This window comes from Phocoena sinus, chromosome 7 (assembly GCF_008692025.1).
Source record: "Phocoena sinus isolate mPhoSin1 chromosome 7, mPhoSin1.pri, whole genome shotgun sequence".
Lineage (NCBI taxonomy): Eukaryota > Metazoa > Chordata > Mammalia > Artiodactyla > Phocoenidae > Phocoena > Phocoena sinus.
This window is the reverse complement of record NC_045769.1, coordinates 32,163,559-32,235,647: the sequence shown is the minus strand read 5'-3', so window position 1 is coordinate 32,235,647 and position 72,089 is coordinate 32,163,559. Positions and strand designations below refer to the sequence as shown.

The following is a 72,089-nucleotide window of genomic DNA, read 5'->3' as shown; positions in this document are numbered from 1 at the left end:
TAGTAGGTGATAGGTAGTAAAGGAGTTAAAATGGCACCAATGTTAATTTTTGCCAGTTGAAAAGTGGTATCTAGGATTGGTCCTATGTTGTGTAAAGACATTGTTGTGTTGATGTATTTTTTTTTCTTTTATAACAGAATCATTTGCACATGCAATTTTGTGTCTTCCTTTCTAATGCTTTCACCTTCTTAATTCCTTTTCTTGTCTTATTGCATGAACTAGAACTTGTAGAACAATGTTGAATAATAGAGAATAATAGTTGGATTCCTAGTCTTGTTCCTGACTTTAACTTGAATACACCCAGAATTTTAAACTGAAATATAATGCTTTTGATTTCTGTTAATATCCCAGAATTAGAAAGACACATCCATAACAATAAGGTGTTCTAAGAGCTTTAACTAAAAATGACTATTGACTTTTATTAAATACCTATTCATGTATTTAAATTATTTTATTTTAACTTTTGTATAAATTGCATAACTATATGTACATATCCTCACACACATGCATAATTTTCACATATGGGAAAAATGTGTGATGTATGTACTTTTTACATCCTGACCACATATTCTCTCTCTCTTTTCTTTTTTTTTTTACATACAGTATGATCTATTATATATACAATTTGAACAAAGGAAAAGGGAAGTCATTTATTGTTTGGGGTTACATATATAGGTGATAAAATTAAAAGGAGAAAATACGAATGATTTAAAAGATAATTATTACCTTGAGGAAGTTTACGTGCATAGATTTGATTGGGGAGAGTCGTACAAGGAGGTTTCAAGGTATGTATTGGTAATATTCTATTTTGTGACCTATGTGGTTGGTACATGGGTGTTCAACTTAGTATGATTGTTTATCTTTATACTCTCTTGTATATATATATATAACCTACTTCACAACGTTAATTTTAATTAAACATTTACAATTCTGTAAAGTGAACATTTGGACATTTTCTTTCATTATTTACAAACATGTGTCTCAAAGCCTTTTAATAAATTAGAAATCACATTCATAAGTAAAAATAACATTAACACTACACATATTCTCTTATAACCTAGATTAACAACCTCAGATGTTTCCTCCTATGTTTTTTCCATGTTAATGTAATTCTTTACATATGTATATTTTAGGTAATTTTTGGCTTTGGCTTTTTTTTTATTCAATAATACTTCATGGAAATCCCTCCAAGTTAAACAAATGTTACATTTTTAGTCTTGCCTCTGCTAGTTATTAATTGCATGCCCTTGGGTAGGTTAAGTAACTTTTCTGGCACAAGTATTCCCATCTAAACATGAGGAAAATTATTCCTTCCTCCCAGGACTACTGTGAGAACCAAATGATATCATAAATATAAAGCACTAAACATGGACCTGGCAAATAATAAACTCTAAACAAGTGTTACTTAATTTCATGCCCGGTACAGGGAGAGAACGCCCTTTCTTTCCCTTTTGGCACTCATGGCCTTTAGCCAGAGGATTTGTAACTCAGCCAGTGCCTGAGCATTTGCTGAGGGGCCCTGGGTAGTTGTTTGTTCCACAACAACTATTCTGCAGCCCCATGGCCTGGCTTTGAGAGTAAAATAGGGAAAGGTATGGTTGGTGGTGTATACAGTAAGTGCTCAGTGCAGGCTGCTTCCCTCTGCTCCTGATACAGTCTAGCCTATGGATTGCATGTGCTTTGATTAGCAGCCTAAGGACTCTAACTGTCCTTCATACTTTTCTCAACTCTAAACGTGGGCCTGCCAGTGAACTTCCAGAGTGTATGTTCTCAGTGAGTTGGGGCATGCCTGAGTCCTGACTGTCCCTTCACTGGTTCATGGCATATCCCAGCGGGCGCTGGGGTCATGCTCTGTTCTCAGCCTTTGCCCTTCCTTTTGTTTTCTCCCTGCATGTGGGAATACGAATTTTGTTTCAAGTTACTCATCTTGTTTTGTGGGGTGCAGATCTACCGCTGGTCAGGCAAGCACTATGAAGTGCGTTTACAGTTAGAGGAGGTAGTAACAGACCAAGATGAGCCTGACGGGATGCATAGCAATTTCAGTTGGTTTTCTTGCCTTCACTGGGATATCGCAATCCTCCGAGGACGTCTCAGTTTCCTTCTCAAATCTCTGTGTGTGGAAGCGTTCCCATTACCCTGCCACACCCCCTCATGCCCCAAAGCAAAGCACGACAAAACATGCACAGGTTTTCAGGCAGTCATCTCCTTCAATGCAAATACAAAATTCTTTTAAGAGAACAATTCAAGCGCAGGTATCACCACATCAATCTGGCCATCTGGCTGAGACTTACTTGCATCTGTTGGCAATACAGGAATTCATTGCAGTTGCTCTATAGGCCTGTACTGCAAACTGTTAAAACAACAAAACAAAAGCAAACAAACAAACAAAATCTTACACTGAATTGCACGCAAACCTGTGGAAATTGTTCCTGATTTTTTTTTTTTTGGTTGCAGCAAAGGAACAAAAGCATTTATACAGCTGTGGGTTTTGCTAGTTAAGTATGATTCAGCAGCACCCCCTAGCGGCTATATTTGGGAATTGTAGAAGTCTCTGAGACTTCTTGCGATGTCAAAGTAGGACACCCTTGGAAATATTTTCTTTTTAATACCTAATAATATCAGCCACCCACAAATGATCCAAATTGAACAAATAGAAACAACTACATTTCTCTGCTTTGGTCTCGGGAGTCCTTGGAATATTCCATTTGGACCACACTCTGCCTGTCTCCACTTAAGGAGCACAGCCCCAGGAAGTGGTGCCAAGTTCTGCTCCTTTATTAAGGAAGAGTCTGTCATTCAGCCACAGGAGTGGGTATTGATGAACACAATGGATTCTGTATTCAACCACAGGGAGCTAGCTCCATTTTGAACATCAGGGTCATTACCAGTCATCATAAAACCTGATGATGGATAGAATCCCTACAGTAGAGAACCAATTTTTCAAAATTATTAAAACATTAAAAAGTTGATAAAATAAAACACTTAGGCAGTTGAGCTAACTGGAGCATATGTGAATATAATGGGAAGATAGGCAAATATGTGACTCCCAGCCTCTGCCAGTTGTTATTTTCTCGAGCCTCAATTTTCTTATCTGTATAATAGAACTTCTGTGAGCATTTAATGAGATAATGTGTGTTAAAATCTTAGCACAGTGTATGGAAGCTTAAATAAAGGTCAATTCTCCCACTCTATGTCATGTGGAAAAAAAGTTAAAACAGAGTTTACAGTTGGTAAATCTTGAGCTGTGGAATTTGAATGAACTGACGTCAGAGACTAAGGGAACTAAACCTGATGTTGTATCTTGGATTGGATCCAGGCACAACAACAAACGAGGATATCAGTGGAAAAAAGTGAAAATTGAGTACAGCTCGCAGTTTAGTTCATGGTACTGAATCAATACTAATTTATTGCTTTTGATAATTGTACTGTGGTTATAGAAGACACTGACTTGAGAGGAAGGTAGGTGAAGAATATACGGGAACTCCGTACAGCCGTGCAACTTTTCTGTAAGTCTAAAACTGCTTCAAAATAAAATAATTTAAAAGTTAAAAGGAAACAAGTGAATTTAGTATTAGCAACATTTTGATTTAACCCAATATATCCAAAGTGTTATCATTTCAACATGTATTCATTGTAGAATTATTTTAATGAGATTTTACCTCTTTTTGGTTACTGTCCTAAAAAATTTGGTGTGTATTTTACACTGAGGTACATCTCCAAGTTGGACTAGCAATTTTCAAGTACTCAGTAGCCAAGTGTGTCTGGAGGCTGCCATATTGGACAGTGCAGGGGTGGGTGCAGTGATGGGATGTCATCCAGTGTCCCAGTGACTACTTGGCAGTGGTTCTCTGGGGTGGTGCTTCTCCCAGCTCCGATCCTGGACTTCCTCTTATAAACTTTTAGAACTCCCAGAGGTGATTAACTCCTAGAAGGGGGCTCAGGTTAACTAAAGTCTGGTGACACTGATGACTATTCTAAGGAGAAAATGTATTAATTTATAAAAAGCAAGGTCCCTTCTAGAAAATAAAATGCTCACAGTCACAGTGCTTTTCAAAGCTAGTGGATACCACTAACTTTAGGGGGTATAAGAAAAAAAAATGAGTTCAGATAGAACTTGGACATGACAAAAAATCACATTGACATACAAAGTGAGAATATTTTTTCTCATTTCAGTTCTCTTTCATTCTTTTTTTTTTTTTGCGTTACGTGGGCCTCTCACTGTTGTGGTCTCTCCCGTTGCGGAGCACAGGCTCCGGACGCGCAGGCTCAGCGGCCATGGCTCACGGGCTCAGCTGCTCCGCGGCATGTGGGATCTTCGCGGACCGGGGCACGAACCCGTGACCCCTGCATTGGCAGGCGGACTCTCAACCACTGCGCCACCAGGGAAGCCCTCTTTCATTCTTTTCGATTACATTTAAGAACAAGTCTCATGCAGTCCTCTTATATCTTTACCACTTCCCTAACATTTGCTAATCTCAAACACACTCTCACTCTCTGGCTAGAATTTACTGCATTGTTTCTATTTTATTTATTTTTGTCATCATCTTTTATTTATGGCAAATAATACTGGCTTTCCATTTAATTACTGATATGAAATTCCTTTAATTTTAAAATAAAGATATAAATAAAAGGACAAATTTAGTAAAAATACAAATATTAAGGTAATCATAGCCCAAGTGGCACTGGGAAATAATGAAAACAGAAATAAAACCCCAAAGCAAAAACGAAACCAAAAACCATCTGGTGACTACAAGAAGGTTTAAAATTTGGGGAGCTTGTAGCTCAATGCTTAGTTTCAGAGGTGCCCTCTTACAGAAGCCTTTAAGAAACCAATTAAGCCTGCCGAGGTGGAGTGGGATGTTCTCAATAAATCAGTTCCCTTGTTAAATCTTTCCCTAGAAAGACTGCTTTCCTTCTCACAGTCCTCTCTTCCTCTAGCTGTTGTCTCTCCCTTCCCTTTCACTTTACTTCTCAACCCTCGAGTCCTTTTGCCACTCCCTCTCACGTTTTCCTCTCATCTCCCACCAAAGTTTCGGCTGTCCTCACCCACCAATCACTGCCCACCTCTGATGGGGCATGTACTGCCTTCTGACCAATCAGGGTGCTGCTTTTGGCTTCCTCTGATATCTTCAAAAGAAGACCAACGTACACACAGAAATTTCCCTGGATATTTTGAATCCCTTTAAGGTTACTTTAACAATTTCTGGGTTCCAATTCTGGACACCTGGAGGGTACTATGCCCCAATGACAGCATTGCCCATCATGCAGTCACCCTAGACTTCCTTGGGCCAGACAGGTGGGTTTTCGAGGTTATGGAGCACACTGTTTTATCTCTTTTAGGCACAGTTTGGACATCAAAATGGATCTGGCTTGGATAATTGATGTCCTTAAAGAACTGGTATTATTGCATTAAATTCTGGGGGTATTTAGGGAAAACACTGCCAAAGTGAAACTAGATATATCCAACAAGGCAGTCAACTTGGAAATTATTTTGGGGAAAGTAATTACTATTTCCTTCTCTTCCATCATTGTTATGGATGCAGTCTGATGGGAAGGAAGGCTTCAAGGGACTTTTTCCCACTATGAGATAATATAAGAAAACTTTCCACCTCAGACCTGAAAATAAATTCAAATTCAAATTCTGCATTTAGCTTTCTTCACACCTCTCTTCCTTTCTCACATTTCACATTTCACGTTAGTTGTCTTCTTTCTATATTCAGCTTGGAGCGCACATAATAAGGAATAGCTTTAAATTTTGGCTAAATCTTATAGGTCAAGCAAGAAAAAGTTTGAAGTGGTTCTTTTTAGTGGTAATTAAACAACCTCTGCATCTTCAGAACAAAACCCACCAAGAAAGCTTGAGCCACGAAACCTCACCACCATCACCACAGGCCTGGTTCAGGAGCCCTAAAAGACAGCTTGAGGCATGTACCAGCTAACCACGGGGTCACTGTGTAATTCACACAGGCACCCTTTGGTCCTTCCATTGGCTGTTTGACTGAAACAGGAGGCCGACCTGAGCAGTGTGGAAAAGAGGCGAGAGTCACAAGCTGTTTCTCTGTGCTTAACACCAGCTGCAGCTAATCTTTATTGAGCAAACAAAACATATTAGATGGAAATACGTTTATTGTGTTAATTTAATTACCACATCAAACTAAGGAGGCAGGTATTGTCATTAATATTTTCATTTTACAGATGAGAAAACTGAACTCAGAAGTTCAGGCACTTGCCCAGTGAGCCTGCAGCTACTAAGGTGGGGAGCTTGGGTTCAAACCCAGAAGGCCTGGCTCCAGAAGCCCAGCTCTTAATCCCTGCATCAAGCCCTGGGCCTTCTGGGTGAAGCTGTGTTGCTCCCACAGAGTTTGGAGCCAACGACAGTCTGTGAAGGAAATCCAGTTTTCCTGTTCTGAAATCAAGTTGTATTCCACTGGAAAAATTCCTGGGCACTGGCGTGTAATAAACATCACGTTTGAGAATGCAGCAGAACTTCTAATTTTATATATTTGGATGAAAAAACTCACTCGTATAAACTATTGTGAAGAACAGTGAGCCTCACTAAATTAAATAAAAATGAACAGCTCTGAAACTCGAAACTAAGATGAGACGTTATAGAACAAATGACTCCATTACTGGGGTTTCTGTCACATATGACATTCAATTTTTGAGGCTGAGATCTCTAAAACTTTAACAATTTGGTTTTGATTTTCTTTGAGTTTGTTTTTTAATCAGTTCCAAACCTACCTGATGCTTTTACATTCATTTCTAAGGCGATGGGTTACCAAGCACAAATTTCAAAAGAGAATTTTATTACTTCTTAATAATTGCAATAGAAGTAGGGGGCATCCTGGAAGCATTTAGTCCTATAGAGAGAAAAAATAAATGGGATTGCCTGGGGCTCTCTCTTTGCTTTGCTCTCCATTGCTGTTTAGACTTTTCCTTGTTCATATATAGTAGTGGCCAGCAACAAACTAAATAGACTACTAATCCTTAGCAAGCAAATCCTGCCAAGTAATGGAGTTGGGTTCGGTGAGGGTATGGCCTCAAGGAGACCCAGCAGTCTCAGAAAAGGCTTTATAAATACCCTTTGTTGGAGTAGCAACACCTAGGGATTGGGTAGGATTATTTCTTACTCTTCATATCATTTGAATTTCGACACCTCTTTATCCAGTATATTTTTGCCTAATATCATTGTGTGAGAAGAGATAACACATTAAGTACTAAAATGCCAAGTCCTCACTTAGAAATGGAGATTTATCCCAATATTTGATAGGTTGGGCAGTAGTGCAGCCGTAGGCTAATTCCCCAAAATGTCTGGCAAATAAATGTACCGACAATTCTGTTGCCCCAAATGACGGCTCTGGTAGCATATATCTATGGACAGATAGGTAACACAATGGCTAAGTCACCTTAGGGTCTATATATGTAAGTTGCAGTTTCATGATACTAAAACAATGGTTTGATCTGGTTTTCTTGGTGTAGTGGAGGAGATGTTTTTTTCCCCTGCACGTCTTTACTTTAGGAGCCTTGGGGGTGCGTGTATTAGTTTGCTAGGGCTGCCTTAACAAAGGGCCATAGATTGGATGGCTTAAACAACAGAAATTTCTCATAATTTTGGAGGTTAGAAATCCAAGATCAAGGTATTGGGAGGGTTGGTTCCATCTGAGGGCCATGAGGTAAGGATCTATTCCAGGTTTCTCTCCTTGGCTGATAGATGGCTGTTTTTTTCCCTATGTCTTCACAGCCTATCTCCTTTGTGCCTGTCACTGTCCTAATCTCCTCTCCTTATAAGAACACTGGTCATACTGGATTAAGACCCACCCATCTGACCTCTGTTTACCTTAATTACCTCTCTAAAGGTCCTATCTCCAAATACAGTCATGTTCAGGGGTGTTGGGGGTAGTAATTCAACACATGATTTATAAGGGAGACACAATCCAACCCCTAACTCTGGATAACCTCATTTATTCCAGGCTGTTAGAGGTCTTTTGCTTTAGAGCTAGCCTTCAAAATTACAAGTTGAAAAAGTCTATCTTTGGTATACACAGTCTTTTTTTTTTTTTTTCCTGGATCCTTTCTCCACTGTGTTGTCAGCATCTTCGTTATCCTAATCAGATTCTCTGCCTCACCCTTCTGTCTCCCTCCACCGTCAATGCTATGCTATCTCTCCAGAAAGAATCTGATATAGCGAAGCAATTTTAACTCAGGGCAATTTGCACATTATGTCCTCTCCAGAATAATGTAGTGAGAGGCTTTGTGTCCACTTAAAGGAAATTCACCTATCAATGAGTACATCAATAGGTGGTATGGGGGGGAGGTGAGATTTTCCTTGTCTCACCCCTGAAATAACAATAGGTAGCTAGACACCTACTAAATTCACCTATTTATAAAATTGTTTCTCAGATCAGTGGGGGCATCAACCCCCCCCCCCCCGCCGCCCCAACTCCCCCAGCATATACACAAAGGAAATAAGCAATAAACTCAAGCAAGAGTAACTGAGGAAAGTTTAATAAAGAGACTATTTGCAAAGGTGTAAGCAGGGTTAAAGAGAACCTTAAGAGATGGAGAAACATCCCAGGGCAAGCAACAGCAGGAAGCCGTTACCACCTCTAGATCTGAAGGTCAAGGGGGAAGAGTGCTTACCAGAACCCAGCAGAGCCAGGGATAACGGTAGCTGTGAGAGGGCTCCCAGATAGAAGCTATGGTTTTGAAGGGAAGCAGTCTAGGGAATAAGTACTCAGCTTCACTTTCCTCCCTACAATCTCCCCCAGCTGGAAGCACATGGAAGGCAGAGGTTGAGGAAGTTGATGTGGTCTGCAGGGTCAGTCTCCCAAAGTACAGAGCAGGGTGGAAAAGGTCCTTCTCACGCCAGGTGTTTCATTTCTTGTTGCACATGAGGTAGCTATTCAAGGCCTTGGAACAGTCAAACAATGAGTGCTAATTCCAGGCCCCCATTTTTCTCCTTCTCTATTTTGAATGTTGAAATGACTAAGAAAAAGCTTCTCTTAATCACTGTCAACTATTTAGTCTAAACGTTTTTTTTTAAAATAAATTTATTTATTTTTGGCTGCGTTGGGTCTTCGTTGCTGCACGTGGGCTTTCTCTAGTTGCGGCGAGCAGGGGCTACTCTTTGTTGCGGTGCGCGGGCTTCTCATTGCGGTGGCTTCTCTTGTTGCAGAGCACAGGCTCTAGGCACGCGGGCTTCAGTAGTTGTGGCTCACGGGCTTAGTTGCTCCGCGGCACATGGGATCTTCCAGGACCAGGGCTACGAACCCGTGTCCCCTTCATTGGCAGGCAGATTCTTAACCACTGCACCACCAGGGAAGTTCCTAAAAGTTTTATTATTCATCCTACCACAGTGAGTTTTCACACTGTGCCTTGGACATTTATTTTACCCCCAGCATCAAGATGAAGGAAGCATTTTCCCGTTTGTGCCTGTGCAGACTTTCAGCTGTTTTTGTCTGACCAACATTCCTTTTCCTCTTTTCTAGTAACAGTACCTTGATTTGCCTTTAGGGGCCACTTTCCTCCAACTTTCAGTTCAGGTCATTGAGGTGGGACTGACCTTGCCCCTGGGCTCCAGGGAAAGGCACATGACCAAGCCAATCAGAGCTCTGCATCTCCTTTGCCAAAGGGACTATTTCAAAAACATGCACGTGCCCCGTATCAGCCTAGTGCATCAGACGTAGGGCTTCTGCTAATGCTGCAAACCCTTTATAAGCTGTCACATTTGTAAGGCTGGGAGAATGTAACACCAATGTTCCTTAGAATAACCTGCTTCAGAATGAAGCCAACACAGAAAACAGCAGGAAGGGGAAACAAATAAAGATAGATTCTTGGATCTAGCTGTACCTAAAGTTCTGTTGGACTTACTTTAGTTTCATTATGGCTTATAATTCTTATATAAGCCACAATTCTTTTTCTTTTCTTAAGACAATTTGGGTTTCTGTCATTTATAATGGAAATTCCTGGCTAATATATTGCTTTATGTTGGGTTCTACACATCTTGTTTATCATCAAATGGCATGGGTTCACTTCTGTTCTCCAGTGTTGCACGGGAGGGACAGGTAGGTTAGCATTGTTAAAAATACATTTGTCAGCAGAAAAATAAAATACTTTACAGGCTGTCAGCTGACACTTTTTTTCTTGAGAATAGAAGCCACCTAACAATGATAAAGAATATCTCTTGTTTGATGAAATAATGCAAAATTCAGACATGAGCCATCCAGAGGAATACAGAACAATAATTTTTAGTTTTCGTTTATAGCGACAAGGCTATTAGAGCAATGAAAGATACAACACACTTAGAAACTATTCTGGTTTCTTATAAATTTTTAAGCTACATTAACTGTATTCCAAGGCCTCTTTCCCTCGGTCTGGGAAGGATATGCAGAATCGTTCTTATTACATTTTCTGTGTGTTTTACTATTATTCTCTTTCAGGCCATAAATATGTTTCCAAGGCTATTGCCAGAGAAGTTTTTCAAAGCTGGAATAGGTATGTATTCTGCCACATTTCTGTTCAGGCTTTTTCCATCTAACACTAAATAATTGAAAGAATAAAATTCATTCAATCATTTGGATGATTTTAAACGGCTATGAAGACCTAATTTAATTTATAATGTGGATGCATATCTGTATATGGATTTGGGGTTCATTGGAGCTTCACTAAGGGCCGTGACCTGTTGCAAAATGTCTGATAAAATGGAAGGAGAGGCCTCCTGAGAAGGTGCAGGTTGATCCTGGGACTGTGTAACGCACTTTAAGACCTCTGATACTATTATCAAATGGCCCTTCAGAAGGTTGTATCAATGTTCACTCCCACCGGTTGTGAAAAAACTGCCCATTTTCTTACCAAAACTGAACATTAGATTTTACTTAATATCTTTAAGATATCATTTAATATCTTTTAAATACTATTTTTAAATATCTTGGCAAACTTGGTAGGACAAAAAAGTATGTCATGGTTTCATGTATCTCATTTCTCTTTGCTTACTAGTGAGCATGAACTTGTTTTTCTTAATGTGGATTTGGGGCTTTTGCCTTTCTTCTTCTGCGAATTGCCCACTTAGGCCTCTTATCTGCCTTTTAAAGTTAGAGTGTTCATCTAATTAGGGATGACTTGTAAGAAGTTTTATATATTGATCACACTGGCCTTTTTGCTGTCATTTAAATTGCAAATAGTTTTCCTGCCTTCACTGTTTGACTTTTAGATTTATGATGCATGAAAATTTGTGAGTTCTTATGAATTAAATTTATTAAGATTTTTTTCCTTTATGTTTTATTTTTCCTTTGTTTTTAGGTTTAATATTGATTTTTAAAAACTTTATTTAATTTATTTTATTTTTGGCCATGTTGGGTCTTCATTGCTGTGTGCGGGCTTTCTCTAGTTGCGGCGAGCAGAGGCTACTCTTTGTTGCGGTGCATGTGCTTCTCGTTGCGGTGGCTTCTCTTGTTGCGGAGCACGGGCTCTAGGTGCGCAGGCTTCAGTAGTTGCGGCACGTGGGCTCGGTAGTTGCAGCTCATGGGCTCTAGAGTGCAGGCTCAGTAGTTGTGGCTCATGGGCTTAGTTGCTCCGCAGCATGTGGGATCTTCCAGGACCAGGACACGAAGCCGTGTCCCCTATATTGGCAGGCGGATTCTTAACCACTGCACCACCAGGGAAACCCTGTTTTTAGGTTCAAAATACTTTCTTCACCCTGAGATCAGGCAAATAGTCATCTATATATTTTTTCAAAAATGTCATTATTTTTTCTAACACCTGATTATCGATTTCAAAGAATAACAATACAGATGAGGAGAATACCGGAGAAAAACCTGTGCAGGAGTTTATCTTTCCAAGCAGATAGGGTATACTTTTCTAATCTAAATTTTCTTCAAATTCTTTTATGATTTCGTTTTTTTACATTTAATTTTGAATCAGGAATTTTATTTGCCTTATTCTATGACTTAGGGTTCTTAACTGAATTTTTGGCTAATTATTCCTACCTCTTTACTGAAAAATACATATTTCACTCACTGACTTGAAATTCTATGTATTTACCATTTTACTAAATTCCTAAGTTATGTGGATTTGCTTTTGGATTTTGTATTGAGTTTGGCTAATTCTTACACCCATTCTTAGGGCTCAACCCCCTTGTCACCCCACATTCCAGTCAATTGTGAATTAATTTTGTTTTTCTCAACTAAATTATTCCCCCCAAATGCTGGGATGCTTTTGTAAAGTGTTCCACTTGGAAAATCCACTTGACGTTTTGGTTGGAAAAACATTACATTTATAAATTAATTTGAGAGAATTCATATTTTTATTACATTGAGTCTTCCCATTCAGAAGGATTATGTGCCTTTCCATTAATTTGGATCTTTTGTTATGTCCTTTAGTAAGTTTCATAGCTTTCTGGATATAGACTGTGTGTACTTATTTTTATTTTTTCCTTAAAGTTTTCTAACCATTCATTTTTTTCCCCTGACTTACAGAAAGCTATGTTTTCTTATGTTTATTTTGTTCTTGGCTGCCTTACTAAACTTTCTTATTAATCATAATACCTTTTCAGTTTATTCTCCTGGATTTTCTTGGTAATCAATTACATCAGAACAAATATCTGGTGATTGTTTCTCCTCTTTTTAAAAATGTGTAGCGGGCTTCCCTGGTGGCGCAGTGGTTGAGAGTCCGCCTGCCGATGCAGGGGACGCGGGTTCGTGCCCCGGTCCGGGAGGATCCCACATGCCGCGGAGCGGCTGGGCCCGTGACCCATGGCCGCTGGGCCTGCGCGTCCGGAGCCTGTGCTCCGCAACGGGAGAGGCCGCAACAGTGAGAGGCCCGCGTACCACAAAAAAAAAAAAAAAAAAAAAATGTGTAGCACTTATTTCCTTTAAATGTCTTTCTAAATATTGAAAAACAGCAGGCATAATGTCTTCCTCCAAACTTTAGGGGATTCCTTCAGCTTTTTGTAATTAAGATGATAATGTCTAGTAACATGGGGTAGAAACTTTTCATTAGGTTAAGAAGTATCCTTCTAGTTTTAATATATTTACAGATTTTTCTTTTTAAAAATCATGAATTCATTGAAGTTCTGTTCAGCGTCTATTGGGATGATTGTATATTTTTCCCCTTTAAGTTATTGAGATTTAGATTTCTTAATATTAAGGAATTCTTGCATTTAGGGAGTAAATCCCATTTGGTGGGTTATTCCCTTAATAAACCACTGCGTTAGATATTTTAGTATTTAGCTTAGAATATTTGTATCTATATTCATAAGTGAGATTGGTCTGTGGACCTTTTTTGAGTCAACTTTGTTAGATTTTGTTACTAGCACTATCTCAGCTTTACAGAATAAACTGAAACGCTGTCAGTCTTTACCTCTAGAGGTCCAGAGCATGAGTGTTATTTACTTTTTGAAAGTCACTGAAGAACTCGCTTGTAGAATAGTCTGGGTTCAGCCCTTTTGTACGGGCTAGTCTCTTGTTCCATTTTCATTTCCTTCCAAGGTTATAAGCATGTTCAATTTTCTATTTGTTTCAATTTTCTGTATCCCAGAAAACTGGCCATTTCAACCATGTTTTTAAAAGGTACCCATATTGGATGTTGTATTTTCTTCAAAATTAAAATCTCATCAGTATCTGTATTTTCTTCTAACATTTTCTCATGCTAAGGTAGTCTTGCTCAAGATAATGTTTTTTTAAAAAAACAAAAACAGAGGGGCTTCCCTGGTGGCGCAGTGGTTAAGAATCCTCCTGCCAATGCAGGGGACACGGGTTCGAGCCCTGGTCCGGGAAGATCCCACATGCCGTGGAGCAACTAAGCCCGTGTGCCACAACTACTGAGCCCACGTGCCTCAACTACTGGAGGCTGCGTGCCTAGAGCCTGTGCTCCACAACAAGAGAAGCCACTGCAACGAGAATCCCATGCACTGCAACGAAGAGTAGCTCCCTGCCCGCCGTGTGCAGCAATGAAGACCCAACACAGCCAAAAATAAATAAATGAATAAATAAATTTATTTAAAAAAAACAAAAACAGAACTTTTATTAATTATTTATAATTTGTTTTTGTCTATTCAGTATGTTTTCTGTTTTTAAATATATATTAAATTTTTATATACACAGGTGCCTAGTTCTGGATATATACTCCTTTCCATTGAATTGTCCACCTTTGTGCCAGTATAAAAGGATCTAATTATTATAACTTTACCATATGTTTTAATATATGGCAGGTCTAGTATAAAATATTTATTCTTTTGGATGAACTTTAGTATCACTCTGACCACTTCCTCATGGTCCTCACCCCTGTTCCCTGGGGATGGTTATTCAATATGCCATTTGAGGAAACTGCTCATCCTCTGAGCTGGGGGTTCCGCTGGGCCCACAGTGTCTTGATAATAAACCTAGTATAACTTTCATGATGCAATTCTAAGAATTTAAGTTGGGAGTTTTGATAATAAAATGCAAAATTAATTTTCATGGCTTTACAACCGTACCAGAGAAAACTTTGCTTATATTTTTATGTCAAATGACTTATGAAGAGCTAACATCAAATAGGTCTGGACACTTCAGCGACTCTATAATCTAGAGAATAATCAATGGTTTTTTGTGAGGGGAGGCTGGGTCCAAGATTATTTACAACTGCATTCTTTTTTTTTTTTTTTTTTTTTTTGTGGTACGTGGGCCTCTCACTGCTGTGGCCTCTCTCGCTGCGGAGCACAGGCTCTGGACGCGCAGGCATAGCGGCCATGGCCCACGGGCCCAGCTGTTCGGCAGCATGTGGGATCTTCCCAGACCGGGGCATGAACCCGTGTCCCCTGCAACTGCAGGCGGACTCTCAACCACTGCGCCACCAGGGAAGCCCCTACAACTGCATTCTTTATGCATAGGAAAACTTAAACTCTGAAAGACTGAAATACAACCAAGACTCCAGTATAACCTTCTATAGGCCCAGTACTTTTGTTTCTCTCGTTCTTTCTAGACACTTATAAGAGCACTAATCTAGAAGTGAGCATATATGAGTCGGGTTTTGACTCTGGCTTAGCAAATTTGGGCAAAACATTTAACTTCTGAGACTCAGGTCTCCATTCCTACAACATGGGAATGATAGTAACTGTTCTGGGCAAGTCATCGGTTTTTAACATAAAATGTATGTGTAGGTATCATGTAAACTGTCCCATGCCATACAAATGTGAATTAATATATTTTCTGTCTCTTTTACCTTCTTTAATCATCAAGGCATTCTGCCCTATCTTCTCCGTTAAACTTTTCAGCCAACTCTGATTTTTCTTGACCTATCATGGGTCCCAAACAGCTACTCATTTGCCTATATTAGTTATCGTTCCTCATTTACTTTTTGGTGACTCCACTAGCCTTTTGGCAAGATCCTTGCCCCTCTTCTCAAGTAGTTCAGCTCTTAAGAATGGGAAAAACTCACCGCATATTAATTTCTTATAGCCACTGAGGTCTACTCAAGACATGAAATAGTGATTAAGAAATAAAGATGAACATTGATAAAGATATGAGATTAGTTTTATATCTGTTAAACTTTCATTTGACTTTTAAAATAAAATGGTTTACGAAAGCTTTGAATTACTAGGCTGTAGGATGCTCCCGAGATCAGAAGTAGTAACATAGAAGTCTGGGCACCAGATACTGTATTAAATCAAAATCCCAATGGAATTTGAGGGTTGGGGAGGTTAGACAGGGAGAACTTATAAAAATTAGACAGTGACTATAAGGTTCATTTGGAAAAACAATTAGATGACAATGAATATTTTTTAAAAAGAAAAACAAATCAGAGGCCTTGCCTGGCCAAAATCTAAAGCTCATTATTAAGATTTGTAATCACTTTCGTCCTTTGTGCCTTAGGTATTCGGGTTCCTCATGCATAAGGTAATTTCATAAAAGTTTTAGGAAAGAAGAAAACAATTGTGCACACACACACACAGACTGTGCTTGTTTATTACTGTTATGAGAATGATACATGGCCATAGGAGAAATTTGCAAAAGTGCAGAAAAACACTAAGGAAAACTAATCGTTTGTAATGCAAGCAAATTAATATTTTGCTGCCTATCCTTTCAACTTTTAATGTATAGTTTCTCTCTCTATATATATTTTAATAAATTTGTTTATGTATTTATTTATTTTTGGCTGCACTGGGTCTTCGTTGCTGTGCACGGGATTTTTCTAGTTGCGGCGAGTTGGGGTTACTCTTCTCTGCGGTGCACAGGCTTCTCATTGCAGTGGCTTCTCTTGTCGCTGAGCACCGGCTCTAGGCACGCGGGCTTCAGTAGTTGTCGTGCCCGGGCTCAGTAGTTATGGCTGGTGGGCTCTAGAGCACAGGCTCAGTAGTTGTGGCGCACGGGTTTAGTTGCTCTGCGGCATGTGGGATCTTCCCCGACCAGGGCACGAACCCGTGTCCCCGGCACTGGCAGGCAGATTCTTAACCACTGCGCCACCAGGCAAGCCCCTATATATTTTTTCTTTATAAATTTTTATATAAAAATTTAAACATTAACCATATACCTATGTAATACATGTGACTTGCTTTTTTCACTTACTCTATCATGAACATTTTCTCATGATTCCATGGACTCTACTGGATGTCGGGTTTGTTTTTTCTTTTCTTTATTTTGGCTTAAAAGATGAACATTTACTTTTGTTCTTAAAAAAAAAAAGCAAATTTTCAGTTTATGCCAGTAGGTGTCATCCATTCACACAAAGCACAACGCAGGAAACCTAATGTAATTTGACTTAACCTCTGTAATTTCTATCAAGTTTCAGTGTTGTGTTCTAGCTTACCTGAGTCCCTTGGGTGAAGAGCATTTAGGTTCTTAATAGAAATTGGAGAAGATGTTACCTTTGCCCTTAAGGTGCTTGCAAAGAAAGAAAGAAGAAGAAAAAAAAAAGAACAGTTTTGAAATAAAATGAATTTCATAAGCTTATACTTATCATTTTATATCCTAAAAATACATCAATTACTTGGAAGAGGTTGTTAAAATCTTACTCTGAGTTAGCCATCCAGATAAGGTCAATTATGCTATTGTCTTTTTTTTTCTGAAAGAGGGTCACCAATCCAGATTTTGTGTATAAAAATTCAAGATGAGTCAAAATATAATGATATATTTTAAAAATATCAAAAAACTGTGAAAAAGTTATGAAATTTAAAAATTATAATGACTATACTTTTCGGTATCATGTAACAGTTCTTAAGAAATTTTATACCCATTACCTTTTGGTCCTCGCAAGAATCCTCCAAGGTTCTAAATGAGTAAACTTTTGTTCAGAGAGGTTAGGCATCTTGCTCAGGGCCACATGGCTGGTAAATGATGAATCCAGGTCTTGAACAAGGATCTTCTGACTTTGTATGCATAGGTATATAGTGCCAAATGAGCGTTATCCTTTAAAGCAGAGGTTAGGCCAAACTGGATCTTCAGATATGTTCTATTTGCCTCCCAGAGTACTCGCTCAGACTGTATTTCAAATTTTTTGAATAAGTTGTAAAATTTAAAAATTGGGACCTTTCCCACAAAGACTAGACTTTCATATATACTTGGAAAAAAGCAGAAGATATGGCTACATTGGAGTTGTATTCCCTTGTAGCAATGTACAGCTGGATCTGAATGGCTGCTTCTCCTGTGTGCTCTCCAACTTGCCCCACTTTCCACCACTCCCTATTGCCTTATACCAGGTCCACTTCATTCGTTTCTTTCATCTGCCTGGCCCCCTGTTTGCATATGAGTTTGCAAGTCTTTTGTGTTTCAGTCTTCCGGGAAAGGTTATGTACTCCTTTCAACATTGTATTATAGTTCAAAATCTTTTTTGAAAGCTTTCAGAATCAGGTTAAGGGTCACCCACGAACACACTGTAAGAACACACTGTGAGAATGCCATGTGAGGACAGGGGTAGAGACGGGAGTGATGCAGCTGCTAGCCAAGAAACACCAAGGATTGCAGGCAACCACCAGAAGCTAGGAAGAGGCAAAGAAGTGTTCTATTCAGAGTCTCAGAGGGAACGTGGCCTTGTTGACACCGTGATTTTGGACTTCTAGCCTCTTGAACGGTGAGCCAATAAATTTCTATTCTGTCAAGACACTCAAAAAAAAAGAAAAGAGTCACACAAGAAAATGGTGCTTATATGTTAGCCCATTTAATTTCTTAATTAACAGCGGCATTATCTGCTTGATGACTTAGGAGGAGTATATAGAATGAAGAAAGCAGAGGATGAAGCTCAAATTCTGGGGAATGTCAACATCAACATTTAGGAGGAGAGAGGAATTAGAAGAACTGGTTAAGAAGAAAAGGGGTCTGAGAGATGGAGGTTAAAAAGGAGAGAGCAATGATCTGACCAATCACTCTGATGCAGACCACAGAGGGGCTTTGATGAAATGTTTGAAATTAGGAGGATAAAGGTTCCCTTCTGAGAGTTAGACCTTATTCAACACAGAATAGATCACAGTAGAGGCAGCAAAATAACCTAAAGGAGCAGAATGGCTCTTAGTTCTGATAATTCCATCAGGACTGGGTGGTACTGTTTTCAAGATAGAGTAAGTGTAACATCAACACCAAGTAAGCATAGCATCAAACGATTCAGAGAAATCAAGGAAGGGAAGAATGGAGAGTGTTGGTTGGAGTTGGCAATGTGGAGGTCATGGTGGGCTTAGGGAAGGCAGTTCCAATGAAATGATAGAAACAGAAACCAACATACAGTGGGTTGAGGAACATCTAGGAAGCAGTGAAGGGTAGAGACTGAGGGTGGTCTTCTTTTTAATAAGAAAGGAGAGGGAAGTTGATGGCAGGGTTGCAGGGTCTGAAGAAATGTGTTTGTATGTGTTAATGATCGAAGAGCTTCTAGCATGTTTATAAATGGAAGGGAAAGAGATATTGAAAGGCAGGAGTAAAAGGTGGGACTGAGGGAACCAGAACCCTGGAGATTCTGGAGGGAATGGGATCCAGAGAGGTGCTTTGTGATGTTTGGAGCAATGGCACCGTCATTAGAATGGAGGCCTTGTTGCCAAAGTGACCAAGTTGAGGTATTTTTGTTAAAAATATCAGTTATATCACTTTATAGTCACATCTTACACTATGATTTTTTTCACCATTAATGGAAACGTGCAATTAGTTTTCTGGGCTTTAAGGATGGATTAATAACTTTTAAATGAGAAAATATTATTTGGCTGTTAAAATGGAATGTTCTTTTGTTTGATGATTAGGGATGGACAAATGATCAGATAAGAGATAAATCGTTATCATTAGTGATTATATTATTGAATTAATTTCAATGTGAAATACAAACGAATTTGACTATTTTATGCCCTCAGATTAACCATTCAAAGAGCAAAGTGTTAATTGGTGATGGTTCCTGAGGTAACATGGTTCCTTCAAAAGTCAAGGATTCTTCCAACACTCACTCATTCAACCAATATTTATGGAGCATCTACTCTGCTCCAGGCACTGTGTGGGCGGTGAAGACATGGCTACAGACAGGCATCTTCAGTCTTTTTCCTAATGCTACTCACAGCCCAGTAAGGAAGCAAACAGGCCATTGCAGTAGCATGATGAGCTTTAGGATGGGGGATACAGAGGGACTTTATGGGGTTGAGGAAAAGGCACCCAATGGACGCTAGCTATGGAGTAAATGGATCAGGAAAGGCCTCTTCGATGAATTGGTGGGCATGTAAGCAAAGACCTGAAGACTGGTAAGATTTCTGCAGAAGAAGGGCAGCTTGGGTGGTGAGGAGGGGAAGTGAGGACAAGAGGAGGGCTCCTGGTGGTTGCAGGAGAAGGAACACATGAGGCAGGAGACGGGGCTCATGGGAACCCTCTTGTAAAGGGTCTTGTAAAGAGTCTGGGTGCCTTATCTATCTGGCAGGAGGCCGGGGGAGGGTGCGAAGCAGGGAGGCAGATGTATTAGATCTACATTTTACAAAGATGACTTACTCTGGTTATAGTGTGGAGACAGATTGAAACTGGGCAAGAGTGGGACAGAAAGAGCAGGGGCAAGATGCTGGAGACAAGAGGGGAAGAAAAACGACCTGGCAGAGAGTGAGGAAGTAGAATTATAGGGCTCCTTGGTGAACTAGTGGAGCCAGGAGGGCTGACACACAGGTTCCTGGCTGACTGGATGATGGTGTCACCCAACAACTGGGGACATAGGAGGAGAAATAATTTTGATTAGGAAGAACCCTTCTCTTCCAATGCCTTTCTATTTCAGATGGGCAAGCCAAGTTCAGTTGAAGCAGAGATACTTTGGGGGTCCTTTTAGCCCTGTTGTTTGGACTCAGTGGCCTTGGTGTGTGGGCTCTCCTACACCTGTGATTATTGGTCTCAACAAGTTTCAAGCGAAGCAGAAGAAAGATATTCACCTGTGGAACTTCAAACAAGCAAGCACTTAGCCTCCCCAACTCCGGTGCCCACAAAGCAAGTAATAATAAACACAGCATCTTTAATGTAGCAGACTTTCCATTCCCACCCTCACCCTAGGCATCTGCACACACAAATCAAAACCCTCTTAAGTCACGGAATGGAGAAGTGAAAAAAATAAAAGCAAACAAAAAGGGCTTCCTGTGGGGTGAATGGAAATTTCTGCCCAGTTTGTTTTCCAGGCACATGAAGAGTAGTTCTGAATAATCAAAACCACAAGTAATTGTATTCTGAACCGAGATTTTTGAGACAAGGAGGAAAGAGAAGGATCCCTTAGAGGGGTCTTTGACATAAGGCTCCGTCTACAAGGCTCCATCTACATAGACACAGGGCCTGCTCTACTTCAACATCAGTTTCAAACAGATCCCTATCAAACAAAAACACGCGTATCCAATTGAACTAAAGCGAACTCAACCATAATTTGTGTAACTTTTCTCCCCCAAGATAGAATCATTGCACCTAAATTTTATTAGGAAATCTCTTTTGCATTCAGATATTTGGGAACTTCATCTAGGACCTAAGTGCCCTTCTTCCACCAAAATCTGAGGCCAAAAAATCATGTCACCAGTAATTTCTGGCCAGATAAATGAAGGCTCGCCTGTGAGTATAAGAGCATGGAATTCACTGAGTTCTATTGTCTGTGTTTGACCTGGCTCCATCACTTAGCAGCTGTGTGATCCTGAGCTACTATTTAATCTCTCTAAATCTCAGTTTCCTCATCTGGGAAATGGGAATAATGATGAGATTTACTTCAGAGAGTAGCTGTGAGAACTGAATGAGACAATTCATGTGAAGCGCGGTACCTGGCACACAGTACATACTCAATAAATGTTCATTATTAGATTCCCTCCCGCATTTTCCTCTGCATAACTGCAGCCAAGCTCTAGAATTTGTAGCAACTTTTATCAAATGAAGTAAAATCTCTTTATTCTCAGGTCCAGAGCTAGGCCACAACTAGGTTAGAAAAAGTCAGTTATTCTCTACTGCCTGTCTTTGCTGGGAAAGGACTCCAGTATAATGTCAGTGGGACTCTTGATGCTGTCAGGGCAGAGTAGAAGGGAAAGGAAGGAAATACGGGTAGCAGGTTCCCAGGGGACCTCGTGACCCAGTCTGTACTGCTCAGGTTCTACACTTCAAATGGTTTCTTTCACATCCACTATGGAGGCCCAGGAGCCCTAAAAAAGTTACCTGGGAAGCCTCAGAAGCTTGGAAATCACTGCAGGATCAGTCTCCTACCTTACCTTTGGAAGCCCTTGACTCTCCAGTATCTTTAATTGCCTTTTTATGGACCATCCTGGATTCTGCTTCAGAGCCTGGACATTTTGGACTGACATCTTGGTTGCCCTGCCCAGCTGATTCCAGCTTCTCACCTAGATGTCAGCTCTGCAGGCTGAGAATCTATCCTGCCCTGTTACTCCCCAGAAACCCAACCTGGATCCAGCATTCTGGAAGCCAGTTCAGACCTCTGAGTGGTAGGCTCAGCAGGCCTTGGCATGACTGGTTTCACCTGCTTGGTTAAGAGTGAGGATTCTGGAGCCACACACTCCAAATCCAAGCACTGCCACTTACTAACTAAGTGACTCGGGCCAGGTAATTTACCACTCTGTGCCTCAGTTTTCCTCATCTGTACAATGGGGAGACTAGCAGTCCCCATCTCATAGGATGGTTAAGAGGATTAAATGAATTAATACATGTATAAGACATCATATAAACATATACAAATAATCCACCTACATAAATGTGAAACAATATAAATATAATATTAGCTATATTCACATATTTTATACATATTATTTTACATTTAACTTTATGTATGCTTTACATTAACATGTATTATTTCATGTAAAACATTTATATACATATAAACATAATTATTTATATTATTATTACTGTTGTTTTTGTCTACTCTATCTCCCTGCATGGATAGAGAGACCATGGGTAGGCTCTTCAGCTTTCTTGCTTTCATCTGAGGCTATAGGTGTAGAATCCCTGATTTCTACAGACTCTGCTGTACTATGTAAGGCAAGGTTTAAGTCAGATTAAAACCAACTCTAACACTTGGAAAATTACCATCTACAATGAATGCCATGTAAATATTCTTTCCTAGATTCCTATGTTGCTCTTCTTTCAGTATCATCGTTTTAAGTTCTGTTGCAATTGCTTTTATTTCTTGTCTTATTTCAAAGGCTTTCTCTCTCTGGAGCACATAGCATAAGATAGAAATGTGTCAAAATACATGCTATTTATCATGTGGTTAATTTTAGATCATGTTATGCCCAAAACTATAGATTCAGAGGAATAGGGTGATTCTGAAAAGAATAGGCGTTGTCTCTTTCACTTCTTTTCATGGAACTGAAATGAGGGTAAAGTTTTCCTCTGTCTTCAAAATCATTAATAATCCATGGATTAAGCTTAACCTCCATGAGCAATAATGCCATATAGCCACTGACATCAATTAAGAAACACCACCCTGCCTTGATGGTAAGTGTGACACTACATTAACCCCAAAAAAACCCACTTCCTTTCCAGCAAACAGAAAACAGCAGAGGACATGAATTCACTGGCAGCTTTAAGCACTGAAGGAGAAAATTGTGTTTGTTTCTGGCAAACATGAAGTCAGATCTCTGGTATTTCTTTCTCTTCTGCTTCCAAGTTGAAGTTCTAACAGGTAAGTGACCTACTGAATATTTATTATTAAGTTATAATTCAAGTGAACATTAAGAAAAACCAATTGGAAAAGTTAGGCACCAAATAGAAAGGTTTTTTTTGTTTGTTTGTTTTCAGAGAAGAGCCCAAGTCCATGGCCAAGGACGTTTATGTCACTGTTTTAAGATGAAGAAAAAAGTCTCGTTGGATCATTAAAACTTTAAATTACCTGCTTGAAGTTACTTTTTAGTGGATAAAGTAGAAGAGTGACTTACTGTTCTCAGAGACAGATGAAAGGCAAAATGACTTGTGTCAACAGAATGAAAATTAAGTAGTCCTGGCATTTGGACTGGGGATTCTTTCTGAAGGAGAAAATAAGATGGAAGGGCTTTGAAAAGAAGGATTTTGATTTTAATCTTATCTGGGTGGTCTTTTGTCAGAAACGCCCTGGCTGCCACAGAGTTTTTTCGACACTAATGTCAAGGTCCTTCTAAAAGGCTACGGAGTAGTGGATGATGTAAAAACACTCTCTAGCCTCTGTAGACATTAAAAAAATCATTCTGAAGTCCTCAATTCTTTCTCTTACATGGTATATATCACACTCTACTTGAATACTTTAAATAATGTTACCTACAATGAAATTAATATGTATTTCTGCTGCTTCTTACTTGGTACATTTTCTATTATTTTTGTTTCATCTTTAAGTCTGAGCCTCATGTTCTTGAGGCTGAGAAAAAGCAAAGTGAAATTATATTACCTTGGGAAGTTCTACTCACACTAAAAGTGCAGACAGAAGTTTTAGTATGTGTAACTTTATTTAGAAATAAGTTTTGCAGTGGTACCAAAAATAGACTTTATTTTTCTCTCCAAAGAATTAAAAAACAAAAATGTGTTGGTCAAAGATTTGATCTTGTGGTGGCTCAAGGTGGCTCCAATGCTCTTAAATAAAGAGGAAAGAGGAATGAGGAATTAGAATCTACTTAAGGTCCCAAGGGCAGTTTGGGGCCATTTGCTTGTGAAACTATGGCTTTTATACAACCCAATGGAATCCTTTAGCTGCATGAGCAACAAAGGAATAGCTTTGGAATTGATAACCATTCATTCATTCACTCATCCATTCTTTCAGCGCCAAGCACTTGCCATGCAGGAGGTACTGTGCCAGCTGCTGTGTGTACAATGATAAGCAAAACCAGGTCAGCCCCTGCTCTCATGAAGCTAATTGAATGGCTGGGAGAGAGACATTAATCAAATAATCCCATGAATGAATGACAATTACAGGCAGAACTCAGTTCTGTCAGAGGATGTAACAAAGAAACCTGCATAGACTGGTGGGTGTGGAGGGGTGGTTGGGGGATGGGTTCATCCAAGTCTTTCTTGTGGAAGTGGCACTTGAGCTAAGCCTTGGGGGACAAATAGGAATAAATGGGGAGAATGGTGGGATGGTGGGTAAGAACATTCCATATCATGAAAAGAGTAAGTGCAAAGGACCTGTGGCAGGAAGGCATGAAGTAAGTCAGGAAGCTGGAAGAAAGTGGATGTGCCTGAGTACAGAGAGGAAAGGGGTTGGGGATGGTGCAAGATAAGGCAGGAAAGGAAAGCAGAGACCAGACCACTCAGACCATATGCACCATGTGAAGGATTGTGGATTTTCTTCCAAGAACATTGCTTCAAGTCATTGAAGGGTTTGTACTGCTAAAAAGCAACCAATATGCCAAACCCATTTAGGCACTTATGGTGGTGATACTATGCTCAGGAGATTTGAATTAGCAATGGTGTTACCACTGTGGAAGGACTGATCGAGCCTAGGTGGAATTATTTCTAGTTGGCAGATTAAGCTGATGAATAAACTATACTTCTGGAATGATATTTATCTTGGATTCTGATGGAATAAAACCAACATTCCCCCTCATCAACAGAAAACCATGCCATGGGCAAGCTGCTATCCTATTTGACAGGTGGCAAAACTGGCACACAAATGGCTAGATGGAGATGGTAAACTACTGAACAATCTTCATATTCAAAATATCACCATAATGCACGTATCCAGCAACTACCATTTTAAAGGCTCTGAATGCAAAGTAAAGAACCAAACTGAAGTCAACTAAGCTCGTGCAGATCCTTTCCTTTGGCATATTTTTAATGCTCCCACCTATGTAGGCTTTCTCATCCCATGAAGAGGTAGGCATTCTTACTTTCAGTTAATGTTTGAAGAATCTCAGACCAGGAAAGGCTAAGTGTTTGGTTACCTAGTAATCAGTGGCAGAACCAAGATTAGAATTCAAATATGTCTGATTCCAATATCCACATTCTTTCCACACCATGTTGAAGTAGTGGAGATATAACATGAATCTCAAAGGAGAGAAATTCTCATCAGTTTTGTTATTCGGTTGGTGAGTTAAGAGGAAAGAAATCTTGGTGATTCTCAGTCTTCTGTTGATCTCAGTGTAAAACTTAGCAAAGTCATCTTCTTTTAATGATTCTGGAACAATAGGAGGCTCTTAATTGTAAAAGGATCTGAGAAAAATGAGACATTCTGTCTGCATTTAGAAGACACTCTTTCTAGACATTATGGGCAATGGAGACCACGCGGGTGACCTGATGAATTCTGGTTTGGGAAAGACCACTTTAAAAGCAGTGGAGTGGGAATGACCAAGGTTGGGTGGTGTTTAATAAATGTGCATGTCTAATGATATGTTCAGGGTGGAAGCTGGAAGGGTAACCCTCGGGCTCATTTTGAGCCTTGATTTTGTCACCCAGGCATTGAAGCAGTGATTCCTGAACTCCATCGCCTCCAAAAACACCAGCCCTCTGGCGCTTCCAGCACCTGCCCCTCCCCAGAGCTCAGGGAGAGTCCTGGGGAGCTGAGTTGACATTTAAGCCCCTCCCAGCACCTCCTTCCAGTGTTCATGCTGAATTTTAAAAATCCACATTGTCCATCTTTTCTTTCAATAGATGAATTCAGGGCATGCTCACTCAGCACAAGAAGCCTATATTGATTGCACTCCTTCAATATTATTTCTGTTTTCCTTGGTTGTGGTATTCTCTTTTATTTTTGTTGGTATGAGGAAGTTTCTTTTAACTCCCCTCTTTCCCTCTGTAATTTGGAAGGTTGACCACACGTCCTAGTTGACTAATTCATTATCATGTTCAGAGCAGCTTAATTGAATATCTATTTATTATTGTAGTAAAGTAAATAATGACGGTAGCCTTGCTTGACGTGTTTACCCCACCTCCCATCCCCCGCAGTGACGTGAGAACTTTGGAATGTTCTCTTTTCACTCTCTTGCTTTCCCCTTAACCCCTGCCCCATACATGGGTTTTGTTGAAATAATTGAAAACTTGTAGTTGCAGATCATTGCTAAATTTCCTCTGACAGTGTTTCTCTTCTGGTTCAAGAACTCTTTATACTCACTTCACCATTTTTCAGCGGCAGCATCACTCTTGCCATCTGCTCCTGTCTTGTCATCCTTGTTCCTATCCAATGATCAGAAGACTTCCATTATTTTCTTCAGATACCTCAAACTCTGAATTCCAGCATGGGTAAAGATGTCTTCCTTTACTCTGATGGGTGACTAACATCTTTTCTGGGAGTAGGATTCCTGGACTGCACTCTTAATAGTCTCTGGGTATTCACTCGCTGTATGCTGGCTTCTAGGGTTGCACGTGAGTAGTTCCATGTTAGTCTGCCTCTCATTAGTTTCCAAGTAGATTACAAAGTATTGCTAGAATCTTGTTATTCATTTCAACAAGCGAATTCGGGAATTCCACTAGGATATGCCTAATTCTGTGAGTGTTTCCATTAACATTGCTTGAGATTGAGTGAGCCTTTTCAATCTGCAGACTTCAGGTGTTTTGGGGTTTTTTTAATTTCGGGGATATTTTCTCCCAGTAATTGTTTAGTTATTTCTTTGTCTTTTTTCCTTCTTTTTAGACATGCCTATTATTTTTATGTAAGATCTCGAGATCCTTGGTTTTTCATCATTAGTGAGCAAAACGAATTTCATAACTTGCCGTGGCTGTTAACAACTCCCTCAGATGAAATGGAATATTATAGTTTTAAAATTGCTAACAGCATATTCCCATTCTTGGTAGAAACAAAATGTAGGTGTGTAGGGAGGACCTCAATTCTCATCTGAGCTTTGCTCACTGTGTATCCATAGACTTGTTTGATGTAAAAAATAATTGGCCTCAGTATTCACAGTTGTAAACTGAGCAAAACCCACAGCTTATGGTGTCTCCCTGTCCTAAGAATATGTTTTATACATAAAAAGATGTACTGGGCTTTGCAAATTCAAAGCCCAGTATATACATACACATACATATACATATATAAATATATATGTATACACACACACACACATATATACCAATCATTTGTAGCCTTCAATACCCAAAGAAAAGAGCCCGTTTACTCCATAAATGGCATCTCTGTGCTACTGCTCTTCTAATAAATTGAGTCTACTAAATGACACGTTTTCGTCATTCTAAGTAAAATAAGAATGTGTCATTCAATATCTTTTCAGGAAAATTCAGAATTATACTTTGGAAAGTGGAACTTAAATATGTAGAAAACATGTAACACAAATGAAAGCTGTTGGTCAACAAGAAATTTTTTTCCAGTTTGGCCTGTATGGTCGATTGAAACAGACTGAGATTGGCAAGTTTAAAAAGAGAGTCAGAAATTGGGCTACGAACCTCCTCTGGCTCTCGTATAACATACTGATGGTTGCATCTACTTTGCATGAGGAAAAGCTAAGAAGAAGCAGTTTGTCTTTAAAGGGAGGTGATGGACTCAAGAATTTTGAGTCAGTCAACCACTAGTTCTGAAAGAGTCTTTTGTTTTTCTGAGTGTGTTGCCATAGACATGGTACTTCCAACAAGCAACAAAGAATCACTTAAATGGAACCTTTTTGAATATGAGAAATCAAACTTTTTTTTAAAATTATGGGTATTTTAATTAATTTATTTATTTATTTTTGGCTGTGTTGGGTCTTCGTTTCTGTGCGAGGGCTTTCTCTAGTTGTGGCAAGCAGGGGCTACTCTTCATCGCGGTGCGCGGGCCTCTCACTGTCATGGCCTCTCTTGTTGTGGAGCACAGGCTCCAGATGCGCAGGCTCAGTAGTTGTGGCTCACGGGCCTAGTTGCTCCGCGGCATGTGGGATCTTCCCAGACGGGTTCTTCCCAGATCGAACCCGTGTCCCCTGCATTAGCAGGCAGATTCTCAACCACTGCGCCACCAGGGAAGCCCAAGAAATCAAACTTTTATAGCCAACATTTACACTCTCCTAGGGCTTAGCACGGAAAAAAGTTCATTCATGAAAAAAACAAGAAACAAAACCTCTACTGCACTTACAATTCAAATTTTGTTCATTTTGTACTAAGACAAGCAAAATCTCCTAGTAGTTCCTGTTTGCTCTCATTTAACTATAATAGAGTTTCTTGTAGATGTCAATACATCTTTTTACATTTCTACAGGCAGATAACTTACAGAATACTTATCAAGAATTTAGATCCCATCAGAGCAAGGACCCAGACTTTGTTGCAGGTTTAAGTACACAGGGCAGCTCAACACACAATGATCCATGAATGAGGCTGTCTAGGGAAACAGGTATGTTAAACAATGCATTTTCACATCAAATAAATAATTTTTATATGTTTTTTGGTGCCTAATAACATTTTCAGTCATAGAATACATATGTGGCACCAATGTAAATATTACTTTAAGTATTTGGGACAATTATACACCCAATACATCTTGAAGGAAAAGAAATACTTGAAAATAACTTCCAAATCTAGCTTAATGTTAAAAGCTTCTTTTTCTTCTCTTTTCTTAGCAAGTCTCTTTAGCTTCTGTGCTTCAGCTTCTATAAAATTAAGGGGTTGGACTAGATCATTGGACTAAGCGGCTCCTTAGAAATGTGGACTCTGATGTCAAATTGTCTGGATTCAAATCATGGCTCCACCACATTTTGCCTCTATGACCTGGGGCCAGTTACTCAAGCCTCAGTTTCCTCATCTGTAAAATAGGAATAAAAATAGAAAATCTGATGTCAAATGTTGTTATGAACATCAAATGATATATTGCATGTAATGAATTGGAAACCTTAATACATGGGAAACATGCAATGCTTGTAAGTTGCAATTATTATTATTATTTGGAAGTTTTTGAAAGCTTAGATGTTTATATAACTCCAGAACTATTGGGCTTCAGACAATTGATTGGGCATCATTCAGTGTGAGACTTTGCCTTTGGACTTGGAAACAAGCATCCTCCATTATCCGGTAAATTGGATCCCCTGCTCTGTTTTTCTTGCTCACCTCCTCACCTCATTGCAGGACATTTACCAACCATGCTCAGCTTCGATATTCTTCTATTCATTCATTCATTTATTATTATTGAGCATCTAATATATTCCAGGTCCTAGGATTATTTGTGACCATGATCCAGTCTTTATCCTTGTGAAGTTTATGTTTACATTAGGAAGACAGACAAAAATAATTATGATCTAAGCTTATACACATTATAAATATATTGGTATAAACAAAGCTTTATTGAAATCATTGAGATAGGAGTCTTTGTCTGGGGGTCTCAGGGACAAAGCGGTTCTTTAAAGTGGTTCTTAAAGAATGAATGAGGATTTCTAAGCAAATAAAGGGGTAATGGGATATTCTAGTCTATGGGGACAGAAGTAACAATGAAAAAGTAATGGCCAAAAAGTATGGCGTAGCTTTAAGCTATATGGTCCCTGAGATTGTAAAAGGATTTTGTGTCATTCCAAGAAAATTGATTTATTTTTTTACCTCATAAGCAAGAAGGTAGTGAATATTTTCAAACTGGGCAGTGAAATGCTTTTTAGAAACACAATTTTGCAAGCAGCATGGAGAATAGATTTGGGGGGAGAGACTGCTGTTGAGAAGGCCAGTCAAGAAGATGCTTCCACAGATGAAGGAAGATGTGAAAAAGTCCTAGTTTGGCAATAGGAATGGGGAAAAACCATCCATGAGCTAGAGTCAACTGGACTTGGTGACCAATTGGATCAGGACAGTCAGAGAGAGGGAGTAATGAGGAAGACTCTGAGGTCCTGATGCCTTAAAGGACAGGACTTGGGTTAGGTGAGTGAATGCTGAGTTCAGTTTGGAAATGTTACTCTTGATGTGTCAGGGGACACATCCAGATAGAGATATTGAAAGGAAACTGGAAATAAGGGACTAAGCCAAGGGAAGGAGTGGGCTGGAGATGAAGGTGTGGGTTACTGGAGTAGAGAGTAGAGTTTATTCTAATTACTTTGTAAATATCGCTACAAAGTTTTACAACACCTTTGAGATTTTTCCATTTTCACAAAGAAAATCAGTTTTTACAAGGAGAAAATCAATCATTCATTTAAAACATTACGCATTTCAGAGCATCAAAGGCTGTTTTACCCCCTCTACAGAGTTCCTTGGAGAATAAAAAAGTCACACATTGTGTGTGTGTGTGTCTGCGTGTGTGTGCACGTGCAGGTGTGCTCAGAGTCTTTTGCCTTTTTAACCTTCTCCTTACTTTTTTTCTTCATGTTTTTTTGACTTCCTTTTCAGCAAATGTTAAGACTTGGGATTGGGTTTATTTTGCCTACCCTTGCTACCGATTTCAATCACTACTTTAGATTATGGATGCCTTTGAATAATAATGTAAATATAGAAATTATGCATATATAAAAATCTGCTAATCGGGATTCCAAACGTTTTAGCTAGTAGACGCATAAGAAATGACAGTGGTTTTACGAGAGGTTAAAAAAAAAAAGTGGCAGAAAGCATATTTTTTAAATGCCAGAATTTCTTAGGGAAAGATCAAATGTAACAAAACCCTAATATAAACATTGCAATTTTTAGAACTTCACTTCTTATGTCACATTCATGTGCTGTGCTAAGCTAAAGCTTATCATTGTTGGATTACAGAAAATACTTTTAATAAACACTATCAATAATTGCAAACTCAGGAACCCTTATCTTTCGATCACTCAGACCTTTGTGGAGGTTTGTGGTTAGAAGTCTGAGTTAAGGAGAATAAAGTGAAATTGCTGATCAGTCTAATATCCCCTTCACTGTGTGGGTTTTCTAAGTGTTTTTGCTAAAAGATTTTCAACCAGGCATAATACAATTGCTTATAAAGAGTCCTGGCAGGATGGGTTCTATCAAGACAATCTTACACTGAAGAAATGAAATAGTTTAGACGTAAAAGAATCAATTTGTAAATAAACTTCTGAATCATAATGCGATTCTCAGCTGAATGACCCTTTTCTTCAGAGATTTTTTTCTTAACAGCTCCCCCCAAAGAATATGCAAATGCTTTTATCTTTTAAAAATGTTGAAGATCTAAAGAAATCATCTGATATAAACATTCTGATTTTACTCCTGAAACCTTAGTCTACTGATATCAACAGTAATGTTATAAAAATCATAGCAGCAGTTAACAGGTTTGAACCTCTATTGGAAAGATTGCACCCTTTAGACATGGTAGTCAATGTGATTAAGATATAGCAGCTATTTTCTAGAGTACTAATAATCTAGGAGCACCAACAAGAAGTAAACAGATATGGTAGCAAAGTGAAAATGAAGTCTGAATATTCAGATTTTTAGACTCATCACCAGGATTCAAGAGAACATATTCCTGTTTGTGTTTTTAGCAATGCATTAAATGCTAAATTTTATAGCATGGTGTTTCCATTGCAAATCACTAACGTGCTCCGGTTATGAAACATCTGGATGTATTAAACAATCATTGGTTCAGAGGCACCTGTCCTGGACATCCATTGGGCAAATTTAATGATTCTGCACTTTAGAGGATACAAATAATAACCAGGTTTAAACATGTCTTCCCTTCTATAGACTCAAAAGAGCCAAGAGAATAGTCAACCATCTAAACAAGTCTTTATGAACCTGGTAGATATTTATAATAGTTAAAGAACGTGCTTCTTTATAGCTCAGCCAGATAATATTCATTAGAACCTGACATCCCAGTTGAGGAGGTGTCTTTTGAACTTGATTGTATATTTGCACATACTTGTCTGCAGAAGAAAGGCAACATGCCGTAGCTAACCCTGGGATCGTGTCCCAGCTATGAGCTATGTAATCCTGGGAAAGATACTCAGTTTTCTGGCCCCATTTTAGCTTGATAAATTTAAGGGTACAATTTAAAATGAAAGGCTTAACTGAATAATTTTTAAAAGCCCTTTTGATTCTTATATTCTATAGTCTATGCTTTATCTCCCCAGATTTATAACATCACTGAGATCTACATATCCATTCATCCACCCAACCATCCAATACATATTTATTGTGACTTACTACTTACCAGGTGCTATTGTAGATACTTGGGATGAATCTGTGAATAAAATCAACAAGGTCCCTCATTTTAAAGCTTATGTTATAGTGGGGTAGCCAGACAGTAAACAAGAAAACAAAGCAGACAGCAACCTCAGGTAATATGTTAGAAAATGACGTGTGGTGTGTTTTGGATTGAGTGGTCAATGGTTGCTGGAGAAGTAAGAAGCAGCCACGTGAAAATCAGAGATAACATTCCAGGCAAAGAAACAACACATTCAAAGCGCCGGAGACCAACTTCTTGTGTTTGAAGAATAGAAAGGAGAACAGTGTGACTGCAGTGTGGTGAGTGACTGGTATAAAATGGTGTTAGCGGGATAGGGTAGATCACGCAAGTCATGGAAAGTAGCGTAAAGAGTTAGATTTTCTTTGAAATGAGATGGGAAGGCCCTGGATGTTTTATAAACAGGGCAAGTATACTATCTGATTATAAAGAAGATTATTCTGGTTTCCCTGAGGAGAGTGGATGGTGAATGGGCACGAGTGAGAGCAGAAAGTTAGGAAGCTCTTGTCATCCCAGAGAGAGATAATGCTGGTTTGGACCAGTTGCAGCTTAGATGGAGAAATGGGTAGATTCTACTGGAAATAGAAGAGAGGGGCAGGAAATTTGACTTTCTTCCTGTAGAAGGATTTCAACAGTGATCTTCTGAGACTCAGTCTATAGTGACCACTTTGTAGCTTCATGTGGTTGCCTGCTTCCATTATACTTCCTCTTGTTGTTGCTAGAGGAACTTCAACCTCAGACTGTACCCCAAATCTTTCATCTGCCCAAAAATTGTGTGACCTCGGACAAATAATCTAATCTGTCTGGGTCATCAGACAGACTTGCTGTATGATTTGTGTGTTTGCTAGGCTTGGCTGTGTATGATGCTGGGCAGAAGTTGAATCATGTTACAGGAAACACAAGTGTGAAGGTAGGGGTGTTTACAGGATGTCTGAAACATGTACAGACTATATATGAGAGCTTATGGGGATTGGAAATGGAGATGGTTATGGTAGGGAGAGTGAGGAACATATCAAATATAGTGTGAGAGGATATTTTGGAGGATAATTTTATATTAAAAAGTGGTATGTGGAGTGATTTTAAGCTTGATATAAGGGAAGAAAGAACAAGAAGAAAGAGATTGATGAGGGGAATAGTTGCAATTTTCAACTACTGTTATGACAGGGGAACTGACCAAAGAGATTTGACACCCAATCAAAGCAGACACAGGTATAAAAAATGGTGCTATCGTACCAGTACTCCTGACTGAATATTAGACTTGGAGATAAGAACATCCAGGGAAGGTGCAGAAAAGATTCTAGCTGCTTCAGCAGTTATAAGGAACTAACATATTCAGATTTTCCTTAAATTGTCCGTCGATCCATTAAATGTTTTAGTCATGATTATAGGGATGATCTCCTTTTGATACTATTTTTCAAATATCATCAAAGACTAAGGAGATTTTGTGATTAGGTGTTTGAGCATATCTGTTCTACAGGTGCCAAAGTAATCGTGAAGCAATCGATTAAATCCCCTATCTGATTCCTTTAGTTGAAAACATTCAAATAGAAGACCAAGAACTGCCAAATCGTTTTCCAGATGGAAAGTTTAAGCATCGGGTATGTGGACACTTAAGTCAGGCTTCTTGTCACCACATTTAATAATAAAAAGGTGACCTAGGTAGTTTTTAGATTAAAAAGGGTAAAATGAATAACTAAGAGTGTCCAGTAGAAATGACACTTTGGGATCTCCAGTTACTCCTCTGATGTCAATGGCACTGTCACTCAAGAAAAACTTGGAGCGTTTTCCTTGCCATACCTAAAAGCTATTATGGGCCAGGAAGATCGTCTCATTAATTTTCATTTCTCCTGACTTCATGGAAAAGCCCAGTAAGATGCTGGGACAGAGAGAGTATTATGGAAACATGGTTTCTCCTCTGGAGAACCCAACAGCCAACTAGTAGCTCTCTTAGTTGTTCATGGTCTCATCTAGATATGTTCTCATCCTGAATCCATAGAGAGTAAATGTTGGAAAGAACTTTAAGATGTCTTGGTATTACTTCCTTATTTCACAGCTGAAGAGACTAAAGTCTAGAGAGGTATCCTTGTCACAGAGACTTGCTAATGGCAAAGCCAGAATTCTCCTCTGGTTTCCTTGGGAACCACTGCATTGCACTTCTATCACCCTGCACCGCCAACCATTATATTTCATCTTGCATTGGGTTATAGGTCATAGTGTGGGCCCAAAAGGAGAAAAAGCTGCTGACAAAATCATCTTCAGAAGTAGAAGACAACGCATCTATGTCTGTGTGTGCACAAGGTGGCCGCAGACACTTTTGTTCCAAGATCTCTTTGTGGTTTACACGCTGCCATTCTAAAGTCCTTGGGAAATTTGCTCTGAACGTTTCTAAAGGAACTGTGAACCAGCTCACTGATTTTATCTTCTGCAATAGACAGTAAAGACAAGCATCAAAGCAATAGTAGTGCAACATAATTTACTTTCAGACAAATAAGTCCCCATGCAAATTATCTTTCACTTTAATCTAATGTAGGTTGCACCTATTCTCATGTGATGAGTTTTTCCCCTTTCCCTTTTGCTTGTATTTACCTTCAGTTCTTTAAATGAAACAAGCATTATTTTTCCTCTTTATACTTGAAAACTATTTTATTCTAGAACAAAACATCTACTCACAAAAGTGAAAAAATATAAATGTACAATTTAACGAATAGTTACAAAACATACTACCTTACTCCTACAATTATCACAGTTCAAGAGGTAAAACATTGTCAGCCCACAGAAGCCTCTCCACCCTGTGTTTTCCTTCCCGATTCCAATTCCTTTTCCCCTTTATACAGAAGCATCATACTGAATTTTGAGATATTCATTTGGGTTATATATTCTGTTTCTATTCTTTTAGTCATTATGCAAGAAATCACAACATGCGTACTTCATTTATCAAAGTCTCAAGTTACATACACCTTTTCTAGCCTCCTAGACAATGTGTTTTAGGTTGACAGTTTCTTTCAGTACTCTAAAGATATAAGGTGTAATTCCACTGTATCATGACTTTTACTGTTGATGTTGAGATACCACCTGTCAGTCTCACAGTTGCTTCTTAGAAGGTAGTCAGTCTCTTTTCCCTGGCTGTTTTTAGGATTTTTATTATGATTTGTCTAGATGTGCATATTTTTTAAAAATCTGCTTGTGTTTTATTTTCCAGTTCAACAGCTCTGTTTAACCATCTAATATGCTCTTAACTTATCTCCTGAGTTTGTAATCTCAGTGTGGTTTTTTTTGCCAATTCTAGTTGGTTCTTTTTCAAATTAGTTGACTTTTTTTCTTTAAGTTTCCTGTGATCTATAGATATTATTACAAGTTTGTCTTTTATTTCCTTAAACACAGAAGGCTTAATTGTTTTATTTGGGGGATCTGATAATTTAAATATATAATTGTGTATTTGTTTTTGGAGTCTGTTGTTGTTTTGTTTCCTTGCATGTCAGATTATTTTTTATGGTATGCTTGTCATTATAATTATTATTTGTAGATATGAGTTGAAGCCTAGGATGTAAACCTTTTCTTTCTGCAATAGTTTGCATTTTTACTTTCAAAAGCTTAGGGGTAATAATAATCCAAAATCACCTTAGACAAAGTTCAATTATTGAGATTTTCTGGACCACTGAAGTGATTTGAAGGTGGGCTATGATCTGCATGAAGGCTGGTTTACTTCTGGTTTAACCTGTATTCCAAGGATGTAGCCCTCTGGGATTTTGAGGAGCTTATTGAGGAGAATGTCTTTTACTAGATTTCTCGTTTTCAGACTCTGGGAGTTGAGACATGAAAACAGAAGTGTGAATCTGGGAGAACAGCACATGCTCTCAAAGTAAAAGCAACTTCTAACCTTTGCTTATCTCTCTGGATTCTGGTTCTTCAAATTTAATCTAGTAATTTCTTCTTTTTTTCAGCTCTTCAATCCTTTACATTAATATTTTTAGACATTTCATTCAGCATCTTTGGTTGCTTTGGTGTGGGAATTAGTTTGAATAATCTGGACCACCATACTGAAAGCTAGAAAGCTTGTGTTTTCACAATCAAATCCCCAAGTTGAAAATCTATTCCCTAGCAATATGAGAGATATAAATTAAAGCCTATAGGTACTAGGAAAAATAAGTAGCTATGGTAAATTTTAAATAAAATGAACACACTGGTGTAAGCAGAGCCATGACAAGTGAATCCAGGAGGGTAACGCTAGTCCTGTTGTAAAGTGGAACAGTTCTTTCCAAAAGCAACATGGCAGTACAGAGTGTTTTCAGAGTCTTTAAATATTTTGCCCACATGTCAAAATATTTACATAAAATCAAAATGCTGAAAATAACCCCAACAGTCAACACTGGTAGAATGCTTTAACAAGTTATGATAAATGAACATTATGCCCTTTTATATAGCCATTAAAAAGGATAAGTATGATGACTACATAAAAAATGGAATGTTTATGATAGAACATTAACTGCCAACAGAAGAACAAAAGGAATAGGTTTGCTATATAAAATAAGTATATGTCTGGAAGGTAAAGAGCAAAAATGCACAAATGGTATTTCTATTTCACTGGAAAAGGAGGAGCAGGTAATATTTTTCCTTAAAACTTCTTTATACTTGTTACATAGTTTTCTCAAGAATAAAAACAGGAATTTCAAAATTTAAGCTAAAAACTGTCATGCTAATAATTTTTCCCAAACAATTTCAGCATGAGACTTATTAAAAGTCATATTAAAAAAGAAGAAAAAAGAAAAAGAAAAAGGAAGGCAAAGAGTTGTTTGAACTTATAACTGAATAACTCAGAATCTGTAACCAGACCAAATCCATTTCAGTTTCCTTCTTCTGTGATCCCCATGTAACTTGTAAAAACAACCTTGGTTTCCTATAAGCTAAAATTTATTTTAAAAAATGAAAAAGTAAACAAAAATCTGGGTCTTTACTTTTATCATCAGACTTTGATTCAGTTCTCAATGGATGAGGTTCAGAGAAGACATGTTTCTATCATTTGAAAATGATTCATCTGTTCTTTCACTCTCTAGCGGGAGGGTATAGTGTAAATATATACTCTTATATAACCATTCATTTTTAGTTTAAGCTGTTTTGTGCTTTAAAATGTTTCTTCCCTAAACTATGTCTTTCCCCAAATCTCTCATTGTTTGACTAAAGTGCTAATCCTCCTTCAATTTCAATTTTCAATGTCACTTTCTCCAAGTGGCATTAATTATCTGATTCTCCAATCAAAATGTGAACCCATCTACATTTACTTGAATAGTACTTCATTCCTAGCATGAATTATGGTGCATAACTTCATATTTATCCATCATCTGTCTCCAATATGAAATCTGCCCAAAGGCAGGAACAATTTCTGTTTGATTCATACTATGTAAATATGTTATTTAATATATTACATATTATATATTCATATATGATAAAAAGTCTCTGGTTAGGTTTTTTCCCAAGACACAGTTTTACCTTCATGTTCTATTTTTTGGTTGTGAAGTTCCTTCATTTTGTTGCAATAAAGGTGACTTTATGAAGAGAAGAGATGACTTTTGTGCTCAAATATAATGATTAGGTCAACAGAATCATAAAATGTCACTTTTGCTTTTTTTTTTTTTTATCCAGGAGAATTCAATGCTTCTGCCACGTCTGAGATGTTTATATTTCACAATGGAGGTGTACAAATTTTATGCAAATACCCTGATACTGTCCAACAATTTAAAATGCAGCTGTTGAAAGGAAATAATATACTCTGTGATCTCACTAAAACAAAGGGAAGCGGAGACAAGGTGTCCATCACGAATCTGAACGTCTGTCAATTTCAGTTATCCAATAACAGTGTCTCTTTTTTTCTGTATAACTTGGACAGTTCTCATGCCAGCTATTACATCTGCAAACTATCAATTTTTGATCCTCCTCCTTTTCAAGTAGATATTCTAAGCAAAGAATATTTGAATATTTACGGTAAGACATTGTTTTAATCTTCTAGACTTAAGAGTACATAGGCATTTTAACAATTTTTCTCACTAATGAAAACAGTTAAACAAATAAATATCTCTTGTGTTGGAGTTCATTTCGGTGCAATTGATGGCAATAATTTATGATGAAATATATCAATACAAGGGTGTTTATTAATAACAAAAATAATTATGTTAATCAGTAATATGAAATTTAATCATACAGACTGCTGAGTTAGAAATAGGTTACATTGTCTCTAAAACACACATGCCATTGAAAATCAGGAAAAAAAATTAGGAGAAATATCCAAACCCAGGGCTTAATGGCTGTGCTTCTATTCACCTAAAGTTTAAGGTTTGGGTTTTGTGCTGGGAATTGTGGAATTAAGTGATATGATTGAAAACAATAGTTTTATACCTTTACTTTCCTACTTATTCTTTTTCAAAAACATAGATAGTGAAGTCTTTTCTATTAACCACATTTATAGACATATACGTGCATAGAGTCTTTTTGCTTTTAGTTTCTGGATCCTTGCTATCACACTGAGATGATGTTATTTATTTACTGTTTACTGGATTTCATGATTGTAACGAAGGCAAGCTTTATGGCAAGCTGTTTAATTTAAACAGCTCTTTTAAATTTGTTAAGTGAACTTGTGATTCAGCACTGACAGAGGAGATTTGATTCTGAGAGCTTTTCCTCACCTTAATTTTTTTCCAACCCAGAATCACAGGTTTGTTGCCAGCTGAAGTTCTGGTTACCCATAGGATGTGCGGCTTTTGTTGTAGTGTGCATTTTTGGATGTGTCCTTACATGTTGGCTTACAAAAAAGGTGAGCAGGGCTTCCCTGGTGGCGCAGTGGTGGGGGGGTCCACCTGCCAGTGCAGGGGACGTGGGTTTGTGTCCCGGTCCAGGAGGATCCCACGTGCCGCGGAGCAGCTGCGCCCGTGGGCCGTGGCCGCTGGGCCTGCGTGTCCGGGGCCTGTGCTCCGCAGCGGGAGAGGCCACAGCAGTGAGAGGCCCGCGTACCGCAAAAAAAAAAAAAAAAAAAAAAAAAGGTGAGCAACATTGATCTTTTCTTGCACTGGCTTTACTGAGGAATATGAGCAGTTATTTACTCATCAAAGTATGTACTGCTCTTGCCAGAGTAATTTGATCAACAGGTAGATGATTTCTTTTCCTCCAGATATGCTTACTAATTAAACTACTAACTTGGAACAGAAGCTTATTTACTTTATAGCCACTTCATTCCAAAAGGAATTCAGTGGCTTACAAAGAGATATGTCATTATTATTATTCACAAAAGAGAAGGAAATTGGGGCCACAGAAAGACAAAAAGGCAGGGAGGAGGGAGGAGGGTTAAAAGATAAAAATAGATGCTTCTGACTTAAAAATTATTACACGTGGGCTGCAAATTTGATTCTAAGTTTCCAAAGTCAGGGCAGATGAAACAAAATTTTCCTCAACCAGTCAATTAAAAAACAATCAGTGAGAAAGTCTTGTAGGGCACCATCAGTAGTTGAGAAGGAAACTGTCAGCTTCTTTACATGGTAACTTATTAGGACTCCTTGCTTTTAAAGAAAACCACTGAAAAGCTAGGCAGAAAGATGAAAGAATAACGACACCGATAACAACCAAAATCTCTCTGTGCCGGGGGATATTCTCTTTAGTCTATCACAAAACAGGTTCTCAATCAAAGAACCTATACCATTTTGCATATTATGCAAGGGTGTTAGCATCCTCAAGTATATCCATAGTGTGATGGTTGGCCATACAGTGCATATATCTGTGTCAGAAGGGAATTTGAAAAGAGATAAAGAAGGAAGAGAGGAAGATCAGCCCCGTGGTCTAAGTCTACTGGGGAAGGAACATAAAGGCATAAATGAGAAAAGACATTGAGCAGAAACAGTTTCTATTTGAAGCCCTTTTCATATTGTTCTCCTACTTAGCCTAAAGTCAGGAGCCTAAGTCACATTATAACACTTTGTCACATACTGCTTCAACAAAGAATAGAAAACAGTAACAAATACACAAACACATCCCCCACAGGAATGGAGATGGGGAAGAGCAGATGACAAACCACGTTTCTGACTTTTCTTGCAGAAGTATCCTTCCAGCATGCACGACCTTAATAGTGAATACATGTTCATGGCAGCAGTGAACACCGCTAAAAAGCCTGGACCCACAGGTACAGTGACACATGGGGGCTTGGGAAGGGAAGAGCGTTCTTTACATGAAGCCTAGGATTTTAATTTTTTATTTTAAAGGAAGGGAAAATGTCTCTAGTATTTTCTGTAAAAAGTCATATTTTCATTTTAACTGAATTGATGCTCTCTCTAGTTCATTGAAAACATGTTTGTAAACCACTATTAAAAAAACCAAAAAGTGCATAAACCCCTATGGTATCAAGGCAATCTTCCAATCAATATTTTAAAAATTGGGGTGATTCTAAGTCTTCCTTGTTAAAAAGTTCATTAAGTCATACGATGAGATTTATTGAATATCATTTTAGTGTAAATTACTGAGTGAGGCACTGTGGGGGATACAAAGATATGAAGGTTTTCGACTGAGATTTGGAGGAAAGATCTGAGCTGGTATTCCCAAGGGGAAGAAGGAAAAATTGGTGAAGATATTGTTATTTCACCGTAAAAAATGTGCATGGTTAGAGAAATTGGATGGCTGTGGAAGTCAGCTAGGTGGGACTTTGACCTTTTTCATTCAGAGTGAGTGTTGTCAACTGCAGTGTTCTTAAGTTGAGGACCATCCCAGAAAGTCTGAAATATCCATTCTTGTAAATCTTATGCCTTTGAGGTTGCAGTGATGGAAGGTGTATAATGAGACAGAAGCCACTGCATTTTTGCCACCACTCAGTGGTAAAGGACTTGTATAAAAGGGATGCACAAAACACCTGTAATCATGGAATTAAAGCGCGGGAAGGGGCTAAATCTCCTTTAGCCCTCATTTTTTTTAGATGAAAGAAATTGATGTTTCTTCTGGTGTTCAGTGATCCTTTGGTTCTTCAGAGAGTTGATACCATAGCCTTGACACTAGCAAAGAGCTTGTGTTTCATTATTCTGCTATTGGAAAAAAAAATCTTTTCTCTCAATCTCTGTGCTTGTAATAATGTGTCTATCTTAATTTGGGTCCCTGAAAGCAGACCCTGAGACAGACACTTGAATGCAAGTAGTTTATTTGGAAGGAAGAAGGGGTGAGGGAACAGGGAGAGGGAGACAGGAAAGGCAGAAAAGCAGATGAAGGTTGCATTACTAAGATCTCAGCTAGAGGCCACAGGACTTCTGAGACGTATACAGATGTCTCCCAGAATTGTTCTTCTGAAGGATGGCAAATGGGGCATTTATCCATCGGCTCCCATCCCCACTGGCTTGGGGTTGCCTGTAGGATGCATTAATCTCCTTTGTTCCTGAGTCTTGCTCTGTGCATGCCATGAGGCTGCTCTTAAGCCTTCAGAGAAAGCCCTGAGGCAGAAAAGCAGAGAAATGCAGGGTGGGGCTATTTTGCTAGAATAGTCAGCATACTCAGAAGTGGTGCAGCTGAAATCAGAGGGGGGTAGTTTCATGCCCCATCTACCAAGCCTAGCATATATCTTGCAATTACATGTAAACAAATAGTAACTGAAAATGGCCAGAGTGTAGGCCAGAGTGTAGCTCTAGTGTAGGGCTACCTTCTTGAGGGTAGGCAGGGTCTTTCTTCTGTATTCCGACAGCATTACACTAAACAATTCCAGGCAGAGCATGACTCAGCACTTCTGTCAAATATTTGTTATTATGTGAATAACACGGTGCTGAGTAATGTGCATTGGGTAGAGGGAGGGAAGACCTAAGACAGTCCTTGTCTTCAGTTTATAATGTCACTGGGAGAGGTAATATGTTTGCATGGAGGGTGGAGTCACGTGATAGCGTTAAAAGTCCTCAATTAGGGCTTCCCTGGTGGCGCAGTGGTTGGGAGTCCGCCTGCCGATGCAGGGGACACGGGTTCGTGCCCCGGTCTGAGAAGATCCCACATGCCGCGGAGCGGCTGGGCCCGTGAGCCATGGCCGCTGAGCCTGCGCGTCCGGAGCCTGTCCTCCGCAACGGGAGAGGCCACAACAGTGAGAGGCCCGCGTAACGCATAAAAAAAAAAAAAAAAAAAAAAAAAAAAAGTCCTCAATTAATTGCAAAGCAGTAGAGTTCAGACAAAGTTTGCAAAAAGAGTCAAGAGTGGGCTGGGGGGCTTCCCTGGTGGCGCAGTGGTTGAGAGTCTGCCTGCTAATGCAGGGGACATGGGTTCGAGCCCTGGTCTGGGAAGATCCCACATGCCACGGAGCGACTGGGCCCGTGAGCCACAACTACTGAGCCTGCGTGTCTGGAGCCTGTGCTCCGCAACAAGAGAGGCCATGACAGTGAGAGGCCCATGCATGGCGATGAAGAGTGGCCCCCGCTCACCGCAACTAGAGAAAGCCCTCGCACGGAAACGAAGACCCAACGCAGCCAAAAATATAAATAAATAAATGAATTAAAAAAAAAAAAAAAAAGAGTGGGCTGGGTAAAACTCCATGGAAAATGTGGAATTGGTGCTCGGTCTTGAAGCATAAAGAAGAGTTTGGACGGGGTATGTGTTTGCCTGTGTGTGTGTGTGTGTGTGCATGTGTGTGTGCATGTTTACAAGAGGCAGAGGAAAGGGGAAGCCTTGCTGAAGGGGATTGGCACATGGAGAGCTTTTAAAGAATTTATGCTAAATTTTTGTTACAGATGTGACCCGTAATTTGGAACTCTCTGGCACCCAGGCGTGAGCCGCACTGGCCAGTTCCCTCCAACTTGAAGAGCAAGATTCTCTATTTCCTGGACCACAGAGAGTCTGACTTGATTTGACTACGTACATCTTTTGCTGATGTTTTGTTCCGTCTGGACCAGTGACTATATCAGTCAATAGAGATTTTAACAGACTGCCTTAGTACCATTAGAGTTCTCTCAAAACAAATACCCTCTCGCAACTAGCTTTATAGAAAGCCCAGCTTGTGTGTGCTCAACAAACAGACCTCACTGGGATGGAAACCCTGTCTTCAGATCTGCTTCTAAGCAATGCATCAGCCAGGAGAACAAACACATCTATAAAAATGTTTTAAAGAGGTCAAGGGTATGGAATCTGCAAAGCAAATGGACAGCTGAGGGCCAGAGTCTGTCTGCATTTCACTAACAGACTACCTCTTCTTTCTGTAGGGAGGAGTATTTTATAATCAGGCAGTAGAGGGAGATGCTTCAAAACTGCAGTAATTTTATCTCTGAGGTGTGGATATGTAAGGATAGCCTACTAATACAGTGGAACACAGTACTCTTCTCCAACTTCTGAAGCCCAGTTGACCACTGCACAGGCAATTTAGGTGCCTTCTTCTGCCCTCAATTTTCCTTTTAAAAGTACTTCCACATAAGTACTTGACAGACACGCTGAGTTGGGAGCTATGTCTACGTTTTTTCCTTCTGCTGCTTAGTTTCATATATATAGCTGCAGCCTAGTGAATATAACTTGCCTATATTCTCCCTAAATAAGCATACGTTTTGCTCCAGAAAGATATCTTATTTTCCCAAATTCAGTTCAAATGGTTTACTTTGCTGACTCATTGACACCAGTAGTAGGAAACATTGCCCAGAATCAAAAGTGACTTCGTTTTTTGATATTCTTTTCTACCGTTATCTGTGTTTTCATGGTGCTATTAATTACAAGCTAGGCTAGTTTTGGAGATCATGCTAAAATTGCAAGCAAACAAAGGAATCCATCTTTCACTGTCAAGCATTGTCCTGGGAGATAGAACCCATGATCTATTCAGCATGAAACCTGCAGTTCCTAGAGGTCACTGCCAAACTATAGCTGCGCTGCCTCTGGGCTTTATAGGTTGAAACAGCCCCCATCAGCCTGGAGCAGCCATCCAGACCTGGGTGGAATTCCCAGAATTTGAGAAACTCCGCTTAGCCAGGACAAACAGGTGCTCTTGCCCCCAAAGGCTGAAGTCACCCTGGGGACCAGAGTGGGTTTGCCTGCATTTTCCTCCAGGATCTGTGAAGAGGCACAGATGTGTCAAGGAACATCTGTATGATTCCGTCTCCTAGAAACCATTCAGCCTGGAAACTGACCCTGACCCTTCAAAGCAGTCTTCCTTTGAATTTGGTTTAGCTGGAAAGATTCTTAAGTACATGTGACATGTGATTATTCTTAGCTGAAATACTTTCTCCACTTCCTGTCTGCATACCCAAGGCTTCTGAAGCAGCCAATGTGTATGCAACAATATTTTCAACTTAGGTAAAAAAGGGGTTATTTAGTAGTTTTAAAATTGTAGTTGCCTGCTTACGGTTTACTTTAAAAGTGAGGCCTGATATGTCATTATACGTACTTATTTTAAGCATGTGTAATGCTGGATATGTACAGTACAGTACTGAACGTGTAATTTGAATCAAGTACGGTGTTTCGCTGACTTGGGCAACCTGGCTGTCTTGGTAGAGGTGTTCTCTGAGTTGTTTGCAGGTTTCTGCGTGGGTGTCAAGTGGGGAGGCCCACTCTCGTGTGGTCTGCTTCTCCTGATCGTCCAAGTTGTGCCCTGAAGCATCCTCATCCTTAGCCCTGTACATTTCAAAGTGAATTATTAAAGAATACAATTTCTGTGAAATAAAAACTGGTTTTAAGAGGAGCTAATTATGAAATACATTTTTGTAGTAGTAGGAAACTAAAGAATAAACATTTGATATTCAGCTGAAAAGATCTGTTTTCTTGGGGGAGGGAAATGATTACTGTAGCCAGCACTTGCAAATTTGACCTTGTTCTTAAAGATCGTCACACTGCTTGGAACAGTTCCTCTTTTCATTTTTTTTTTTTTTTTTTTTTTTGCGGTACGCAGGCCTCTCACTGCTGTGGCCTCTCCCGTCGCGGAGCACAGGCTCCGGACGCGCAGGCTCAGCGGCCATGGCTCACCGGCCCAGCCGCTCCATGGCATGCGGGATCTTCTCGAACCGGGGCACGAATCCGTGTCCCCTGCATCGGCAGGTGGACTCTCAACCACTGTGTCACCAGGGAAGCCCTAAATTCACATTCTTTATGAGACGGGACCACTGCTTTGTGTAATCCAAGTCCTCTTCCCATTTCCAGCCTACTCCCTTTAAAAAATTTTCTCTTGTACTGGGTGGATAAGATTTTTCTTTGTGCCGTGGAAGATAGGCTATGCTCAGCCTACTTGCTTGTCAACCTTTGTTCTATGAAAATGAGGAACTGGGAAATTTGAAATTTTCTAAGAGGTTGACCTCATCGGTATCAACATTTAATACCCCTTCCAGGGTCTATGTTCTCCGTAAGAAGACAATTCACCAAGTCTTTCCTACATAAAGGCAAGCTACCCTTGGATGTCTTTCACTATATGCCACCTTTTATTTCTCTCTTGTTGATTAGTATTTATGACTCAATGTATGAATCTAAGCTATTCTCCACCTTGCCATATAGTCCATCTAAAGGCAGTGAGACTGTCTATCTTCAAAGCTAGAAATAACCCTTAAAAGCGACGCTTATAGACTCTCACTTTGTCTTCCAGGTCTATTCATTCTTGTCTCATTTCAGGGACTGCTCTAACCATGACTAAAAATCAACCTTTGTCCCCAAGTCTCCATAGCACAGTGCTTCCTATGAATTTTTTCATTTTCAAGAAGCTAATAGCTATTGTCAGGGAGATTCTCCAGGAACCTGGTCTCTGCCGGTAGAGCTGGACAAAAGCCTTCAACCAAACCAGGATGTCTGCCACTGACCTATCTTCTTAAGGAAGGGTATTCAAGGACTTCCCTGGTGGTCCAGTGACTAAGACTCCACAGTCCCAATGAAGGGGCCTGGGTTTGATCCCTGGTCAGGGAACTAGATCCCAAATACTGCAACTAAGAGTCTGCACGCTGCAACTAAAGATCCCGCATGCTGCAATGAAGAGCCCAGGTGCTGCAACTAAGACAGGGCACAGCCAAATAAAGAAAGAAAGAAAGAAAGGGTCTCCATTGAGGTTGGGTTAAAAACGAATCTCATTTCGTATCGAGGAATTTTTAATTTTCATGGAAATGAAGAGTATAATGACATCTAAGCATGGTTCTTTGACAAAAACACTGAATCCTATTTGTGACTTCTCCTCAGTATGGTTTCTCTCTGCTATGTCCTTTTGGCTTTACGACCATAGTCCAAAATGACTGCAGTGTGTCTAATGGACACGACACTCTTTTCAATTATTATCCCTTAAGTTTGGAAGTCATAGTGAAATGCTCTCTTGAACTAGGCTCGGGAGACGACAAATTCGAAATGCAGCTGAATACCCCCCATTTTAAGTCCAAAACATCAGATAAGTTCTCCTAAAATCCACAGTATAGAATCCAGAGATCTCTGAGCTTACTCAGAATTAATGGAAAAAAATGACATTCCATCATAAATAAATGTTAACTGAAAATATACCACTTCCCAGTCTTTTGAGAACATACCCAAATAGGGATGGGTTTCATTCACAAAGCACAGCAAAAGTTCATTAAAAATACCCTTGTCCTTATCATCAGTGCCTCTTACATGCCTGGAGGTGGCTCTGGAAGCAGCAGCCCCTCCTTTTTTCTCCTAAAGCCCTCTCCAAGCAGGCTGCACATCCCTTCCATCTCCTCCCCACATTTTCCCATGCACAGCGCCTGAAAAAATAGCTTTCTTTCTTCCTAGTTCACATTTGTCCCTGTATTGGTTTCCTGGGGCTGCTGTAACAAATCCCAATGAACTTGGTGGCTTAAAACAGCACAGATTTATTCTCTTACAGTTCTGGAGGCCAGAAGTCCAAAATCAGTTCTGCTGGCCTAAAGTCAAGATATGGACCGAGGCTGGTCCTCTGGAGGCTCCAGGGAAGAATCCATTTTCTTGCTTTTCCAAAGCTTCTGGTGGCTGCCAGTGATCTTTGGTTCGTCATCACTCCAGTCTCTGCTTCTGTAGTTTCATTGTTGTGGAATCTCCTTTTGCCCTTCTCTTATAAGGACACTTGTGATTACATTGAGGGCCCACCTGGATGATCCAGGATAATTTCCCATCTCAAGATCCTTCCCTAATGGCATCTGCAAATGTCTGCAAAGTCTCTTTTGCCATGTAAAATCCATCACAGATTCCAGGGCTTAGGACTGGGATACCTTTCATAGCCCATTATTCAGTCTACCATAGTCCCCTAACCATCAGGGTGGTGGTGGTGGGGAACCCCTTATGAAACTTTCCTTCCACTCCCAACTTGGGTCTCTATATTTAGGATGCCTCACCCCTTTCTCTATTCTAAGACTCCAAGTCCTTCTTTGACAAAGCTCCAGTTATTGCCTCCTCTAGATTCTTTCCCTATCCAGTGGACCATGTTCCAAGTCTAAGTCCTAGAGTTGTGATTAGTTTCAGGCTTCAGCCCACTGGATGGCTGAGGCTCATTACCCTTAGCAGAACAGGTGTTGAGATGGAAGGAAGACGGGCCAGTATGGGTTTCAGTCCAGTGGGCAAAGGTGAACGCAGCTTTGTCAATTCCAGTTTCCTTTCCATTACATTCACCAAAAGGGACTGCTGACCTACTGGTTTGTTTACTCGTTGGTCCATTATAGTAAGCACATCCCCAAAGAACAAACTATACTTGGGAGTCAGTGCAGTTTAAACTCAGGTTAAGAAAAGGCACAGTTGCCTCAGTGAGCCAGGACTGTGTCCTGTTCTTTGTGTCACTGTGTCCTCATTACTGTGAAATAAAGTTTTTTTTCTTGCGTCCTCTGGCAGGGCCTGCCAGAATCCTAAAAGAAATTGGCATTAGTTTTTAATGTCTGTTCACTTTATTAATGTGGGGAGTGGGCTAGACTTAATTAAATTGTTTGGGGTCAAAATTTCCCCTCTAATGGAAATCAGGGTAGGGATCTTCTACCGATATTTTCCTCCACCCCACGGTATATAGTAAATGCTGTGTGGTCTGAATTTATTTCCTAGCAACAGTCAAGAAAAACGGCGATTTCTGGGAAGCACTCCTCTTTTAACATAAAGAAACCCGAGTGAATGAACATGAGAAATATGGGAACCACTGACTGCCTTCCAGTTGAAGCTTGAATTCAGTCTGTCATTTCCCAAACAGTGCCTTGAAAGTAAATCCTATTGGTATGTGAAGAACAAAGGAGTGATTTAAAAATAACCAAAATGCCTCTCCACCCTTCTCTTCCCTGCCTAATCCCACTCTGTCATCTTAAAGGAACTTTATGTAAAATTCTGGATTTTAACCACAATGTTATAGAAATCCAACTGTCCAGATTTTTTAAATGTCTAGAATATTCAATTTTATGTGTGTGAAGGCCAGGTCTGAGGTATCAAATCTGATCGCAAGAAAAGGTATTTATAAAGCTCAACAGAACAACCACAGAATTAAACATAAATGTTCACGTAGCTCTTCTTGACCCAAGTTTTTACCACTAAACTACAATACAATAAAGGGGCACCTATGGATGAAGTAGGGACTCCAAGGATTGAGGACAGAACAATGTCGTTTTACATCCTCCTCAGGGGCAGACCCCGGCTGGGCTGCATCACTGTGCTTCGGTCACTGTAATAAATTGTGGAAGCGTTCCTCAAAAAAAAAAAAGAACAACCACAGAATCTCCACAGGCTCTGCAACCACAGTCCAACTTTGTAGATGCGCTAAAGAAGTAAAATGATTTCTCACGGTTACATTCCTAGTGAGTATCAGGAAAGCACTAGAAATTACACCTCTTATTTTTGACACCATTGCTTATCTGTTTTCCCACCTGCTTTATCTTACACAACCCAATTTCATAGACCCTATGTCCTCTCCCTATACATTAATTCACCCCTCTTATCTCCCATCTTCTCCGCCCCTGGAGGGAGACTGAAGAAGACAAGGAAGGAGGATGTGTGCGCAGCCCGTGGAGAGCCTCTATGGGGGCCATTTTGTCAATTCCAGTTTCCTTTTCATTCTCCTCCCTCTTCACCAAGACTTGTCCCCACCTCCAAGTCCTTTGCCTGCCCTCCAGGGCCAGGGTCCTCCCAATATCGCACTCTGCCCTTGACCCAAAAGACACTGGTGTAACCCTCTTCTTCATCCAAGATCCTTCTCCTTCTAACCACACATGAGAAGTCTGGCCAAAAACTGTTTTTGAATGAAGAGGTCAGTGGAAATGCAGGCTAGATCCCTGACTTCTGGGACCATATCTCTAGGGCACCAGAAATATAACACTCAAAAGGGAAATGAGGGCTTCCCTGGTGGCGCAGTGGTCGAGAGTGGAAGGTGGAAACAAGACTGCCTTGATCAACAGCTGGTCTCCTCCCTTTCGGAGGATAGTCACTGTTTTGGTTGATATAATTCATGATGAATCCCAAAGGATGAGAGAAAAATAACATGGGAAATATTGGGGGGAACTAACTCATCCTCCTTTCCCAATCTACTCTGGTTTCAAATTTTATATGGGAGTCCTTAACTAACACCCTCATCTTTTACCCATCTTCTTTCCCACTCCATCCTTTCTGGTGGTAGGAGACATCCATTGGTCCACATTGATCTATTTGATGGAGCTGATCTATCACACAGTTCCAAGCACTGTGGTGTTAATTTCTATTATGTCCTCTCCATCCTGGATCAGTGTGAGACAGAGAAACTGGATGTTGTTTTATTTTGCAAACAATAAAACAAAGATATTGTTTTATTTTGCAAAGTTTTCCCCTTGAGTTGGCTTTCCTAAGGTCTAACTGGGGTATGAGTGGGAGGTAGTATAGTAGAGAGTGCCAGTGCACCATTTTTCTTGCATAAATAAACCACATACTCCACTGTAGATTTCGTAGTAATGTCTAACATTTTGACTTCCTTTTTCCTGACTTCAATTGAGAGGGTTTCTCAATTGGTTTTTAACTCAGGTGTGGGGTAGAGGTGTTATTTTTTTTTTTTGGATTCTGTTAAACCAGAGGAATCAGTGCAAAAATCACAAAGAGAGTAAAGAGTAGAATTTGTTAGAGACAAGTCAGTGATCTAACTATGCATGAAAGTGGTGGGAAACAAGCCAGGAAATGTACCTTGGGGTCAAACATGGGTACGGCTTTAGACTTATATTTTTTCACAAAAAGAGGAAGCATTGGAGGTGTTTGAGTACGGCAGAAACATTTCCGAGATGAATTTTCCAAAGAATAATCTGCATGCAAATAGACTGAAGACGGATGAAAGAAGATGACCAAGAGGAAGGTAATGGGGCTTTCCTGGTGGCGCAGTGGTCGAGAGTCCGCCTGCCGATGCAGGGGACACGGGTTCGTGTCCCGGTCTGGGAAGATCCCACATGCCACAGAGCGGCTGGGCCCGTGAGCCATGGCCGCTGAGCCTGCGTGTCCGGAGCCTGTGCTCCGCAACGGGAGAGGGCACAACAGTGAGAGGTCCACGTACCACAAAAAAAAAAAGAGGAAGGTAATGGCCAAGGAAACAGGGGCGAGAAGGAAGAATAATATCATAGAAGTGTAGCTTGACAGATGATTCTCTATTGAGGGTGAAAGAAGTGTAGTTGTCAAAATAATACAGTCGTTCAGCTTTGGAAGTTTAGAGCAGGGGTTGGCAACCTTTTTCTGTAAAGGACAAGATTCATATTTTAGGCTCCACAGGCCATACAGTCTTCATGGCAATTTTCAACTCAGCCATTGTAGGATGAAACAACCGCACACAATACATAAATGAACAAACAAGGCTGTATTCCAGTAAAATTGTATTTACTAAAACATGCAGCCTGCAGGCTGTGGTTTGTTGATCCCTGGCTTAGAAGGTTATGGCACCAGTGCCGGGATTAAGCTATCACCTCTGAGCTGTAAACTCACCCTCTTGGGATGCTGGCGCCGGGACTCTGCAAACCACTTTTCTGTTTTGCCTGCTGCTCTCTGTGAGGTCAGGAGCAGGGAGAAGGGACACAATCCTTCCTGTTTTGCTTGCTGTTCCCATCAAGGTCATTACGATGGTTCTTTACCCTGGAAGCTGCAGTAGGTTCTGATTTCCAGTTTCTTCCCACACTCCTAGGACCAGCCTCAGAGATATGAACACCCGTTGCCTGGCACCCCCTCCACAGGGACGTGAGTCTTGGCAACACAAGCATCTTCTTCTGAGCTCCTGAGGCATCAGTGCCAGCCAGGCAGAGACCTCTTCGCAGATCCAAGGTTCTAGGTTCTAATAACCCTAACTTCTTCCCTCGTTCCAACAGCCCTACTGAGTAGTAGCTGCTTCCTGGAATTACTATCTTTGAGTTACCTCAGAATATTCCCCTTTACTTTGCCTTTTCAATCCTCCAAAGTCTATTTAAATTACTTCCTGTATTAAATTTTCTCTGTTGGAATAATTGGTGTGATTTCTGTTTCCCTCACTGAACTCGGATCCACACAGTACTATATTCTGTATAGAATAAGGATATACATGGGGTATAGATAGGAAATAACGAGAAGTGTAGTCTTGAAGGAGTATACATTAAGTCTACTTATAGAAATGATGAGTTTGGGGTACTCACAAATGAATCACTTCTAGATTTCTAGCAAATGGAGATTGAAGAAAAACAAGGATATATTATTCACATGAAGGTGCTGTTTATATGAGTAGAGATCAACAATTAGGAAAGTATAGCTAGAGTAGAAAAGATAGAAATGAGAACCATCTTCATTTTTGAGAGAAATGACGAAGAGGAAGAAAAGGCAAGACAAAGAAAGAATTGTGTTAGAGGCAGAAGGAAAACTTGCAGAATACAAGAAGTCAAGAGGGAGTTTTAAGAAGAAGGTGGTCAATATGAACAAATACTGTAAATATCAGGGGAGATTACCGATGACTTCCCAAAGAGTAGTTTCCAAAGAAGAGCAAAGTTAGAACGGGAAGGGTTGGTAAGAGAAATGAAGCCAATAAGAACTATTTTTTCTTTCTTTTTTAAGTGAAGCCATTTGATGGTGAAAGGAAGATGGGTGATTATATAGAGATCTACAAGCCCAAATAAATCAAATTTTATTCGTTTATAAGGAAAACTTTTGGCAGAAATGTTATCAATGGTGACAGACAATGGGATACGCATAGGATAAAGGAATAACACATGTAACACATGAGTGGAGAAAAGTGGGTGAGGAGGGATGGGATAGAGAGCCCAACTGATACAAAGGAAGGGTACTTCCTCTTCTGAGATCCAGACAAATTTCATGTGGGGAGGAGAGAAGCTGAACTTGTCTTGAAAACAAACTCTCCTAATTCCTTGTTCCTGTGTTAAACAATAGTGGGATGAGACATATTTTCCTATTCCTATGCTAATTAGTGCTGAGACCAAGCAATAACAATGGCTGCTTTTTAGGGAGTGTGTGCTCATGTCTGATGAGACTGTGGGCCACCCAGTCCAGATCCCTCTTTAAGGAAAGACTGCTCCCCTGGGTGCTGGAGGATGTTGTTGGCTAAATGTCTTTATCTGTCATTCTTTTCCAAGATTGCCTCAACTGCAATTGACCATTAATTACTTGGTCAAAACTGCCTTAACCATAACTTCCTTCCAGGGGTAGGCTATGTACAGTGACATGGGCCAGTGAGGGACATTTCTGATGAGTCATTTAAAATGCATAGAGCTCCCTATGGGGGATTGGCTGGGATTGTGGCGCCTGCATCACAGCTTGACTTCTCCTCCTGGCCATTCTGGCTCTCCTCCCCCACTCCCCATTTCACAGGTGTTGACCTCAAGGGCACACCCTAATGACCATCTGAAATACTAAACTGCCCCAGAATCTGCTTCACGGAGAACCCAACCTATAATGTCAGCTCTATAGCTTACTTCTAACAGCTTGCTCATCAAGACCTGTTTTCACAACCTTGCATACTGTGCCTACTAAACCAACTTATTTTGTCATAAACTCTTCAATCCCAACCAGTTTCCTGCCTTGGAAGACCTACCTTAAAGTCATCTAGTCTAGGCCCTAAAACACTATTGATAACCTGTCTCAGTATTCTATTTTGAGACTGTCAAAGTGTTGTCCTCCCTTACTTCAATACATTTAGTATATTTAGCTTTGCTTGATTTACAGGTTTTTCTGGTGATCTTCTAGAGAACTGATAGTTGAGAGTTTTCATCAGATATTATTCTTCCCAAGTTTTAGAAAGTCTGATAGCTTCAGAAGAGATGGAGAAGTTTGGAAAATATTGATATATCTTGGTCAACTTAATAAGGAATCAACTCTGAAAACTTTGTTTTCTGTCTTGACTTGGGATGTTTCAAGGAAGGGTGATCTCCTAGGGGTTGACAGGAGTTCTCCAAACTTGGTTTCAGTTAACATGGTGTAGGACAGTCCGAGTTGGTAGCTATTATCTTCACCTTATAATCAGTGTTCCCAGAAGCCTATCCCCCAGCTTGGGCTCCGGTGGAAGTGGAATCCCTGATTTCTGTTTTGACTCAGCAGTCACGGGCTTCCTTGGGTTTGAGGTGGTCCTCTGATTCTGAGCATTCTCATCTATCCTTCCCTCCCAGGCTTCTCAGCCCACCTCTTTCATTCTCTGCTGCTTGTCGGTTTAACAAGGAAAGCATGTAGCCACAGAAAGCTTTTCTCTCTTCCTTGTGTAAAACCTATACATAGGAATTTGGGAGCACATAGACAAATACATTAATTTCCCTTGAAATAATGCTAGAGATATTACAAGAGCAATTAATACATAAGATGAACTTTGATGTGCTCAAGTATGATATGATCTTGAGAACATGTAATCTATTCTTCTGCCTTCTACTCTATTCTTAAAATATTCGAGGTGGATGTTTCCCATATAGTTATTTTTCATTAGTTCTCACTAGAATGTATTTGTTTGTTGAAATTTAAACTCATTTCTTCCTGCCATTAATGAAAATAACTTATTCAGTAACTATCACTGAACGCCTGCTAGGACAAGTCCACCAACCCTCTCATGATATCATGTTATATCCTTGAAGGTGGTTAGTAAACATTTTCTCCACCTTCTCTTCTTAGGCCAAATGGACCTAATTTTTCCTTCCTCTGATTTCCAAAAGACAACTTCAATTTCCTTTTTTGAATATATTATTGGTTAAGGCAGGGCCAGGGCATTAATTAAGTCAGGGTCAACCCACAGAAGATCCTTAACTCAAATTACCAGCCTCTAGGTTTTGAACATTTGAAGTTTAGGCTTATTTGAAGTCATCTGGGTTTTCCCCTCCTTTTATTATCTTCATTATCAACAGCAATCTCTGGTGCCTGGAGGCACTGAATATTACAATTTCAAGCGCCCCACCCAACTTACTTGTAAAGCACCTTTAACCACGGTGGCTGTTGGGGCCATTTGGGAACCATATTTACTTAAAGGCAGAGCAAAGTTCAGACCCTGTCGTGCTCAGAGAGGAAATGAGACTGACTTCTGGTGCTTATGATCTACAAACGTTGTCACCGCCACAAAGAACAAAACAGAAGCTCTTGCTAAGCACTTTTTCCAAGTGTAATTTGCTTTTCTAAAGAAGTGGTACCTAGTGTTGCTGTAGAATGAATTCACATAAGAATCTTTAAAAAAGACAAACCTGAATTCAAAAATTACCCTTAAAAAGTAGGTGAGGACACCTTTTTAATTACATGATTGAAAGAAAGTTTAGAATGTAATTATACAATTTTCACTAATAATTTGTCTAAAATTAGTCAATTTTCTCTTCTCATAATTATTGTGAGCTTTTTGGCTTTCATACCTCACACCTCTTCATTTTCTCACAGTTATCACTAGCTTTGAATTTTTCAGTTTCTTTATATTACCACTTTCACTGTTGCCAACTTCTTTGTACTCACGGGGGAGGAAGCTCAGAGTGTGCTATAGGTGAGCCTGGATTGAAGCTTGGGGTTTTTGCAGATGAAGCCACCGTATCCCACCCCAATTATACCCAATCCCATTTAGTTTTAAACTTCGCACATAATTTTTCTTATTACTCAAAGCGTTTTGCCTTTTATCTGTGCATTTATCTTCAAAGTGACTGAGTAGTCACTTCACTGCCAGTCAAATACACTCAAGGTCTCCTTTCCCTCATTTACAAAATAGTTTCTGAAGTCTCTTCTATTGCTATAATTTTACTATTCTAGCATTTTAGAATCTTTAGCTCCATCCCCAGCACTTGAATTTCAGCATTTCTTAAAATCCTTTTGTGGTGATAATTTTGGAAGTTATCAGAGTCTATCAGTTCACTGCTGAAAATGTGTACTTCAGCTCTTGGTTTTCCTCAGGTGGGTGAGACGACCATGCTTGTTTGTAAAGCATCATAAATTACATTGGCAAGATGCATTCCTTTTTTTTTTTTTTTTTGGTAAGGCCTTGTACTTCTTAAAGCTGTATAGTCAGGCATTCTGCAATTTACTTCTCTAATTTCTGGGAAACTCTGAAAGCTCCGAAGCTTTCAGAAATCACCCAAATCACAAGATATTTTCTACTTCCACCTTCTACCCTTTGACAACTTGTTTAGAGAAGAGGTAGTTTGGTTTTCTTCAATCTGGAAGTGCCAATTCCCCCATTTTTAGTATTTTTATATTGTGAGTATTTTTCCCCTTGAAAGTTAGATGGAGAGAAAAGGATTGCCCCTATTAGAATGGGTGAAAATGAATGACTTTGCAAACTAAAACAAGCAGTTTTATTTGTGGCAATTCCATGTGGGTAATATTTTTGAATTAGCAACCACTTAATTTTTAGGTTTGCAGAATATGAATATATGTGGTAAAAGCTTCTTTTAAGTGATTTTAAAGGGAAAAACTAAAAATGTTATAGATGGCAATTTAAATGCTTCCTGGACTTAAATAGCAATTATAAGTGAGCAATTTCAAAAGCAGAAACAGTTGGATGAAATTTCTCACAAAACATGGTACAGATTTTATACAGAGTATTTCAATGTAATCACTGTCTTTTGTTACCAGCTGTCAGTCTTTTAAGAATTTATAGTGATTTTCAGTAAAGCTATAGTTGTAAAAAACCAAAGCAACAGTCTCCTTTTTTAGTAAATTCAAAAACTTAGTCCAAGAGACAAAGAACATTTTAATCTCTGAGTCCGTCAGAGCCAAGAGAGGTCAAGTCTGGGAATGGGGAAGATGAGAATTTCTGAGCCATGGATCTGCCCAGGTTGGCAAATGTACATTTGAAGGGTTAGGTGAGATTACTCAGGACTGCATGGGAAGACCCACAGGTTACATCCCAGGACATGAGGAAGTCAGGAATACCTAGGCAGATGAGAAATCAACCAGGATCTGGAAAGAATGCCTATTCCTGAAGAGTTAACAAGCAGGGTGGGTAAGTGTAGACAAACAGGTTGTTTCTGACAGCTCTAGGGTCTAGAGGAAAAGGTAGCCAAAAGTGGTTAAAGCTGATGTAAATATAAACATAGCAAATAGTATGAAGATGTGTCCACATGAGGGCACAGACTAAATCTGAGGACAAGGAAGTCACTCACCCTGCTGTGCTTCAGACTTGGGACTTTAACATTTCTCTGCCCAACTTCTGACATGACTATGTTTATTTAGTACAAAATATATAGAGGGCAGAGTGAATGCAAAACATATCAGGCTCAAGACGAGCTCGCTGAGCCTGAACATTCGTAGTTATTAACTCATCACTCTTTCTGTCTTCCCTGCCTCCTTACTGCTCCTTCCTTTTTGACACTCTTTTGTTCTCTTTCACTGGTTCCTTTTTCCATTTCTTTTATTTCCAAGTTTTCTTTCTTGATATTCAGTGCATTCCCCCAAATTAATCTATTTTCTCCAAAGAGGATGACTGTATTTCCATGTACTTGGATATTTTTCTTTGAATTCTATCATTTTATACATTATATATAAATTATTCAGTAGTGGGAGGGAATAAAGATGAGTATGACAGCCCCTGAAGCATTCATTTACCCATTTATCCAATAACCATTTACTGAGTGCTTAACAAGTGCTAGACATTGTTTGAGACATTGAAAATAGAGAAATTAGTAATACGAATTTCTTGTCCTCAAGGACTCAACGTCTAGGAGAGAAGGAAGAAACATAAACACATAAAGACTCCCAGAGATTGAAGTAAATAACTCTGAGGGGCTATCAGATGTGTAGGATTGTTTAAGAAGCACTTTGTGGCCTAATATGACTCCTGTCTTTGTATTAATTTCCTATCGTTTGCTAAATTTTAGACTATATTTCACTTTGCTATATAGTATGTATCTCTGTATGTGACGTTATATCATCTTATTTTTTTTGTCATGGTGTGTGTTATAAATAAATAAAATTAATAGAAGTATATATTTAAGGGAGGTGGGTTTTTAAAATTTTTTTTTTAATTAATTAATTTATTTTTGCTGTGTTGGGTCTTCGTTTCCGTGCGAGGGCTTTCTCTAGTTGTGGCAAGCGGGGGCCACTCTTCATCACGGTGCGCGGGCCTCTCACTGTTGTGGCTTCTCTTGTTGCGGAGCACAGGCTCCAGACACGCAGGCTCAGTAGTTGTGGTTCATGGGCCTAGTTGCTCCGTGGCATGTGGGATCCTCCCAGACCAGGGCTCAAACCTGTGTCCCCTGCATTAGCAGGCAGATTCTCAACCACTGTGCCACCAGGGAAGCCCCAAGGGAGGTGGTTTTCGAGGTAGGCATTGAAACATGGAGTTCAATGTTCTCAACAGTGAGAAGGAGAAAAAGCAGCAGAATATACAGTATGTGCCAATGCATAAGGGGATGAAAATCTTCGGATGTTCAGATAAAGGTAGGTAGGTTTTTGTGGGATCATAGAGCACCTGGAGTGGCAGGAGTGGCAAGGAACTTCTGGAAGGAAAAGAACTTCTGATCATACTAAGGAGATTGGGCTTTATCTTGTAGTCAGTGAAGAAACACTGGTGGCTTTTAAGGATAGGAGTGACATGTAATGGCAGAGTGAAAAAGATGGATTGGAGTGAGGGAGGCAAAAAGTTAGAAGATGCAGTGAGCGCCTGCACTAAGGCAATAGTGGCAGTGGTATAAATGAAATAACCAATCTGAGCAATATTGAAGAATCAGAGTGACATGACTTCCAGACTGTTTGTGTACAGCCAGTGGGGGAGAGAGAAGAGGCAGGCTTTCCTCTGGATGGGAGATCATGTCCTCATTCTCACAGACATTGAATACATGGCCATTGGAAGTAACTGAGAATCTTTTGGGGGCAAAAAGTCACCAGCACATGAGAAGTGAGTTAGCAATAATTTACCTTCCCTCACATAATACAGATTGCCATGGATTGCATTTCCTTGTTTGATACCCTGTGAATGATGTCACAAGGCAATGCATGATTGAGTGCCAAGCATGTGTTCCTGACAGTGAGGGCTGTGTGGTAAAAATGGTATGACATAAAGAATTCTTGACTATCCAACAAGAAGATACAATATTTGTAAATATTCATGTACCCAACATAGGAAAACCTATATATATATAGCAAATATTAGCAGACCTAAGGGGAGAAATCAACAGCTATATGATAATAGTAGGGGACTATTAACGGACAGATCATCCAGACAGAAAATCTATGAGGAAACATTGGACTTAAGTGACACATTAAACCAGATGACCTTAACAGACATTTACAGAACGTTCCATCCAAAAGCAACAGAATATACTTCTCAAGTGCACATGGAACATTCTCCAGATATATCATATGTTAGGCCACAAAACAAGCCTTAATAAATTTAAGAAGATTAAAAATCATATCAAGCATTCTTTTCCTACCAAAATGGTATAAAACTAGAAATCAATTACCAGAAGAAAACTAGAAAATTCACAAATATGTGGAAATTAAACAACATGCTACCAAAAAAACCAATGGGTCAAAGAAAAATTAAAAGAGAAATTAAAAAAAGCTTGAGACAAACAAAAATGGAAATACAACATAACAAAATGTATGGGATGTAGAAAAGGAGTTCTAAGAGGGAAGTTCATAGCAATAAATGTGTACATTAAGAAACAGGAAAGATCTCATATAAACACTATTTTACACCTCCAGGAACTAGAAAAAGAACAAACTAAGGCCAAAGTTAGTAGAAGGAAGGAAGTAACAAAGATCAGAGCAGAAATGAATGAAAGAGAAGCTAAAAGACAGTAGAAAAGATCAATAAAACTAAGAGCTGGGTTTTTGAAAAGATTTTTTTAAAAATAAAACTTTTAGCTAGACTTACCAAGAAAAAAAGAGACAGGACTCAAAAATATAAAATCAGAAATGAAAGAGGAGACATTAAACTGATACCACAGAAATACAAAAGATCCTGAGACTGCTACAAACAACTATACACCAACAAATTTGACAACCTAGAAGAAATGGATAAACTCGTAGAAACATAAAACCTACCAAGACTAAAAGGATTAGAAGAGTTAATATTCTTAAAATGTCTATACTATTCAAAGCAGTCTACAGATTCAACGTGAGCCCTATCAAAATTTCAATGGCATTTTTCACAGAAATAGAACAAACAATCCTAAAATTTGTATGAACTACAAAAGACCTAAATAGTCAAAATAATCTTGAGAAGAACAAAGTGGGCAACATCACACTTCCTGATTTAAAACTATTACACAGGCCTTCCCTGGTGGCTCAGTGGTTAAGAATCCACCTGCCAATGCAGGGGATATGGGCTCGAGCCCTGGTCAGGGAAGATCCCACATGCCACGGAGCAAGTAAGCCCGTGCGCCACAACTACTGAGCCTGCCCTCTAGAGCCTGCGAGCCACAACCACTGAGCCTGCATACCACAGCTACTGAAGCCCACAGGCCGAGAGCCCGTGCTCTGCAACAAAAACCACCGCAATGAGAAGCCTGTGCACCGCCATGAAGAGTAGCCCCCGCTTGCTGCAATGAAGACTCAATGCAGCCAAAAAAAAATATATAAATTAAATAAATAAATAATAAATAAAACTATATTACACAGCTATGGTAACCAAAACATGAGGTGTTGACATAAAAACAGACACACAGATCAGTGGAACAGAATACAGAGCCCAGAAATAAATACGTATACGTTCAATTAATTTATGACAGTGGAGCCAAGAATATACAATGGAGTCTCTTCAATAAATGGTGCTGGGAAAACTGGATAGCCACATGCAAAAGAATGAAACTGGACCACTCTCTTATACCACACACAGAAACTAACTCAAAATGGATTAAAGGAGGAGCCTCAAGAAGGTGGAACAGTAACGTGGAGATCACCTTCCTCCCCACAAATACATCAGAAATACATCTACATGTGGAACAACTCCTACAGAACACCTACTGAACGCTGGCAGAAGACCTCAGAGCTCCCAAAAGGCAAGAAACCCCCCACGTACCTGGGTAGGGCAAAAGAATAAACAGAGACAAAACAGAGACAAAAGCATAGGGACGGGACCTGCACCAGTGGGAGGGACCTCAGTGCCTCTGAGGTGGGAGAGCCAACTTCAGGACACTGGTCCACAAGAGACCTCCCAGCTCCACGTGATATCAAACGGCGAAAATCTCCTAGAGATCTCCATCTCAACACCAAGACCCAGCTTCACTCAACGACCGGCAAGCTATAGTGCTGGACACACTAGAAGCCCTTTCGCAGGCGGAGACTGCGGGTGGCGGAGTGGGGAAGCTTCGGAGCCGTGGAGGAGAGCGCAGCAACAGGGGTGCGGAGAGCAAAGCGGAGAGATTCCCGCACAGAGGATCGGTGCCGACCAGCACTCACCAGCCCGATAGGCTTGTCTGCTCACCCACCGGGGAGGGCGGGGTCTGGGAGCTGAGGCTCGGGCTTCGGAGGTCGGATCCCAGGGAGAGGACTGGGGTTGGCGGCGTGAACAGAGCCCGCAGGGGGTTAGTGCACCACGGCTAGCCGGGAGGGAGTCCGGGAGAAGTCTGGAGCTGCCGAAGAGGCAAGAGACTTTTTCTTGCCTCTTTGTTTCCTTGTGCGCGAGGAGAGGGGATTAAGAGCGCTGCTTAAAGGAGCTCCAGAGACGGGCGCGAGCTGCGGCTATCAGCGCGGACCTCAGAGCTGGGAATGGGACGCTAAGGCTGCTGCCGCCGCCACCAAGAAGCCTGTGTGTGAGCACAGGTCACTATCCACACCTCCCCTCCCGGGAGCCTGTGCAGCCCGCCACTGCCAGGGTCCCGTGATCCAGGGACAACTTCCCTGGGAGAATGCACGGGGCGCCTAAGGCTGGTGCAACGTCATGCTGGCCTCTGTGCCACAGGCTCGCCCTGCATCCGCGCCCCTCCCTCCCCCCCGCCTGAGGGAGCCAGAGCCCCGAATCAGTGGTTCCTTTAACCCCATCCTGTCTGAGCGAAGAACAGACGCCCTCCTGCAACCTACACGCAGAGGCGGGGCCAAATCCAAAGCTGAACCCCAGGAGCTGTGCGAACAAAGAAGAGAAAGGGAAATCTCTCCCAGCAGCCTCAGAAGCAGTGGATTAAAGCTCCGCAGTCAACTTGATGTACCCTGCATCCGTGGAATATATGAATAGACAACGAATCATCCCAAATTGAGGAGGTGGACTTTGGGAGCAAGATATATTATTTTTTCCCCTTTTCCTCCTTTTGTGAGTGTGTATGTGTATGCTTCTGTGTGAGATTTTGTCTGTATAGCTTTGCTTTCACCATTTGTCCTAGGGTTCCGACCGTCCGGTTTTGTTTTGTTTTCTTACTTAAATTTTTTTTTCTTAATAATTATTTTTTATTTTAATAACTTTATTTTATTTTATCCTACTTTATTTTATTCTCTTTCTTTCTTTCTATTTTTTCTCCCTTTCATTCTGAGCCGTGTGGATGAAAGGCTCTTGGTGCTCCATCCAGGAGTCAGTGCTGTGCCTCTGAGGTGGGAGAGCCAACTTCAGGACACTGGTCCACAAGAGACCTCCGAGTTCCACGTAATATCAAACGGCGAAAATCTCCTAGAGATCTCCATTTCAACACCAAGACCCATCTTCACTCAACGACCGGCAAGCTACAGTGCTGGACACCCTTTGCCAAACAACTAGCAAGACAGGAACACAGCCCCATCCATTAGCAGAGAGGCTGCCTAAAATCATAATAAGGCTACAGACAACCCAAAACACACCACTAGATGTGGACCTGCCCACCAGAAAGACAAGATCCAGCCTCAGCCACCAGAACACAGGCACCCGTCCCCTCCACCAGGAAGCCTACACAACCCACTGAACCAACCTTAGCCACTGCGGACAGACACCAAAAACAACGGGAACTACGAACCTGCAGCCTGCGAAATGGAGACCCCAAACACAGTAAGTTAAACAAAATGAGAAGACAGAGAAACACACAGCAGATGAAGGAGCAAGGCAAAACCCCACCAGACCTAACAAATGAAGAGTAAATAGGCAGTCTACCTGAAAAAGAATTCAGAGTAATGATAGTAAGCATGATCCAAAATCTTGGAAATAGAAAGGAGAAAATAGAAGAAACGTTTAACAAGGACCTAGAAGAACTAAAACAAACAGTAATGAACAACACAATAAATGAAATTAAAAATTCTCTAGAAGGGATCAATAGCAGAATAACGGAGGCAGAAGAACAGATAACTGACCTGGAAGATAAAATAGTGGAAATAACTACTGCAGAGCAGAATAAAGAAAAAAGAATGAAAAGAATTGAGGACAGTCTCAGAGACATCTGGGACAACACTAATTGCACCAGCATTCGAATTATAGGGGCCCCAGAAGAAGAAGAGAAAAAGAAATGTACTGAGAAAATATTTGATGAGATTATAGTTGAAAACTTCCCTGATATGGGAAACGAAATAGTTAATCAAGTCCAGGAAGCACAGAGAGTCCCATACAGGATAAATCCAAGGAGAAACATGCCAGGACACATATTAATCAAACTATCAAAAATTAAATACAAAGAAAAAATATTAAAAGCAGCAAGGGAAAAACAACAAATAACACACAAGGGAATCCCCATAAGGTTAACAGCTGATCTTTCAGCAGAAACTCTGCAAGCCAGAAGGTGGCAGGACATATTTAAAATGATGAAGGAGAAAAAACTACAACCAAGATTACTCTACCCAGCAAAGATCTCATTCAAATATGACAGAGAAATGAAAACCTTTACAGACAAGCAAAAGCTAAGAGAATTCAGCACCACCAAAGCAGCTTTACAACAAATGCTAAAGGAGTTCCTCTAGGCAGGAAACACAAGAGAAGGAAAAGACCTACAATAACAAACCCCAAACAATTAAGAAAATGGTAATAGGAACATACATATCGATAATTACCTTAAATGTGAATGGATTAAATGCTTAAACCAAAAGACATAGACTGGCTGAATGGATACAAAAACAAGACCCGTATATATGCTGTCTACAAGAGATCCACTCCAGACCTAGGGACACATACAGACTGAAAGTGAGGGGATGGAAAAAGATACTCCATGCAAATGGAAATCAAAAGAAAGCTGGGGTAACAATTCTCATATCAGACAAAATAGGCTTTAAAACAAAGACTCTTACAAGAGACAAAAAGGGCACTACATAATGACCAAGGGATCAATCCAAGAAGAAGATATAACAATTATAAATATTTATGCACCCAACATAGGAGCACCTCGATACATAAGCAAATACTAACAGCCATAAAAGGGGAAATCGACAGTAACACAATCATAGTAGGGGACTTTAACACCCCACTTTCACCAATGGACAGATCATCCAAAATGAAAATAAATACGGAAACACAAGCTTTAAATGATACATTAAACAAGATGGACTTAATTGATATTTATAGGACATTCCATCCAAAAACAACAGGATACACATTCTTCTCAAGTGCTCATGGAACATTCTCCAGGATAGATCATATATTGGGTCACAAATCAAGCCTTGGTAAATTTAAGAAAATTGAAATCTCATCAAGTATCTTTTCCGACCACAACACTATGAGACTAGATATCAATTACAGGAAAAAATCTGTAAAACATACAAACACATAGAGGCTAAACAATATACTACTTAATATCCAAGGGATCACTGAAGAAATCAAAGAGGAAATCAAAAAATACCTAGAAACAAATGACAATGAAAACACAACGACCCAAAACCTATGGAATGCAGCAAAAGCAGTTCTAAAAGGGAAGTTTATAACAATACAATCCTGCCTTAAGAAAAAAGAAACATCTCAAATAAACAACCTAACCTTACACCTGAAGCAATTAGAGAAAGAAGAAGAAAAAAACCCCAAAGTTAGCAGAAGGAAGGAAATCATAAAGATCAGATCAGAAGTAAATGAAAAAGAAATGAAGGAAATGATAGCAAAGATCAATAAAACTAAAAGCTTGTTCTTTGAGAAGATAAACAAAATTGATAAACCATTAGCCAGACTCTCAAGAAAAAAAGGGAGAAGACTCAAATGAATAGAATTAGAAATGAAAAAGGAGAAGTAACAACTGACACTGCAGAAATACAAAGGATCATGAGAGATTGCGACACACAACTATATGCCAATAAAATGGACAACCTGGAAGAAATGGACAAATTCTTAGAAAAGCACAACTTCTGAGACTGAACCAGGAAGAAATAGAAAATATAAACAGACCAATCACAAGCACTGAAATTGAGACTGTGATTAAAAATCTTCCAACAAACAAAAGCCCAGGACCAGATGGCTTCACAGGAGAATTCTATGAAACATTTAGAGAAGAGCTAACACATATCCTTCTCAAACTCTTCCAAAATATAGCAGAGGGAGGAACACTCCCAAACTCATTCTATGAGGCCACCATCACCCTGATACCAAAACCAGACAAAGATGTCACAAAGAAAAAAAACTATAGGCCAATATCACTGATGAACATAGATGAAAAAATCCTCAACAAAATACTAGCAAACAGAATCCAGCAGCACATTAAAAGGATCATACACCATGATCAAGTGGGGTTTATCCCAGGAATGCAAGGATTCTTCAATATATGCAAATCAGTCAATGTGATACACCATACTAACAATTGAAGGAGAAAAACTATATGATCATCTCAATAGATGCAGATAAAGCTTACGACAAAATTCAACACCCATTTATAATAAAAACCCTCCAGAAAGTAGGCATAGAGGGAACTTTCCTCAACATAATAAAGTCCATATATGACAAACCCATAGCCAACATGGTCCTCAATGGTGAAAAACTGAAAGCATTTCCACTAAGATCAGGAACAAGACAAGGTTTCCCACTCTCACCACTATTATTCAACATAGTTTTGAAAATTTTAGCCACAGCAATCAGAGAAGAAAAAGAAATAAAAGGAATCCAAATCAGAAAAGAAGAAGTAAAGCTGTCACTGTTTGCAGATGACATGATACTATACATAGAGAATCCTAAAGATGCTACCAGAAAACTACCAGAGGTGATCAATGAATTTGGTAAAGCATCAGGATACAAAATTAATGCACAGAAATGTCTTGCGTTCCTATACACTAATGATGAAAAATCTGAAAGTGAAATTAAGAAAACACTCCCATTTACCATTGCAACAAAAAGAATAAAATATCTAGGAATAAACCTACCTAAGGAGACAAAAGACCTGTATGCAGAAAATTATAAGACACTGATGAAAGAGATTAAAGATGATACAAATAGATGGAGAGATATACCATGTTCTTGGATTGGAAGAGTCAACATTGTGAAAATGACTCTACTCCCCAAAGCAATCTACAGATTCAATGCAATCTCTAACAAACTACCACTGGCATTTTTCACAGAACAAGAACAAAAATTTCACAATTTGTATGGAAACACAAAAGACCTGGAATAGCCAAAGCAATATTGAGAAAGAGAAACAGAGCTGGAGGAATCAGGCTCCCGGACTTCACACTATACCAGAAAGCTACAGTAATCAGGACAGTATGGTACTGGCACTAAAACAGAAATATAGATCAATGGAACAGGATAGAAAGACCAGAGATAAACCCACTCACGTATGGTCACCTTATCTTTGATAAAGGAGGCAAGAATATACAGTGGAGAAAAGACAGCCTCTTCAATAAGTGGTGCTGGGAAAACTGGACAGCTACATATAAAAGAATGAAATTAGAACACTCCCTAACACCATACACAAAAAGAAACTCAAAATGGATTAAAGACCTAAATGTAAGGCCAGTCACCATCAAACTCTTAGAGGAAAACATAGGCAGAACACTGTATGACATAAATCACAGCAGGATCCACCTCCTACAGAAATGGAAATAAAAACAAAAATTAACAAATGGGACCTAATGAAACTTAAAGGCTTTTGCACAACAAAGGAAACCATAAACAAGACGAAAAGACAACCCTCAGAATGGGAGAAAATATTTGTAAATGATGCAACTGACAAAGGATCAATTTTGAAAATTTACAAGCAGCTCATACAGCTCAATATCGAAAAACAACACAATCCAAAAATGGGCAGAAGACCTAAATGGACATTTCTCCAAAGAAGATATACAGATTGCATATATACACATAAAAGAATGCTCAACATCATTAATCATTAGAGAAATGCAAATCAAAACTACAATGAGGTATCACCTCACACCAGTCAGAATGGCCATCATCAAAAAATCTACAAACAATAAATGCTGGAGAGGGTGTGGAGAAAAGGGAACCCTCTTACACTGTTTGTGGGAATGTAAATTGATACAGCCACTATGGAGAACAGTATGGAGGTTCCTTAAAAAACTAAAAATAGAGTTACCATATGACTCAGCAATCCCACTACTGGGCATATACCCTGAGAAAAACATAATTCAAAAAGGGTCATGTACCAAAATGTTCACTGCAGCTCTATTTACAATAGCCAGGACATGGAAGCAACCTAAGTGTCCATCAACAGATGAATGGATAAAGAACATGTGGTACATATATTACTCAGCCATAAAAAGAGAAAATATTTGCAAATTATATATCTGGTAAGGGGTTAATATCCAAAATATATAAAGAAGTCATACAACACAATAGAAAAACAAACAAACAACCAGATTAAAAATGGGCAGAGAATCTGAATAAGTATTTTACCAAAGAAGATGTATGAACAGCCAACAGCTACATAAAAATTTCCCAACATCAATAATCACCACAAAAGTGCAAATCAAAACCACAATGAGATATCACCTCACACCTGCAGTCACCTCCCTTCTCTAGAGCCTAGTTGGTTCAAAGGAAGGTTCTGGGAGAGTGGACCTGGAAAAGAGGATTCCATGTGCCCCTCTTCCTACTCCCAACATAACCTTGTGAGACTTCCTCATTCAAGGTCTAACCCTTCCACAGGTCAAGTTCAAGGCCAAATCAAGGTGCAGCTCTCCTTTGGAATCACATGAGCATGAAGGTCACCTGCTGGATTGCAACCCCATCTTCCCACTTCCTTTCACCAACCACTTCCCCTTCAAAAAAAAAAAGAATTCTGGCCTCACATTCTGGGGTGTCTCTGACAGTAACTAGAGGTATGAATTTTACTCCGTTTGGACTTGTTTTCTTTTCTTTACAGTTTGCTTCAGGTGGGGCAGAGTGAGGAGTACTCTAGATGACATTTAAGTTTTCTCAGATCTATCACCTTATGAGTAAATGTTCATCTTTCTTCCCCAAGCTAGTTTCCCTTTCTGACTAGACTGTTATTTCCTGGAAGGCAGGGACTGCTGTGTTCATCTCTGGATCCCAGTGACCCGGCAACAGTGTCTGACATAGAGAGTGCAGAATATTATTGAACAAATGACTAAATGTGTGACCTTCATATTTCACTAATGGTACTATGCCCCATTCTCCCTGCCTCCTGGGATTAAAACCTTCCAGTGCTCTGTGCCTTCCTTCTCCTTGCATAACACCCTCACTCCCCTTGCCTATTCTATCGGGACACAATTCTTTCCTTTAGGTGTCTTTCAGAGTTGACTTCCCTTTCTATCGGGTGCTAGACAGTCACCTGAATCTCTGCACTTCACCTTAAACTGAGATGATTTTAACATTGTATTCACTCTCTGTTGAAGTCTCTCGCTGAAAACCCACCCCATCTACCACCACCACATTAAACTTCCATAGTTTTGTGGCTTAAAACCTCAAATGTCTCCAATATACAATTTACACAATTGTATTTTTACCCACATTGGCGTGAATACTCTACTTAACCCATTACTCATGGCTTTCTAAACACTTACACCTTCCTATCTCAGGATGTTGCTTATTACTGTTTGTCCTACCCAAATGCTCTTCTCCCTCACTATCTACCTAAGTGCACTTCATCCTTCAAGGTCTATCTCATTACCCCTCCATCAATCTGAAGTCCTTCCAGGCTGTAATCTAGCTCACAGTATCCTGTCCCTCACTCACCTGACAAATAATAGCACCACATTCTTTATTAGGGTATTGCTAATGCTGTTGTCTTGTCACATGATCATGTCTTGTCATCTCAAGTATCGTGTAAGCTTCTTAAGGGTGGGCAATATGTCTTATGTATCATCGTATTCTCTGTTATCTAATGACAACAACAATATTAAGAGCCAATACTAGTTGACTACTTATGTGTGCTAGATATATATCAAATACTTTATATTCATTTTCTTTCTTATTACTCAAAACCACCCAATATCATGGGTGCTATTCTTCAGATGGGGAAACTGAAGCTTAGAAATATTAAGTAGTTCGCATTAGGTCAGCTATAAAATGATAGCATTTTGCTTGGCTTTTACATATAATAGGCTCCTCCAAAAATTAATTAATTCAACTTTTGGTTATTGTCTTTCCTCCAAGTGGCTGAAGCAGAAATGATGAGAAGGCAGAGTTTTGGGGTGGGCTCTGGAACAGCCTTGAGGAGATTTAGGGGGAGTTAGTACTAGAACAGTAGGCCTGCCAGTGTGGAGTAAAAGATTGTAAGATGAGGAAAACATGTTTCAGAATCCAGTTAGACCCATATCTGGGAGAGTAGCAAAATGTGAAAATACCCTGGGTCAATAATCTATGGAAAAGGAAAAAGTTTGGAACAAGCATTACCGCAAGCTTCCATGTTTGTTTCGCTAGGACATTTGGGTAGCATGGAAAGTTTTTAGCTAGATATTGAACAGTAACCATGCTAGTTAAAATTAAGACAATATTTTGTAGTGGGAAAACTGTGACAGCAAGTAATAGGATTCAGTTACAAGTAGTGGCTTGCATTTGAGACTGTAATGTGTTTAGGGCCAAAGAGGGAGAGTTCAGATTTCATTCTAGGTTCATTCTCACCTTTGGGAACTGTAAAGCGGGAAAAATAAACTTTTACTTTCCATCCAAAATACTTCCCTGGAGTCTCCCAGAGCTTCTTAGGGTGGGACAACCATAACAGAGATTGACATGACTACTGGCTTCAGGACTACAGCCCAGCAAGGCTCAGTCTGACATTGCAATAACTGACACCCAGGTTGCAACTCATGAAAAAGAGTTGTAACCCTAGGCAGCCAGGCGACCAACCCATCTCCTTGCTCTGGAAGAGGAGGAAGCAATGGAACACTATGAGTTTTGGTCAGTTCCCTGGGAGGGATCTCTCAAAGTCTAAAACCAAAAAGCCCTGACCTGGAAAGGATGGCAATTGACACTGATCAACCACTTAGACTACACACAAGTGCAATGTTTGGTACTTTATACACGTTATCTCATTTAATGGTCACGGCTCCATGAGGAAATGGTTTGGGTAGGTTAAGTTACGCAAGTTCCCATAGCCAAGAAGTGACAGAGTAGAGATTCACATCTAGATGTTTTGATTCTGAAGTACACGCATATTATCTTTTGTTCACCAAGAAAAATACCTGCTCCTTGGGCTCTAACTCCAACTCCGCTACCAACTGGCTGTGTGGCCTTGAGAGCCTCTTAAAAGAGGATGCTGACCAAGGTTGTTTCCAACACCATGAGTCTCTCATATTATCTAATAAAAGAATGAGGAAAAATCCAAATGCTAGGTAGAAATGGTGTGTTCAATCCCATTGTAGTCACCTCACCTAAATTTTTATACCATTAAGATGAGGTAATATTACAAAAGAATCAAAAGAGGGAATTCATAGGAAGCCCAAAACCTGGAGCAGTAAGATAATTAGCATGGTGATAAACACACAAGGGCCAGCAGACTTTAAACTACCTATTTTCTCCTAATCTGGCCTGTCTTCCCACATGAGCTAGGACAAGCGTGAGATCTTTTGGTCCTCTTACTTTTGTTTTATAAATGGGTGGTATATTCCCAAACCAACTGGCCTGAGAGCTCAAAAAGAAGGGTACAGAGGACGCACAATGCTATGTGTCTCCTAAAACATACAATATCGGTTGTCTTCTCATGAGGGTTGCCTAGATTGTGTGGAAATCATTATCTACAATGGAGCTATTGGAGAGGATATTCAATGGACACAGAAGTTATCTTTCTCAAGTTCTAATTAGTTTTATCTTAAGATAATACAACAAGAAATGAAGCGCTGATATATGCTACAAGATGGATGAATCTTGGAAACATTGAAAATGAGGTGATCTGTGTAAAAGGTTTAGCACTCACTGACACATGGAAGGTCTCAGTCAATGGCATCTATGCCAGTAGAATTCTATCATTACTGTTACTTTTTCTAAAAGTGAGAATGTATATGAAAGAACCTTTCTCACAATGTCTAGCCCATGGCAGACTCAATAAAATTTTAGTACCCTTTCCACTAGTGAGAATTGTGTTCTTTTCCTTTTCATTAGAAAAATATAACAAGTAAAAACCATTTATACTAACAAAGCAAGAATTCAAAATTCACTTCCCTCTTCTCCATTCACCCAACTGAAATGGAGACATTATTAAAACAAACCAAAGGGCTCAGTTTCAAGAGAGAATTTTGCTCTTTCCAAGAAGTCACTGAGAACACATTTTATCCCCTTGTCCTGGAGTGGCCTCAGTTCAGGGACTTTATCCAGAGCTGAAGGCAAATGGGGTTCATGTACTGGTTATGAAGTTACACAAGTCATCTGTTTGCTTCACCTGGAAATTTATGTTGTTTTTCTTTAGAAGGTGTTCTGTTATGGACCACATGGTTTCTGAGTTAGTCAAGCTCTAGTTTCTTAATCATTCAGAAAACTCTCAATTCAACCAAAGTTAATCATGTATGAATCCTCCTCCCCTTTCATCAGTAAAATACCAAAAAAGCCACCAGCTTTTGTTGATTTTATTGTAGATAAAAATCCTGCCACTTAATGGAAGAAATCTACAAAAGACTTCACCTGACAATCACGATAGTGAAGGCTTTTGCTTTTCCAGTTTAGATTTCAGAATTTTCTTACATTTATATTCCTAACCCAGAAATCATGTATTAAGTTTAGATGAGAGACCTGCTTTCATAAATTTTTATACAAGAGTTCAGACAAGTTAGATGAAAACATGTGACATATTTAAATACTCAGGGATAAGATGTAAAATAAACATGTGTACATGGTAGGGTATGGGGACAGACTGCCATATCAACGCTTATTTGTTATTGCTGCCAGAGCTCTGATTTCAGTAACCATAGTCCTTTGAGGTCTTGGAGGTAATTTGAAAGCAAGCAAGCAAAGACTGGTGTGACTTGCAGAATCTTCGAAGATTTTATTGATTTCTAGATATTTGGCTAGATAGCTGGGCACAAGGGTCATGGAGAACTCCATCCTAGCTCTAAGCAGACAAAATGAAAAGAGACAAATCCTTTTCCTCATCTTACACACCAGCCTTCACCCATCACTAGGCTGTTGGTTCTGTGAAATCCTCCTTTTCACT

The 72,089-nt window shown here is 39.7% G+C and overlaps 1 protein-coding gene across 2 annotated transcripts; it reads left to right on the top strand.

Annotated features, from left to right (window-relative positions):
- Nucleotides 1–22,932: 22,932 nt before the first annotated feature.
- Nucleotides 22,933–45,113, top strand: ICOS (inducible T cell costimulator). 2 transcript variants are annotated; one of them, XM_032638544.1, is made up of 5 exons: nt 22,933–23,067; nt 38,047–38,385; nt 39,105–39,211; nt 40,483–40,567; nt 43,128–45,113. In XM_032638544.1, exons 1-5 carry the CDS (start codon nt 23,010–23,012, stop codon nt 43,166–43,168), a joined length of 630 nt encoding a protein of 209 aa, XP_032494435.1. In that variant the 5' UTR covers nt 22,933–23,009; the 3' UTR covers nt 43,169–45,113. The 2 variants fall into 2 exon arrangements, with proteins under 2 accessions (XP_032494435.1, XP_032494436.1); XM_032638545.1 differs by lacking the exon at nt 22,933–23,067 and adding an exon at nt 28,569–28,653.
- Nucleotides 45,114–72,089: the final 26,976 nt, after the last annotated feature.

Excerpts from the sequence above, each read along its gene's own strand:
- ICOS (XM_032638544.1), top strand. The coding sequence starts at position 23,010 with ATGAAGTCAGATCTCTGGTATTTCTTTCTCTTCTGCTTCCAAGTTGAA. Across the intron at positions 38,386-39,104 it reads AGAATATTTGAATATTTACG|AATCACAGGTTTGTTGCCAG; the intron begins GTAAGACATTGT and ends TTTCCAACCCAG. Across the intron at positions 39,212-40,482 it reads CATGTTGGCTTACAAAAAAG|AAGTATCCTTCCAGCATGCA; the intron begins GTGAGCAGGGCT and ends CTTTTCTTGCAG.